At 39.9% G+C, this 72,089-nt stretch overlaps 2 protein-coding genes across 2 annotated transcripts; both read right to left on the minus strand.

Annotated features, from left to right (window-relative positions):
• Positions 1 to 3,215: 3,215 nt before the first annotated feature.
• On the minus strand, positions 3,216 to 12,957 carry bnip3lb (BCL2 interacting protein 3 like b). The gene is made up of 6 exons (XM_056253264.1): positions 12,724 to 12,957; positions 6,793 to 7,012; positions 6,064 to 6,136; positions 5,826 to 5,923; positions 4,362 to 4,511; positions 3,216 to 3,374 (listed from the first exon to the last, which is right to left on the minus strand). Exons 1-6 carry the CDS (start codon positions 12,776 to 12,778, stop codon positions 3,326 to 3,328), a joined length of 645 nt encoding a protein of 214 aa, XP_056109239.1. The 5' UTR covers positions 12,779 to 12,957; the 3' UTR covers positions 3,216 to 3,325.
• A 1,438-nt stretch (positions 12,958 to 14,395) lies between these two features.
• Positions 14,396 to 47,254, minus strand: ppp2r2ab (protein phosphatase 2, regulatory subunit B, alpha b). Its single transcript, XM_056253265.1, has 11 exons — positions 47,048 to 47,254; positions 45,296 to 45,412; positions 43,905 to 43,982; positions 34,955 to 35,052; positions 34,709 to 34,874; positions 33,445 to 33,557; positions 32,303 to 32,480; positions 32,016 to 32,180; positions 31,687 to 31,856; positions 29,655 to 29,746; positions 14,396 to 15,651 (listed from the first exon to the last, which is right to left on the minus strand). The coding sequence occupies exons 2-11, from the start codon at positions 45,300 to 45,302 to the stop codon at positions 15,372 to 15,374; spliced, it is 1,347 nt and encodes a 448-aa protein (XP_056109240.1). The 5' UTR covers positions 45,303 to 45,412; positions 47,048 to 47,254; the 3' UTR covers positions 14,396 to 15,371.
• Positions 47,255 to 72,089: the final 24,835 nt, after the last annotated feature.

Here is a 72,089-nt window from a genome sequence, read left to right on the forward strand (position 1 = left end):
GGGCAGACTCATGTTTAGGTGGAACTGGGTTTGGTTAACCGATCCTAGCATCTCAGCGAGAAAATTAGCCACACTGATGAGAGGAATGTAGTGAGATCATAATATCTGGGAGCTGCATGTAACATGACATATAGTTGATGAAAGGACCACACGTCACTCTATCTGTCTCTGGGTCTGGTCTGTCTCCAAAGTAATAATCATCTCACAGAAGTATCAACAACAGGCTCGGTGTTCGGTGTGAACTAGAGCCGATGGAGATCTGACCACAGGTCGAATTCCCAGACGTGTGCTTCAGAGTTAATACGGGCTATTTCTGTGTTCTGAGTGGTTGCTAGCATTGCTGGGTGGCTACATTCAAAAGAGATTCAAGAAAAACATGTTTTTTTGTTTTGTTTTGTTTTTATCTGATCCAATAGTTTATGATATAACAATATTTTGAGGGGACGGGTCGGATTTGACGCGAAATTTCCATAAACAGATATGAGAATGTTCGTTAAATGGAACTAAACTGGTAACTAAATTCTTATTATTATCGGTGGATAAGTTACATTTACCAATGTTCAGCAAATTTCCACCGGTGAAATACAATAATTTCAATTGTGAATGCTATAGTGAATTTCCCGTGAGGGCGAACGATTTTCCCACACGTTCCCCACATTTTTGATGAACTTCGAACCTGTGAATTCATTCACCAATAAGAACTGATGTAAAAAAACAACTCTGCAGGTAACATGCAATTCTATAAATAAATTATGAAAGCTTGTTTCTGCCACTGAATAAAAAATAAAAAAGGTAATTGCAACTTTTTCTCTCACAATTGCACGTTTATATATCTCGCAGTTCAGAGAAAAAAAGTCAGAATTGCAAGAAAAAGTCAGAATTGCTGACTTGAGATAGGTTATATCTCGCAATTCTGACATTTTATCTCAGATTTGCAAGTATATATCTCACAATTCTGACTTCATAACACGCAATTGCGCCTTTATATCACAATTCTGAGAAATAAAAGTTAAAATTGTGAGATAAAAAGTTGCAATTACCTTTTTTATTTTTTATTCAGTGGCGGAAATGTTAACCATAGATGAAGTTGTGTAAATAAATATTACTTTTGGAAAAACAAACAAACTTACATATGCACGCATGGATGACTTTGAAAATAAATGAAGTGAGGGAAATATTATGTATGTGTGATGCAATGTTATGTATGAAGTCAAGCAAAACTAAAAACAAATAACAAAAAAATTCAAAACAAAATAAAACACAAAAACAGTCACCGAAATTCAGATTGTTCTTTAAATTTTAATTTGAAAACATTGTCATTATCCAACAGGGAAGAAAAAAAGGGTCTGTTAAACCAATAAACTTCATTTTATCATCACATCGCAGTCTGAAGAAAGCATCTCCAAAAAGAAGAGGAGCCTAACTCACTTCTTTCCAACCACAATTTGAATGCAGATATAAAGAAAATAACTAAAAACCTTTTAACTATCCTGTACCTTCTCTTCTACTTTGCCTTGGTAGGTAAAGACTTAAAAAAAATCCAAACAAACAAAGCATATGAGAAACCTTCCAAAAGTCACGTTCACAAATAAGATGGTGCAAAACAACAAAACAGAAAAGCTTGTGGCACAGAACACGCACATGATAACAGGAAATGATGACAGGATTCTGTATCAAACATGATTAAGGAGACGAGGCACAAAGTTCATAAGAGTTGAGCTCTCAGTTGGTTTTGGCAGCTGTGTTCGAGGACAAGTGATTCCTTAGATAGATATTGAAGACAAAAAGAAAATGGTTCGCACATCCAAAATACACTTAAAAAGAGACAAAAACACAACTAGACTCGAGAATAATTTCACTTCAGGGTTGAAAACACAAACGATGAGGACTGGGGTTTTCATGTCCAGGTGTGGCGCTGGAGTGTTAGTGTTCACTAAATGTGTGCGACTATGACTCTGTAAGTGTGCGAGGTCAATAACTCACGTGAGAATTAAAATTATGTCATCATTATTCAACCTTATGTAAGTCCAAGTACATAGATATTTTAAAGAAATCAAAGCTGCTCTCTTCCAGTTTATCTCCATTCACTTTCATTGTATGGAAAAGAGCAGCACGAACATTGCTCAAAGCTGCTTCTTTTGTGCTCCACAGAAAAAAAAGACTGGAATGACATTAAGTTGAGTAAATAATGACAGAATATTGTTTTTTGGGTGAACCATCCCTATAATTGAAGAAAGGTTTCACTGTTGCCCTTAAGTTAAGTGTATGAAAGTGTATGAAAATTCAAGAAAGTCTGACACGGCTATGACAACATGGCAAAATACCAAAGCCGTTGTCCTTGCTAGCAAGATCCTCTTAGCTTTGAATGCAATCCAGCTCAATGCTAATGGTAAATTGTGAGGTATTGAAAAATAGGCTGTGTTGTAGAAGCCTAGTTATGAATCACTAGGTCATGATATGTACTTTATGTGAAAGAAACTATAGACAAACAAATGACAGAACAAACATAGAGAAACAATAAAATAACAATAGCGTTTGTTTTCCATACAGGGATCCGTTAGCCCCATCCGACCGGTTTTTATCTACGTTTATGAGATGAAATATTAAAAAAATATATGTATCAGACATTTCAATGTAACAGGTGCTGTCTCTATCAGGGTTGTGTAAAAGATTATGCAAAACTTGGTATAAAATTGTATGCCATACAGTCATAAACGTGTATGAGCTATTGATTTTCAGTCTTCACCAGATGAGCTTGGGGTCTACGGAGAGCCCTATCCTTCCCAAAACACTTCCAAGTCCATCATCCTGGCATTCTGCCCATGAATTAAATAAAAAGAACTAAATGGATAGCATTTCTAGTAAGAAATCAAATCTTAGCTATCACTCAGGCATGCTTCAATAAGTCACTATATTTTGGTTGATCCCATTTGAGGATCCTTTATGACTCGTGAGTGGCTCACTCTTGGGTCATGTGATCAGAACAGAAAGGGGTGCTAAACAGACACATCGCTGCCTCCTAGCCGAGCTAGTGCAGAGCTAGCGTGTGCGCGTTTGGATGCCCCAAATACTTCCAAAATGAACTTGCTTTTACTAAGGGGGTGATAAAAAGGGATACAGAATGTGATAAACAAGAAAGGGCCTGAAATGAAGAGAGGTTTATCACTAATACTTCTAGGCATGGCAAGGCTGAATAAAGGGAAAGAAAGGTGGCTGAGGAAGTTAAAGTGGAAGAAAGGGGCAGCAGGGGGGCTTCTTCGTACAAACTGCTACCTTCTCCCTAATCCACCTGGGCCATGCCTGAGGCACTCGATCGGATTTGTGTTCAAATGGAGCTTGCAGTGGGAGTTGTCAGTCTTTTCCCGATATAGACCCTGCATTAGAGATAGAGTGTGAGATACAAGACAAAAGAAAGAGAAATTTAAAAAGTCAGACACTTTACATGTAGAATCTTACACTGTTGTCAAGCTACATACTCATCAGGGGTGTGTGAATTGAACACTAGGTGTGGTCTCATTAACACATTTTTCTGCAAGGTCAAAATTGAGCAATTTCAATAGGAATCCACGTTAGTCACGTAAAATCGTCACGTTGACCAACAGAAAGCTGCGTGGTTTGAAAGTGACTTCATATACAGCTAGAATATTGACAATAGACTTTTTTTGTCTGCGAAATTTCACTAAAACTTCTCTAATGGACGCAACAGTGTTCAAACAGGTGGTTGCCAAACCGCTCAAGGACCGCATGATGCTTATCGCAAACGAAACTGCGAAAGTTTTCCAAAATCGGCAAGCTTCAATCTGATAGGCTGGTTATGTGCAACTTCCAGAAGTCAGGGTGCTAAGGTTTATTATTGGTCCACTGGGAAACAGAGTTGTATTTTCAAGCTACTGGGCTATTTGGAGAGAAAAAAAAATGTCATGGTATAATGCATTTCTGAGTTCCGAGAACATAAATGACTGAGCCAAGTCGTATTTACGAGTGGGAAAGTTGAAATTCTAGGTGATAAATTGGAAGGGGTGTGTTGATTTGAAACACTGATCTATATCATATAATATATCAGTTATATAGAGATGAGTGAGCGAAAAGCAAGTAGTGAATGAAGGATTTTGCAAAGCACGGTTTGCTTTATGGTTTGGTAAGATGTGCAATCTTTATCATTTTGTTTTTTTCAAATGTAGTTATTTGGGTTTGTTCTTGTTTGTTGGAATAATTGTTTTGGAGTTTTTTAGGCAACCTCCATGTTATGATTATGAATGCGTAACGTGTTGTAGTAACAAAAGCCGTACATGTTTCCTGGGTGCACTTGAAGGCAGCTTACACTAGGTGTGAAGTGTGATTGTGTTTTAAGGTTTATCTACCCGAGACCCAGGACTAGGATGTGGGACAGAAGCAGCGAGGGGATAAACACTTTGAGGAACTCAGCAGAGAAGATGCCTCCTTTCTTCATGGCTCCCGTCTTCCTCATGCTGAGAGTCACTGAACGCCGCGGGTGCCGGAAATGAAACTCCCTGTCAGAAAGATAAACCCAACACATCATCAACAAAACAGCATCATACTGCTTCACCTCAGGATCACTACAGCGCAAACTCAGGCTCCGAAACGACATAATTGGCAACGACCATAACTGATATTTTTTTGGCTTTTTTTCTATATTTGGGTCTTTGAGGGTTAAAGGGATAGTTCACTTTGGAATTAATTTTTTATATGTTTTAGCTTACCTCAAGGGCATCCAAGATGTAGGTGTCTTTGTTTCCGCAGTAGTTTCAATTTAGATATTTTTAGGTCAAACCGTTCTTGTCTGTTAGTCATATAATGCAGGTCTATGGTCACTTCCTCAAAGAGCATGTACAGAGAAGTCCAAATTAAACATGATTTAATGACTCGTAAATGTAAGTACACATTGATGGCCTAAGACACGAAACGAGCGGTTTGTGTGAGAAAACGAACAGTATTTATATCGTTTTTACCTCTTGTAAACACAGCCACGTCCAAGTGATCCCTCGCGCGTGTACGTCACTCATAAAATTGTTTTATTTTTGATTTTTTTTAATTGTTTTCTTTTACGATGGTTTAAACATCCCGGATAAGCGCAAATTAGTACAATTTTAATTAGCCATCTTACCTACAATCTCTGTTCTGTGTAAACAATGAGTGACGTACACGCACGAGAGATCACTTCCGGCGCTTGCCGGAAAAGACCGAAGCGCCGGCGCCCTCAGATCACTTGGACGTGGCTGTGTTTACAAGAGGTAAAAACGATATAAATACTGTTCGGTTTCTCACACAAACCGCTCGTTTCGTGTCTTAGGCCATCAATGTGTACTTACATTTACGAGTCATTAAATCATGTTTAATTTGGACTTCTCTGTGCATGCTCTTTGAGGAAGTGACCATAGACCTGCATTATATGACTAACAGACAAGAACGGTTTGACCTAAAAAGATCAAAATTGAAACAAAGTGAACTATCTCTTTAAGAAGTTTTGTTTGGACCAGAATGCCGTCTATTTTTTGACTGAAACCTTTGATCGTGACCTGTGGAAATATCTGTATGCCAGCAGGATTATTATAGTGAACTAAAACTAAAGCTAAAACCACTAAAAAAAAGTTTATTTTCATTACTTGAATAAAAATAATCATTAACAGAAATAAAATTGCCAAGCGAATTGCCGAGACAACATTTCTCAATTTAATTTAGTTTAATCTGCTGCACAACTAAAATTTGATGTGAAGCTAAAACTGAAATAAAAATGAATAAAACTATACTATTAAATATGAATAAAAACTAGTATATCAATGACACTAAAATAATACTAGTCTTACTTGGGCGGAACGTTCTCTGGTCTACTTGACCAGTCTGACACCCGATCTGAATCCTTCATTAAGATGTCATCATCTCTGATCTTCTCCATGACAAGCTCCTGAGGGACACCCACACACACACACACACACACACACACACACACACACACACACACACACAAAGACAGACAGGTAATGAAGATAAGCCAGAGTACGTTCCATAAATTAGATGATCCACAATGTTCTCGAGAGGAAGTACCTGACTGTCTCTCCTCATGTCCACGTCGAAGATGATCTGCCCTTCATCCTGAGGACTGGGGGGTCGAGGAGGGCTGTGGGAGCGAGCAGTTCGGAGTATGTTAAGACATGGCTTAAATTTCATTCTGTTCCTCATAGAAAGTTTTCGTATGACTTCAGAAGACGACTTTTATGATAATTTGTTGCAATTTTTTCCCTTTATGGCAATATGAATCACCTATCGGTTTCATAGTATGGGAAAGAGTAGCTTGGACATTTTGCTAAACATCTTTTGTGTCAAAGAAGGTCATACAGATTTGGGAATGACAATTAATGTTTTTGTTTTGTGTGTGTGTGTGTGTGTGTGTGTGTGTGTGTGTGTGTGAGAGAGAGAACCATTACTGTAGTGAGTGAGAGGAATTAAGCCTGTGTACATATGAGAAAGAAACACTGTATTCCTAGAGTAAACATCCTGAATCACATGATTCACTGACTTTGAATGAGATAAGGGTTATTATGACCGTATCCTATCAGTGTGAGGTCAGTGTGACCAAGTGTAATTTCGTATGGATGTTTATAGCACCACTCTCTATCTATGAGGTCATTAAACTCAAGCTGTGAACTATTGACATTTGCAGATGATATTTGTGCACGTGCACTGTGAAAACAACATCTTAAAGGGATAGTTCACCCAAAAATGGAAATTTGAATTAAAATGTTTTGCTATAAATGACATCAATATGTTGTCTACCTGCCGCACGAGGAGTTACTGCGGCTGGATTCGTGCTGGGCATCCAGCAGGATTTTTTCCATGTCTCCATTGTGGATGGAAGACGATGAGGGAACGTGTTCCAGCCCCCCGACCATCCCATCATCCTCCTCTACTACCTGGTCTAGAGGGGGCGGCACTGAGGCGCTGGAGGAAGAGAGAGATGCAGCGTTTCTGTTCATCTCCAGCTCTACCCATGACCCTAAAAAAGACATCACAAAAATATCACAACAATAAATATTTTTAATAAAATGTTTTCAGCTATGAGAATATATGTATGCACCAAATATCACAAAGCTTCATATTTTGGTTAATAATTAATTCCCCAAAATCATTCTTTGCTCAAAGAAAATTAAACCTGTTTTAGGACCATTATGTTTTTGTTTTTTTCATTGTAACATTGTGGATTTTTTTCATTGTTATCATGTGTAGTATTCATGCATTAGTAGTAAATTAGTAGTTTTTCAAAGTTGAAATGTCTTTAACATGATCTTAAAAATGTGGCGCTCATTGCAAAAGATACAGAACAAACAGAATGAAGTCGTGACGTAACAACCAAATGACGAAATATGTTAAACTATTTAAAAAAATTGTGCTGTTGAAATGCAAGGAAACGTCCTGAGAGATCGGGCTATAATTTTTTTAAACAGAAAAAGTGAGTTTTTCCTCAGCTATAGGAAAGATGTCACTGTGTTTATAGCACTGATTATTTGAATATGTGCTACTAAAATTATAATTAAACTCTGTAAAATCATGTAGTTGATCCCATGAAAAATGTGCAAACGCCCCTAAGGGTTTTATTACTTCTAGTAATTTTCTTTAGATGTAAATTTTAAAGGCATAAACATAGTAAGACTTTTATTCAGCAAGGACCCATTCAACTGATCAAAAGAGAGTACACATAGCCTATATAATGTTCGAAAATATTTAAATAATTTTTTTTGACCATCAAATCAGCATATTAGATTTCTAAAGGATCATGTGACACTGAAGACTGGAGTAACGATGCTGAAAATTCAGCTTTGGAACTAATTGAATTTTAAAATATATTTAAATAGAAAACAGACTGTTTTTTTTTTAAGTTTAATAACATTATACTGTATTTTTAGTCAAATAAATGCAGAATTGTTGAGCATTAGAGACTTCAAAAACATGAAAAATTCTTACCAACCCCAAAACATCATAGTACATAGTACATCTGCTTAAAGGCACAGTATGTAAGTTTCACCGCTAGAGGTCGCTTATTCAAAACAATAACAAAGACGCCATGAATGAGCGTGGAATCATGGGAGTTGTCATCTTCACCTTCACAGCTGGTGGAAATCAATCTGACGGCACTCAGGCACTAATCATTTTCATGCATGAGCTACTGTCTGTATTAAAGTTTTATTAACGTAACTGTGGTATGAAGCAGGGCGGAGACGACAGCTTGTGAGATTTTACGTTGTTGTTTTTATTATGCTTATGTCGCCGTCGGCCGCTGTCGCTTATGCGTTAGCTCAGTGGCTATTATGAGACGCTTAGCTAGATCAATATTAGAATATCATATTAATAACAACTGGATGACTTGTGTTGCAAAATGGCACGCAATTTATTTTAAAACATTGCATGGTGGAGAAAATGCCGTTTTACTGTTACAACAAATAAAGCTCTTTCTGATTTTGCTGTCAGCTACTTAACAAAATAGTGTTGTCTGATTGACTTTTTGTGTATAAACATGTTACTCGCGGTAAATCAAGAAAACAAAGGATTCAGACAATAAGACTAACTGTGTTGAGCTATATAACAATGACAGTTGCTCACCTGTCTAATAAAACATACCAGTAATATATTCAAGAGTCTTTGGAAATCGAGGGTAATGCGGATATGACATCCTTGACAGGCGAAGCAATGCCACGGGGTGTTACACTGGTTAAAATAGCTGATTTCTCTGGATTTAAAACATTGTTGGAAACATTTAGGACAAGTCACCAAAATATCTAACATTGTTCTAGTGAATTTTGGATATTTTAATCCAAAAATCTTACATATTGTGCCTTTAAAATCATTTTTGTTAGTATGTAGATGACCTAAAAGCTTGGACTACCAGATAAAAACTCAAATTTATTGACATACATTGATTTTTAAAAATGTAATACAGTACAAAAATGCTGTATTATAATAATGAGAATCAACACTGACTACTAGAAAAGCAAAACGTCTGGTAAAGACAATTTGATAGGCAAATGTACTTAGTTAAATAAAATAACATCGCAATGCAACAAAAACAAACAAAAAAATAGATTAAAATTTTTTGTTTACTTAATTTTGGGGAGAAGTGACCTAGAAATGACACTGTATCCACTGTATCCTGAGACAGTGGGTTCTCCCTGTAAGTCGATGGTGGTATGGCTTAACTTTATTTACTGTGTGGTGAAAGGGCAGTAAATGCCTCCCTCTCCGGCTCATTACGAGCCCACCGATATACATTTCACACCTGACCTCACTGCCACATACTGTACATGAGTCTGAGCAGGAACACACTTCTCAGAAGACGGCCTAATAAACACAAACACACAGACTCCTTTCATGCATGAGACAGGGATGAGGACGGGACGTTTTCCGCGTTCCCCTTTCCCCCACATCTGTTGTGCTGTCTCATCAGAAACCTCTGTGTTATCGCACAGTGAATCCTCTGTTTACCACTGACTTAACACGCCGCTCCTGTTCACTGCTGACCAACCAGGATGAGCTAAGTATAAACTGAATGCCTAGCAAGCCAAAGCCCCACTTCCAGGAAAACAAAAAGAGGAAGACAAAGAAGGTCCACATGACTTCCATGGGTTGAGCAAACATGGATCATGTGACATGGTTCCTGCATTGACTTTACTCGACTCCATCTTCCCATCGCTGGTGAAACTCGACTGACCTTTGTCTCAATCCACTGACACAAACAGTGTTGCTATGGCAGCAGGCGAGCTGAACATTCTGGCTAGTGGTGGAACATGTTGCTTTGGCTGGCATCGGGAAACAGACATAGATCAAAAGATCAGATCTATGATAGTATTACAGAGGCTTATGCTCGCTCATTTATGAAATGCTAAAGCATCAGGGCTGCAAAGTGATAGATGTGTGGCCATGTTACACAAAAATCCGTGGTAAGACGGCTAAATCTTTCAAAAAATACTAAATAAATTATAGCTATTTTGCAAAAAGAAAAGTAATTTTTGTATTATGTGATTTAGAATTAAGCACATTTTACCCCACATTCTCATTATTGTTAGAATTTTTATTTTTTTTGCATTATTGTAAAAATGTTGTTGTTAATTCTTGTAATTCTTAATGATGATTCATAATAGATATTACATTATTTATTGTATACTGGGTGAATATATACATTATATATATATATATATTTATTATATATACATACACACGACTTTTATGCGTACCGAAGCTGCATTTATTTAATAGAAAAACAGTGTCACGTGATCCTTCAGTTGCAGCTTTGCATAATATTCTGAGTTTGCATTCCACTATTTTTATTCATTTTTATGAATACTGAATCTGTTTTTGTGCCAGTGAGATGAGTAAATGCATGCTCACATTTAGTCTAGAACTACAGTATCCAACATGTTTACACACAACGCCTCTGCACTTACTTCCAATGTCTCTCAACATGCAGACTGGAGAGGAGTGTCAGTCAATAAATGGGAAAACAAAAGTAACTCAGACATTTTGTTGTACATTTAAAAGTAATGTGTTACTTTACTCATTACTTGAAAAAGTAATCGGATTACATAACTTGTGTTACTTCTGCATTACCCCCAACACTGATTGTCCCCAATAATATCAACACTTCGTTTAAATAGATGTATTTTCAACTTATGAGGAGAAAATACATTTTAGCCATTTAATATTTGACTAAACTGCAAATTACCAGACTACTTTTGTTTATTCAGAACAAACACAGAACATTATCAACAACTTTTAAACACAATTTATAAATAAAAATGAATATGTAATATTATTATACAGTCTCCATACTTTTGACTTTATGGAAGAAATATGACCCGTACATGTTCTTGACAGGTTTTGAGAGATTAATCTATTACTCTTTACACGTCCTCCAGCTGGCAGTCATCAAGTCTAGTACACAGCCAGACTGATCCAAATGATCAAACCAACACTGTTTGCAAAACGCTGAGCCATCTGTTGCACACCCAAAGAATCTGGCCAACACGAAGATATTATTTCACTTTCCCTGAAGAATCTCCCCGATTCACTAGTTTTCAGCACTAGTGCATTTGGAAGCTGCTCGTCACACAGAAGAAAGTCTGCCTCATTTGTGGGAAACCAAGCGTTTTATGATGATTATTTGTAGCCTATTATTTCTTTCTTTTTTTCTCCAATGTATTTTATTGGAGAAAAATATTCAAAATTTCAAATACAGATGAACTTAGCAGAACATTTATTTATTTTTCAAATATATGATATGATGTGATACATGCACTTTATTTGTCATGACTCAATCTCCTAAACTAACACGCCCAATTCTATTCCTTGACTTTCTTTCTGCCACTTTCCACACACAGACAACACAGTCTGGACCACATTCGCTTCTGCTAGGAATAGAATTACGAATACTACTATGGTGAAAGCTTAGCTCATGAATATTAACTAAGTTCTGCTCACACTTCTTTGAAGCTTCCCTACACAGTTCGGTCACGTAGCTTAATCAATATTCATTTCCAGTAGTTTATTGGCCAGTTTACTAACGTCCATATTCTAACGTCTGCCTCTCAGCCAATCAGTAAAGGCTTACTGGATCGGTGCGTGATTAATATTCATGACGCGAGCCTTCTCCATAGTAGAGTGAACTGTCGTCCTGAACTAGGGGTCACACACAGCTGTGAGGACTGGTCACAGCGCGCACGTAGCTCACTCAGCATTACATTTAGCATCAGTTGCTTACATTATAATGGCAGTTGAAATATACTTCCCAATATCCGTGGTCTGAATATTTAGACAGCGAGATTTAGCAGTCTGCTCTTTGCATTTCAGAAAGCATACCAGGAATTTCAACAAGATTTATTTTAGTATCTCTAGTCTTGTAGGAATTTCCACTAATGTTGCGACCAAAATTTTTATATAGTGTCTCTCCATACGAATGAACTGATATGGTCTTTAAATAGTAGCATGACAAATGTTTTTGGGACAAATCCATACATAAAGTGATAATGAATTTGCTTGTCTGGATCTAGACGTTAATGGGTATATTTTATCGGCTTCAAGTTAATTATAACCGCATTTTACATGGTTTTTCGTCTACTAAGTAAATTAAATACTAGTTAAGTTAAATCAAAGTGTTCAGAGGCCAATTACTAGACCAGTTTGTTTGCAACCTCGTATATTTCAAACAAAGACCTTATTCGCTTGCACATGTCAATTCATATTTGTCAAACAAATGTGAATAAAAAACTAGAGCACTCTCTCATTATCACGCCAGAGTAACACATATGTTACATATTTAATGAAACAAATAAAATGAGGTTTCGAGCATCCACAATCTCCATTTTCGAGTTGCTCTAGTTCGCCTTGTTGACATCGGCTATGGCCAGCCTACTGAAAACGTAAAGTCAAACTACTGGTTTAGACAAAAGTCAATCACGTTTTAAGGCCCGCCTCAACACATAAACTCAACGGCCATTGGACAGAACGCTTGTCAATTAACGTGACGGACTTGTTTTACAGCAAACCCCGCCCGCTAACTGTATGGCACAAAAATGTTGACTGGAACTAAAGAAAAACATGTTTTACATTAAGCAAAAGAAGTAAAAGTATCAAAAACACCAATACAGACACGTCAAAGGCTTCTTTAACAAAGTTTATAAATGTCAGAACAATACAGCGAGGTGCTCTGCCAGTACATACCGTTTAATCCAGGCTCCCCGTTGTTGTCTGCTGGAGCAGCAGCGTCGGACATCATCGTGCTGTGTGTTGTTGGGCGGCTTGCATAAGACTGACAGCAGCACAGCACGAACACACTCTGCGCGCTCACGCGTGACGGTGCCTGACAGCAGATCGGAAGATCTGCGGAGCGGACCCTTTTAGATTCGTTAATAACAGTTTTCTGTGGCTGACCCCAGAACAGTGCTGGGAGTGCAGATTTCCTGTAGCGCTAAAGTGACGCAAACGGGTGCATATCTAATAACAAAGACACTAACATTACGTAAAGAAGTCAGGGTACTGCTTATTTATAAAACGCACGTGAATTATGGACACAGCTTGTCAATAAACTAAAATGCCACATGGCAAGCCCATTTAACATTTTCTTAAAACCAGTGGGCCTATCTATTGTTGTTACAGTAGTTTTTAATTAGCAAGTCATCCAATAATGGCAACTATCTTATTCAATATTCACTACTAACTTTTTTTATTTAACTGTGATTTATTTTGGTCCATAGTGCATTTTCATTAGATACTCCCCACCCCTACCGATACAATAACAAATTGCAACTTTTAGCCACTGATATATTTATTAGATATCAACTAGTATAGGCCTATATTCCAATTGTTGCTAATAAATATTTACTAGCTAGCTACGTCAAATTGCTTTCTATTCCAGATTCACTAATAGGCTACCCATTTATAGACACTGGTATGTTCCAGGATTACCACTAGAACCATTTTAAAGTCCTGATTTAATCATGACAGATCATTTCTTTTGTGTTGAGACATATACCCCTAATGAAGCAGCTGCTTATTGAAAAGTTTCACCAGAAGTTTGAGTTATAACATTTTGAAGATAAAATTATACCTATAAAAACCTACCTAGATCAAGTAACCTGCATTTACAAAAATAGATAGGGTTTTTTTCATTTAATTTCTTACTATTACAATTTTTAATTGAACTTTAAAGTTGCCATTCTGACCATTCATCACTTATGACAATTAAAACAGTTTTAGTTTATCTAGAGATTTTAGAGAAATACTAGACTTAGACTATAGTACTAGTATTATTAGTATCTCTATATATATATGTAGTCGGTTCTACTCGACCCGCTCCGAGCAGGATTCGAACCCAGGTCTCCGGCGTATGCGCACTAACAAGGACCCTAAAGACGCTAGTGCGTCCCTTCAGGCCAGGGGAGTGAGGTTTACACGCACAGCTCTTACTAGCTTACGTCCGTTACACTCACCCCCTAAACCTCACGCCCATCCGGTTCATGGCACCAAATGTAAACAGTCCTACTCGACCCGCTTCAAACGGAATTCAAACCAGGTTCTCTGGCGTGGGATGCTGGCATGCTAACAAGGACTCTAATATTTCTGCCTTCACTATGTGGTTTCCTTTTTTTTTGGTTTAATCACGTATTTAAAAAGATGCGATCAATGTTGCTGATCCATAATCTTAATCGTCTGAGAGGATATTTGCCTCCAAAATGCTCAGAGCAATCATCATACATGCACATTTTAAAATATAGAACCTCCCTTATTGTTCTCAATAGCATTTAATATTCTATATTGGTTTGACGACACTCAAATACTTCTCAGTTTTGCACGAAACAAGCTTTGCATATTTCAAAGAAGGACACGACTCTAGTTTAATTGTTTGTTCCGTTTATAAATACCATTTCATTATCATAATCTCTATAATCTTTCTCAACGTGTAACTCTTGAGATAGAGAGAGTGTAGACAGAAACCGGGCATGAGTCACAAAGGAAAATAAACCCTGTAAGGCTGAATGAGTGAGCAGTCCAACTGGAGTGTATGTGCTTGAACAAGTGTAGATGTAAGACTACTACAGCAAACACGGCAATGCCGTCTGTGCCACAGAAAAAGAACAGGAAAAGCTCTTTGGGCCAATGTGATGAGGTGGGTATGAGTGCGTGGATTTCTTAAAAGAAACACGGCTGAAACCATTTGGAGCTGTATGGAGTGTAACGGGACATTCCGAAATGTAAAAAGTAGTAAACTAAACTAAAAAAAAAAGAAAAAGAAAAAATCTTTAAAAAAAAAGAAAAATCAGAAACATATTCTTGAAACAGAATTAAAACAAACTAAACAACTTGGCAGTTTCTCTGAGAAGATTAAAAAACGGTTACAATGGCACGAACAACATATCAAGGATTAAAGGACACAGGGACACATCCACATGAGTTCAAATTAGTTTTTATACAGACACCTTGAGTAAACCAAAGCCAAAAAACCTAAAAAAAAAACCTATGGTTGAAATCTGTCAGATTGCCGCCCATTTCGTCCCTGGGCTCGGACTTGTGGGTAAGGGGAAAAGGGATGGAGGGTACAGACACAGGTTGGCACAACATCACCAGAGCGAGGCGCGTGTCATGGTGCCACAGAGGCCAAAGCCAGGTTGCGCTCTTCTCCAGACCAGTCTGAACCAGTTAAAGTATTGGTAGCCGCAAGTTGGCTCGACTAGTTCATCCTGTCCTGGAGTAGGCCAAGGTTGGTAATGTGATGATGGTGGTTGTCACAGAAATGATTTTTGCTAGTTCATCTTTTTTGTTTCCACATAGAGAGAGAGGTTCGGAGGTTTTCTTTCCCCATGACGACAGTATTAGTTCACTTTTTCCTGGAAGATGTAGAGGTTGTTGGTGGTTGCCACGGCGATGATATTTTCCTGCGGGTGCCAGGCGGTGTGTAGGATCTTCTTGTTGAAGTCCAGGCTGTCCACGCTGATCTCGTCCTTCTTCCGCTTGCCGCCCGCGCAAACCCTGCGCGGCTTCAGTACCTGCCGAGGCTTGCAGCTCTCGCGCGAAGCCTCCAGGGTGACGTCCCGCCGCTGGGAGCGATCCAACATTCGGAAGAAGTTGTTGTAGGATCCAGTCATCACCACACTAAGACAAAAGACGACAACCAGAAGGACAATGCCGTTAATAAACCCGATTCGGCTAGTTACAGGGATAGTTCACCCAAACATGAGGGTGAGTAAATGACAGAATTTGTGTCGTTCCAAACCCATAAGAATTGTTACTTTTTTTTAAACACAAAATAATCTATTTTAATGAAACCTGAGAGTTTTCTGTCTCTCAATTGAAAGTCCAGATAACCAAAAATTAAAAGAAAGGCGTAGTAAAATTATGGAAGCTTGTTTCGGCCATTGACTTTTTTTTCTTCCTTTAAAAAAAAAAAAAAAATCTGGATTGTAAGATAAAAAGTCAACCACTTTGAAAACAAGCAACTAATCCATATGAATTGAACGGTTTAAACCAAACTTGCAAAGTTATTTGATCGCTTTATATGACAATATGATATATATACACAGTGAGGAAAATAAGTATTTGAACACCCTGCTATTTTCCAAGTTCTCCCACTTGGAAATCATGGAGGGGTCTGAAATTGTCATCATAGGTGCATGTCCACTGTGAGAGACATAATCTAAAAAAAATATCCAGAAATCACAATATGATTTTTTAACTATTTATTTGTATGATACAGCTGCAAATAAGTATTTGAACACCTGTCTATCAGCTAGAATTCTGACCCTCAAAGACCTGTTAGTCTACCTTTAAAATGTCCACCTCCACTCCATTTATTATCCTAAATTAGATGCGCCTGTTTGAGGTCGTTAGCTGCATAAAGACACCTGTCCACCCCATACAATCAGTAAGAATCCAACTACTAACATGGCCAAGACCAAAGAGCTGTCCAAAGACACTAGAGACAAAATTGTACACAAGGCTGGAAAGGGCTACGGGGAAATTGCCAAGCAGCTTGGTGAAAAAAGGTCCACTGTTGGAGCAATCATTAGAAAATGGAAGAAGCTAAACATGACTGTCAATCTCCCTCGGACTGGGGCACCATGCAAGATCTCACCTCGTGGGGTCTCAATGATCCTAAGAAAGGTGAGAAATCAGCCCAGAACTACACAGGAGGAGCTGGTCAATGACCTGAAAAGAGCTGGGACCACCGTTTCCAAGGTTACTGTTGGTAATACACTAAGACGTCATGGTTTGAAATCATGCATGGCACGGAAGGTTCCCCTGCTTAAACCAGCACATGTCAAGGCCCGTCTTAAGTTTGCCAATGACCATTTGGATGATCCAGAGGAGTCATGGGAGAAAGTCATGTGGTCAGATGAGACCAAAATAGAACTTTTTGGTCATAATTCCACTCGCCGTGTTTGGAGGAAGAAGAATGATGAGTACCATCAAAGTCCTTTTAGGCAAGTCAAGCCACTCGGCCGCCATCTTGGCAACGCCTCCGGGCAGCTATTTCGGACTAACAAGACCAGGCTCCTATCTAAATGAATGGGCAGAGAGTCCGAACTGCAGTTTCACTGGTCACAAGGACATAAAAACTGCATGTATAGAAACAGCAGTAAAATATGATAAAAATCGCTGAAAAAGTTTGATGACTTTGCCTCAAAATAAGGTTTAAAATGCCTTTTTCCCCACAGGTTATACTTTTACTATGCATGCGCAAGGGTTCTCTCCCTCAGTCGTGCGCGCGCTACACAGTTTGAAGCACAGTATGTGCGCGCTCTTGCTCGCTCTCTCTAGATTCCGGGAGATTTGAACTAATTTGCGGGCATCAGGGAGCCGCTATCAATCTGCGGGAGACTTCTGATGTCTGATATTTACACAACTCACACATACACTGCATATCAAATCTGCCGCCTTTTCAAACAGTAACGTATTTTGCGCTGTCGCAAACCTCAACTGTGCGCATGCGTCAGTGGAACCAGACGATAGGCTTAAATGTTTCCCGGCTTGACTGTTAAAAGCAGACGATTGGCTTTCCATCGGGAGGGGCGGGACATGTGCATACAGCCGCCATCTTTGGCGTTACGGGTTTTCCCTATATAGTTGTATTAAGGATTGATGAAGTGGCATGTCTCTATATAAATAGTCTCTGGTACCATCCCAAGAACACCATCCCTACTGTGAAGCATGGGGGTGGTAGCATCATGCTTTGGGGGTGTTTTTCTGCACATGGGACAGGGCGACTGCACTGTATTAAGGAGAGGATGACCGGGGCCATGTATTGCGAGATTTTGGGGAACAACCTCCATCCCTCAGTTAGAGCATTGAAGATGGGTCAATGACAATGACCCGAAGCACACAGCCAGGATAACCAAGGAGTGGCTCTGTAAGAAGCATATCAAGGTTCTGGCGTGGCCTAGCCAGTCTCCAGACCTAAACCCAATAGAGAATCTTTGGAGGGAGCTCAAACTCCATGTTACTCAGCGACAGCCCAGAAACCTGACTGATCTAGAGAAGATCTGTGTGGAGGAGTGGGCCAAAATCCCTCCTGCAGTGTGTGCAAACCTGGTGAAAAACTACAGGAAACGTTTGACCTCAGTAATTGCAAACAAAGGCTACTGTACCAAATATTAACATTGATTTTCTCAGGTGTTCAAATACTTATTTGCAGCTGTATCATACAAATAAATAGTTAAAAAATCATACATTGTGATTTCTGGATTTTTTTTTTTTTTAGATTATGTCTCTCACAGTGGACATGCACCTACTAGGTGTGGAACGGTACATGTATTCGTATCGAACCGAAACGGTACGGGCGTCACGGTTCGGTGCACGAATTTACACGGAGAATACACGGTATAAAAATAAATAAAACTGTAATACGGAACTACTGTTAGATACGCGGGTTCTTTAGGGACACATAATCTGTACCATCGGCTTAGCTCTGAACGCGCGTTCACTTCAAACGTTGGCTTTATACGCGCGTCCTATTCGCTTTGGACTAGCGTCGAACTAGACGCGAATTTGACGCTCTATTCGCGTTTGGTGTGACCGCATAATGGACAGGCAGCGATGTCAAGATTGCAATGCTGGAGTGTGTGTGTGTGTGTGTGTGTGAGAGAGCGAGATAGAGAGGCGCGCGGGCGCGATCAACCTGTGTGTGTGTGTGTGTGTGTGAGAGAGAGAGAGGCGCGCGATCGAACAGTGGAAACATAAAAAACATACTCCGTCATTTTGTTCAGATCATTAAACCTGCAAAGTGTTTACTTATATTTGTGTACACTCGCAACAAAACACAACATTGTGCTTTTGTCACACTGTAAACTCTTGTCAAACTGTAACCTACAACTGTCACCCAACCAAAATAACACACACACACACACACACACACACACACACACACTGTTTTAAAAGCAAAACATATTTTCTCCATTTAACTCCATTTCAAAACAGTCTGTGGGTCCCATCTTTTGGACATTCATATTGCATTGGTTTTCATTTCTTGTCCTCGGAGCACTAATCTTACACATTTTACATTGATTAAAAAAAGAAAATCGAATGTGTAATGGTAGTATTATTTTATACAGAAATCAATTATTTATAATTCAGATGAGAATAATGTTACATTGGTAATTAATAATGTTAATTAAAATTAAGGAAAACAAATATATTGATCTGAAATATTGCAAAATAATTTTAAATTAATTCAGGTACAATTACCAAACATATCGCAAGGTCTTTTTGTCTTTTCATTAATTTAATTAATAAACTAATTATATAAAACAATTGTCAGTGCACTACAAATAAACTGGTTCTATGCCTTTATTAATAAAACTTATTTAAAAAATACAATGCCTTCTGCATTTTTGTTTTGCTTTTCCCTCCATTGTACCGAAATCGTACCGAACCGTGATGTCTGAACCGAGGTATGAACCGAACCGTGACTTCTGTGTACCGTTCCACCCCTAGCACCTACGATGACAATTTCAGACCCCTCCATGATTTCTAAGTGGGAGAATTTGCAAAATAGCAGGGTGTTCAAATACTTATTTTCCTCACTGTATATGGGTTTCGCATTCCTGTCCAAAACCCAGCGTAGTCAGTGGCGAATTCTGTGACCCTTATAGGCGCTGTATTGACGGTAGCGTTAGGATTGGGATTAGGAGTAAGTCGGATTAGTGCAATACAGCACCTACAAGGGTCACATAATTCGGAACAACACCAGCTCTGGTTCAAGACCAGCAAGTATTTAGGGCTGAATTTGAACACATCTTTCCGGCCCGGAACTAACTTTTCTGCAGTGAAAATGCACGGATTGGTTCGAGAACGGACACAGGCCAGGAACCCGCACCGGAACAGTGTCAGTGGAAAAGGGGTATAATAGTAATTAACAGCAATCAGGTCTACTATTGGACTAATACAGCTGAGAAGTGTGTTTAATAGCACTGACGTGTCTTCATGACATGCTAACCCAATCTTCCACTGACCCTGACCACCGTTGTTCGGTCTGTCTAAGAGTGATTAGAGGTTCCCCTGAGATAAGAGCCAGTCTGGGCCCCAACGGAGAGTCATGCAAGATCAGTGGTTGGACTAAATGTTGACTGCTACCTTACTGACCTTCTTGGGTCCATGTTTGAAATCTCAAGAAAGTGTTTTAAATAGGAAATTAGGCTTATTACAGTCGGACATACATTAAGTCACAATTCATCTTGTAACTACATACTGCTGTTTAATGCTTGTTTCTACATTTTACCTTGCTGTATTCGCTCTGAACATGCTTAGATAGTACTTTCCTAATCTCCATGATATGCATAATTTACTAGCTAAAAATACAACTTCCTATATTTTAATGTAGTTACATTTTAATCAAGCTCTAATACTTTTTAGCTAGCTACACGATACATTTCGTAGAAAAAAATTGCTATTTACACTACTATTACATTTTTAAAAATGTTTTAGAAGTCTCATGCTCACCAAGGCTGCATTTATTTGATAGAAATACAGTAAAAACAGTAAGAGAAATATTATTACAACTTAAAATAAAACTAAATGTAATTTATTCCTGTGATGTCAAAGCTGTATTTTCAGCATCTTTACTCCAGTCTTCAGTCACATGATCCTTCAGAAATCATTCTAATATCCTGATTTAATATCATTGTAGGAAACAGTTGTCCTGCTCAACTCTTTCTCCACCAGCCCTTTTAAAAAAAGTTGTCACCACTAGTCACAAAAATTGTGTGGCCGCCAGAATATTTTCTTGTATGAATATCTCATACAAGAAACTCACATACTTGTAACTCACATACAACTTCTGCAGCAGTCTGCGTTAAACGTTGACGGATGCTGCGTTAATTGCGTTAAACGTTGACAACCCTAATAAATATATAAATATATATATATTAGGGCTGGGCAAGTTAACGCGTTATCGCGTTAACGCATTTATTAATTAATGCCGACAATTTTTTTATCGCATGTTAACGCAGTTTTTTTATTTTGAAAGTCCGTTGCACACTGGCTCTGAATAGGACATAGGCCTACAGTCAAACCATGATCACAGGAGGGGTGGGATGTTGGTCAGCCAGCAAATAACCCACCCAAACAAGCAGTGGAGAGCAGTGTTGTTTTTGGCAGCCCTTTTAGTTTTAGTCTTAGTCTTATGGACGAAAATGCTTTTTAGTTTTAGTCACATTTTAGTCACTTAAAAGCGTAATAGTTTTAGTCAAGTTTTAGTCGACGAAAACAAAAAAAGGTTTTAGTCAAGTTTTAGTCGCCGAAAACGCAAAAAGGTTTTAATCAAGTTAAGTAAAAAAAAAAGTCTTTAAAAAATAGAGAAAATAAAATGCGGCTGTGTCAAAATTGGTATCGAAGTTCAAAAATAGAAAAGAAATAAAAGTGCCACTTTGCAATCTGTTAAAAAAAAGAAAAGAATAGAAATCCATTTGGCAAGACAGGTCTATTTATCCCTGCAGTATAGTGGCTGCAATGAGCCTGTTTTGAATTGCACAATTTCTCAAAAGTCATGCTCAATGTTCAGCTGAGATCTGTACTTTGTTTTCAGTGAAACTGAAACAGCTGAAAAGCCCATCTCACAGAGATATGATGTGGCAAAGGGAAGAAGAATGCACACAGCTCTCTGCCTTTAGCCTACTTAAAAACGTGATATATATATACACACATATATATATATATATATATATATATATATATATATATATATATATATATATTTTTTTTTTTTTTTTAAATAGCCTAGATAAAATAGACATAACATACTGTGTTGATATGGGATTAAATGATGGGTAGTGTATGGGCAGTGTGTAAGAAATAAACTAATGATTAATTACTTTAATATTCCTTTGTTCCGATCAGAGCATGTGAGCGAAGAGCGCATTTCTGAATATCCCTCCGCTCGCTCATTCAGCTCAGGGTCGCGCGCTCAACACAGAATGGCCTGCTGGTTCGAGAATATGTGGAATAAGAGCTGCCTCCGACTAAAGTTTTTATTCTAGTCGATTAGTAGTTGCTCATTTAAGCCATAGTGGACAAATCGCCCCTTTATATTAATTTAATTACTTAAATAGGCTATACGGGATATTGAGCGTTATAGCCGCACGACCGCACGCATAAAGCTTGTCACAAAGAACCGGCAAAATTAATGATTATGAATGTGTAAAAAAATAGCAAGGAGACATTTAATTGTTTATTAATAAACTGGTGGTTTCGGGTTTCGTTGCAAAGATGAATTTGACGATGCGGACTCGGCATGAACGAATAAAGATAAAAAGGCATAAAATGGAAAATTTCCTCCTGTTTTGGAGGAGACCTGTGGGGCGCGCCCCACACCTTGAGAACCGCTGGATTATACTGAAACTGAAAGTATGTCCATAAATCATCTCGTCGTTTCCGACCACCAAGCCCGTTTATTGGCTTCGCCGCCATGGTCCTTCGAAGATGTGTGGTGAGTGACTAGCCGCAGCCGCAGGTGTGTTGTTGTGTGGAATCTGGTGCGCGCGCGGCATGGGTACCCAAAACAATTATAGGAAGCGGCAGCATTGCTGATACTTTTTTAGCTCAAAACAGACAGATTTCACGCAAAATAGCCAGAAATTACATGCATTGCGAACGTCAGACTTATAGTCATTTTTGTTCCGTCTCTTCTTGTCAACGAAAACTCGAAAACGTCTCGTCATGTTTTAGTCACCTTAGAGGCATTTTTAGCTAGTCATCGTCGCGTTATCGTCATAAAAAAAAAAGTGCGTCAACGAAATCATTTCGTTATCGTCATCGTTGACGAAAACAACATTGGTGGAGAGGCTTTGGCAGGTTCAACAGAAAGGGAGACAGCCGCTCCACGAGTGAATGACAGGCGCTCTATGGATAGTAACCATGGCAACGGCTTCTGTGCGCTACGCAGCTGTAGTCTTTTTAACTTAAATTAAAATTATACATAACTTTACCTGATGTGCCTGCGTGTAGTTTAGCGGAGATGCTCTGCCATGTGAATTCCCTTCTGTTGATGTCCTGATAACTATTTAAATATTGGAAACTCACAAACAGCGAGCCGAGGATCAGTCTCTCTTACAATGATTTGTACTGCGCGTCGTGTACAAAAAGTTAGACAATCAAAGTCCTTTTAGACAATTCAACTTCGGCAACGGGCGGGCGCGGGCGCGTGCGTGAGGCGAGCGCGTGAGGCGAGCATGACCGCAACAGTTTCACAGAACGCACCCGCTTGTCGCTGCACCTTGTGCTCAACCAATTCACCTATACACTACGCGTTGGTTGGTTTTACTTCTGCGTCGTTGTCCGCGTTGACGCGCAATTACACATGCAGAGGGAGCATGTGAAACCCTTGGAGCGGTTCTAGCAATCACAGCGCTTGCGGTACTCGTAGAATTGACGCGTTGTTACATTTTTGGAGAGGTGCACGTCAGGGTACGACGTAAGTTCGACGCAGAAGTATAAATTGGGCTTTACCTCTGTTTAATGCAATCTTAGTGTACATGGGAAACCATGGCATGACCAAACCTAAGCTACTATCAGAGAAGTAACGTTGGTCGACTTGTATCTTATGACCTCTGACTACATAGACTGTTTCTGCTGCTAAAAGACACCTGTTGATACCAGTTAAGAAAAAAACCAAGAAAACTGGACTCGTTTTAACAAGCTAGATAAAAGGTAATGCCCTGGCAGTGGCAAATAGCTTTGTTTTAATATTTGATTTGATTACATTAATGTTTAAGTTGAGATTTACAATAAATATTCTATTGCTGTGTAAAGGGAATACTGCTGGTATAAAGTATTTGTTTAAAGTTTTTGCAAACCACATGTTATTACACTTTTGTGTATATAGCAGTACATTTAAATCAAAAGTGAGTAATACACTACTTTAGAATTCACTATTAAAGTTTGCGCGTAACAATGCGATTAATCGCGATTAATCGCAAGAAAATCATCGAGAAATCGATTAATCGCGATTAAAAATTTTAATCGTTGCCCAGCACTAATATATATATATATATATATATATATATATACACACTCACCGGCCACTTTAGTAGGTACCCCATGCTAGTAACGGGTTGGACCCCCTTTTGCCTTCAGAACTGCCTCAATTCTTCGTGGCATAGATTCAACAAGGTGCTGGAAGCATTCCTCAGGGAGTTTGGTCCATATTGACATGATGGCATCACACAGTTGCCGCAGATTTGTCGGCTGCACATCCATGATGCGAATCTCCCGTTCCACCACATCCCAAAGATGCTCTATTGGGTTGAGATCTGGTGACTGTGGAGGCCATTTTAGTACAGTGAATTCATTGTCATGTTCAAGAAACCAATTTGAAATGATTAGAGCTTTGTGACATGGTGGAAGTAGCCATCAGAGGATGGGTACATGGTGGCCATAAAGGGATGGACATGGTCAGAAACAATGCTCAGGTAGGCCGTGGCATTTAAACGATGCCCAATTGGCACTAAGGGACCTAAAGTGTGCCAGGAAAACATCCCCCACACCATTACACCACCACCACCAGCCTGCACAGTGGTAACAAGGCATGATGGTTCCATGTTCTCATTCTGTTTACGCCAAATTCTGACTCTAACATCTGAATGTCTCAACAGAAATCGAGACTCATCAGACCAGGCAACATTTTTCCATTCTTCAACTGTTCAATTTTGGTGAGCTCTTGCAAATTGTAGCCTCTTTTTCCTATTTGTAGTGGAGATGAGTGGTACCCGGTGGAGTCTTCTGCTGTTGTAGCCCATCCGCCTCAAGGTTGTGCGTGTTGTGGCTTCACAAATGCTTTGCTGCATACCTCGGTTGTAACGAGTGGTTATTTCAGTCACTGTTGCCCTTCTATCAGCTCGAACCAGTCTGGCCATTCTCCTCTGACCTCTGGCATCAACAAGGCATTTCCGCCCACAGGACTGCCGCATACTGGATGTTTTTTCTTTTTCGGACCATTCTCTGTAAACCCTAGAGATGGTTGTGCGTGAAAATCCCAGTAGATTAGCAGTTTCTGAAATACTCAGACCAGCCCTTCTGGCACCAACAATCATGCCACGTTCAAAGTCACTCAAATCAACTTTCTTCCCCATACTGATGCTCGGTTTGAACTGCAGGAGATTGTCTTGACCATGTCTACATGCCTAAATGCACTGAGTTGCCGCCATGTGATTGGCTGCTTAGAAATTAAGTGTTAACGAGCAGTTGGACAGGTGTACCTAATAAAGTGGCCGGTGAGTGTATATATATATATATATATACATATATACATATATATGTAACTCATGAAGAGAGCGGGAGTTTTCGGCGGTTGGACTTATGGTCACCAGGTTGCGGTCGCTTCTGACCCCAGATTATGCCTATATTTCTCAAATCAGTAGACTGCTGCAGAAGTTGTGTGTGACTTACAAGTTATTTTTTATGAGGCTTTGTTAAGTAGCCTAATTTGTTAAATAGCCTATTTAATTGTTAGGTAGGCTAATCTCTCTCACCTGTCAGATCTTAGTATTATGTTTTTGGTTAAGTTATTGTTTAACATGATTCTTTTTTTATTATTTATTATTTTGGAACAAACGAGGGTCTCTGTTTTAGAACGCCGGCTTTAGAGCACCGCAGCGCATCCAGTTTACCTGCCACAAGTTGATGATCTTGTAATAAAGATCTCATCGAGGAAAAACACACTGTATTTTTGTATTTTCATTGCATTATTTAATTTATAAAAAGTTAAATAAATAATGAATTTTAATATAAAATTATTGATTAAAGGAGAACTCCGGTCAATTTTAACATTGAGCTCATTTTTTTGTACATTTGGAGTGCTGTCAGTACAGACAAAAAGGACAAAAATCGGTGTTGCCTACACCGTGTTATCCTCTTTTTAAAATTCGCACCCTGTTGACTTCAATGGGGCAAGTTCTAAACAATGTTGTTTTCGTCAACGATGACGATAACGAAATGATTTCGTTGACGCACTTTTTTTTTATGACGATAACGCGACGATGACTAGCTAAAAATGGCTCTAAGGTGACTAAAACATGAAAAGACGTTTTCGAGTTTTCGTTGACAAGAAGAGACGGAACGAAAATGACTATAAGTCTGACGTTCGCAATGCATGCCATTTCTGCCTATTTTGCGTGAAATCTGTCTGTTTTGAGCTAAAAAAAAGTATCAGCAATGCTGCCGCTTCCTATAATTGTTTTGGGTACCCATGCCGCGCGCGCACCAGATTCCACACAACAACACACCTGCGGCTGCGGCTAGTCACTCACCACACATCTTCAAAGGACCATGGCGGCGAAGCCAATAAACGGGCTTGGTGGTCGGAAACGACAAGATGATTTATGGACATACTTTCAGTTTCAGTATAATCCAGCGGTTCTCAAAGTGTGGGGCGCGCCCCACTGGCGTGACAGGTCTCCTCCAAAACGGGAGGAAATTTTCCGTTTTATGCCTTTTTATCTTTATTCGTTCATGGCGAGTCCGCATCGTCAAATTCATCTTTGCAGCGACACCGAAAACACCAGTTTATTAATAAACAATTAAATGTCTCCTTGCTATTTTTTTACACATTCATAATCATAATCGTTCTTTGTGGCAAGCTTTATGCGTGCGGTCGTGCGCTTGAGTGCGGCTATAACGCTCAATATCCCGTATAGCCTATTTAAGTAGGCTAATTAAATTAATATAAAGGGGCGATTTGTCCACTAATGGCTTAAATGAACAACTACTAGTCGACTAGAATAAAAACTTTAGTCAGAGGCAGTTCTTATTCCACATATTCTCGAACCAGCAGGCCATTCTGTGTTGAGCGCGCGACCCTGAGCTGAATGAGCGAGCGGGGCGGAATATTCAGAAATGCGCTCTTCGCTCACATGCTCTGATCGGAACAAAGGAATATTAAAGTAATTATCATTAGTTTATATCTTATACACTGCCCATACACTACCCATCATTTTAATCCCATATCAAACACAGTATGTTATGTCTATTTTATAAAATATATCACGTTTTTAAGTAGGCGAAAGGCAGAGAGCTGTGTGTATTCTTCTTCCCTTTGCCACATCATATCTCTGTGAGATGGGCTTTTCAGCTGTTTCAGTTTAACTGAAAACAAAGTACAGATCTCAGCTGAACATTGAGCTTGACTTTTGAGAAATTGTGCAATTCAAAACAGGCTCATTGCAGCCACTATACTGCAGGGATAAATAGACCTGTCTTGCCAAATGGATTTCTATTCTTTTCTATTTTTAACAGATTGCAAAGTGGCACTTTTATTTCTTTTCTATTTTTGAACTTGATACCAATTTTGACACAGCCGCATTTTATTTTCTCTATTTTGTAAAGACTTTTTTTTTTTTTTTACTAAAATTGACTAAAACTTGACTAAAACCTTTTTTTGTTTTCGTCGACTAAAACTTGACTAAAACTATTCAGCTTTTAAGTGACTAAAATGTGACTAAAACTAAAAGGGCTGCCAAAAACAACACTGGTTCTAAACCTGCTTTTAGCCTCTTAACAACCTTAATGTGTCATTACAAGTGCACAGCCATGTGAGTGGTGTTATTAAGAGTGACCACGGTCAATCTGACTGCAATAGATGTGCAAGATATTAATAAAAATGATGTTAATTCAGCCAGCTCACATACCTGTATTTACTTCCTGTTTTCGTTCGAAGTCCACAGTAGTGGATTGTTGAGGTCGCGCGCGTGATCATTGGTAACTAATATAACTAATGATCGCGCGCGCGAACTCGAACCGTATTAAATTTTGGATTTCATACATTCATTTCTTATTCAAACAAAATCCTGTCATCCAGCAATCTCCTACCTTCCTCATTCATTCTCATCTTTTTTTACCAAAAATTAGGGGTGTGACGAGATCTCGTGCCACGAGATCTCGCGAGACTAAATATGACGAGATTTCTCGTCGAGTGAAAAAGCTGTCTCGCGATATCCCCATTAATATTCCACCGCTACACTCACATTCGCCTAAACTATCGTTTTGTTGTTTTTATAAAAAAATAAAAACCATTATAAACTAATGCAAAAGTCTGCTCTGCTCATCCAGCGCGAGTTGCCGTTGCAATCAGTGCAGCACGAATCACAGTTCACTGATCGCGTGACGATGGCGGAGGATTCGTTGCGCAACAGACTAAACGTCTGGTAAATGTCTTATCTTGTAGAATGCGCGCTCAGCACCGCTGCTCCCTATACGCGCGGTCACGAATTTGTAAGTGAAAGTAAAACACAAGCTCCCTGATGTGCATTGCGCACAAATTAGGCTGCATACATAAAATAATCCGTCTCCTAATACCCATCTCTGGACTGTTTATTTGCGGCTCTGGTCTCTGTTGGCACTGCGAATATTGAGAGAGCACTGTAACGTACAAAGGACAACAGACAAGGGAGGCTCCGTTTCTGAACTTATAATCGGAACGCAAGAACAACTGTAGAGACAAACAGCCTCGTTTCTCTCGGCCTTTTCCCAACTCACCGCATTAACCCTATAACTGCCGGTGCAAAATAAAACCGCAATTTCACAACAATTATAAAGAGTCTGTGTGCTAACTTTGATTATGGTTGCACTCGCACTTATTGTTTGCACTTAATAAGACTAAGAGAAAACAGTTATTTATTTTTGTTATTTATACGGTTTTTATTTCTCTGTTAAATGTGTGTTAAAAGGAGTTCAGTTAGGAGGTCACACACAGCCTCAATCAGAAGTTCTGAAAGCTCTTAAATGTACAGTAAGGTCTGAAGAGACTAATGTGAAATTATACAGGAGAAAAGCCAGTCAATAAAAACCTTTTACAGTGCTTGAATATTGTTTTCTTTCAATGCATTTGATAATTCATACTCATAAAGTAGACCTGAAATGACATGCATTAGAAGATTATTAGTTAAAACATTGAAAAATGCACCTGCATACTATTTTTCCAGCCATGAATTTTGTCATTGAGGATTTCTGAAAAATTGTGCAAAAATCTCGTCTCGTCTCGTTCTCGTGAACCCAATCTCGTGTCTAGTCTCGTCTCGTGAGATAAGCGTCTCGTCACACCCCTACCAAAAATGTGTTTTAGGTGGACAGATCAATACAGTACAAAGAACATGTAGGATGTTGGAAAATAGCAATGTCTTTTCTGTTAACCAAATGGTTTTTAATCTACGCTATTGCTTCAATGCAAGTGAACAAGCGCACCATTATTTGTTGCGTAGTAATGTGCATGTTCAAGTAAGCCAGAAATGCGCAGATTCTGCGCAATACGCTGTATTTAATAGATCACGATGACTCACAAGTTGAGTATTTGTGCTAAATCCACACAGATTTGGCTTACACGAACTTTCTCAGCAAAGTGATTAAACACAGTAACACGCCAAAATGGCTAGTGATTTGACAGCGTTACCCGCCAAAGTTTTATACCCGCATTTGGCGGGTGTTCATTTCAAACCTTGACTGTGACCCAAAAAAAAAAAGAAGTTGTTCCAGTAGTTTGGAACTGGAAGAACAACAGAGGACTTTTTCACCCTCTGACAAATGTAGTTTAAACTAGCGGTACTTTTAAGTGTTTACATTTCAGGATACTCTACCATTATGAAAATGATATAATGCAGGCTTGTGAAGGGTCTAACCTGTCATTTCCGTTCCAGCAGCATTCGAATTTGTCAAAGATGCAGTCGTTCTCATAGAGAGAGCACAACTTACTCCTGAGATACTCGTGAACCTATGGCAGAAAAGAGTGAAAAGCAGGTCATGAACTCTGACATAGCAGTGAAAGTCATTACTGGAGATCAGAGGTAATAAATAAACCTGACGCTCAAGTACAGTAAATTTACTCAGTCATCTACAAAGACCTCATCTAAGCCATGAATGTTAATCATAAATATCTGGGTGTGTTAAGACACTCCCAAATGATTGGGGCAAAACTGCAGACTTTGTCAACCTTAAAGGAATAGTTTAGCTATTTTCTTTCTACTGCTGAACACAAGGGAAGATATTTTGAAGAATGTCAGTAACCAGACAGTTGATGTGCCCCATTGACTTTGTGAACTTTTTCCTTCTAAAGTGTAGGAAACTTGGGAGTCTCCTGGTCTTCGCTTCTGAGTGTCCTACACTTTAGAAGAAAAAAGTTCACAACAACTTCCATAGTAGGAAAACAAATACTATAGAAGTCAAAGCTGTTTGGTTACAGACCTTCAAAATATCTTCCCTTGTGTTCAGCAGAAGAAAGAAATTCATACAGGGTTGAAACAACTCGAGGGTGAATAAATGATGACAATTTTCATTTTTAAGTGAACTATTCCTTTAATCCTACAATTTTAAATAGTGAAGAAAGCGCCCCCTAATGTTGACAAAAATAGTATTTGCAAGTCTTTTCATGTACACACTGGAATTTTCTTTCTGATGGAATGTGACATTACAGTGAAATTGCCAACAATTCTTTCTTGCCATTACTTACCATACAGCATACATACCATACTTGCCATTGCTCAACATAGCCTAGATGACAAATTATTTTTTAAAATTGAACCAAGTAAGATTTAAGATTATTTAAATATATACACAACATTCTAGTAAGCTGATTTGGCGTTTAAGAAAACTTACTTATTATACAATACTAATATTATTGACAAAACTGATCTTTTTTCAGGTTTCTTTGATGAATAGATATTAACATTATCCATATTTTAAAAAAAAAATATTCAAAGAAACCTGAAAAAACAGTTTTCTACCGTTTTCAATATCAATATTTATAAACAAATACAATAAGATAAAAAAGTAGTGTTGCTTAATATTTTTGAGTAAACATTTTTTCAGGTTTCTTTGATGATTAATATATATTAGGGGTGTAATGGTTCTCAAAAAAAAAAAAAAAAAAAAAACTACCATTCTCCACCTGCGTTTTTTCACGCATTTGCACCACATTAATCTGATGACATCTATAAATGGTTTGGGGAAAACAACAGCGAATAAAACAGACGAGACTGAGTTCCACTAATGTTTCTGTCGATGGATCCGTATGCATTTCACGTGAATAGGGCTGTCACCATTTCAGATTTTTTACTACGCGGTTATCATGGCAAAAGGAATTCACGATAACATTAAATATATAACGATAAACAAATAATGCTATCAATCAAATAGAAATGACAAAGAAAATATATTTTATAGTATTATATACAGGTATAAAGGCACAGATAAACCATATGCTGTTGCAATGGTGTGTTAATTCTCTTCATGTTTAATCAGTCACAACTATCTGCATTTTATTCAGATCTCTGAAAGCATGTCCATATTAGGGATTTCCTGGAACTTATTCATGAGTCTCACTTGTGGACTTTCTGCAGGAGGGCGCCCTCTGGCGTAGAGTATGAATGAAACAAATTACATGCGAATTTAGCACTCCATAATATTTTAGGTTAAAATAGAAAGACATTTTTACTGCTCTCTAAAGATATTTGAAGTAAACATACGATAATTCATACGTTTTTAATAATAAAAATTTTAATAATAAAATAGCAAAATATTGGCAACTTACTCTTACAGTGGTCAAATCCGCAAGATAACAGAGCCGTGTTAATTTCGTAAACGAAATCTATGACGAAAAATGTAGGTTGACTAGCTTTTTTTTCCATGATTAAAGCACGATTTATGAACTCTCACCTGGTATGTCTCAACGGGTCGACTCTCCATGTTTAGGTCCCAGATTTTGACAGACAGGTAGTCTCGGGTCATCATGTAGCGGCCGTTGTGACTGAACTTCACGTCTGAGATGGAGGAGATGATTTCAGAGAAGAAAGAGCGGTTGCTGGGGTCTTCAGGCTCCTCAAACACTAGACAAAGTAGAGGAGAAAACGATTGTAGCACACTCACCTTTATACAACTAATGCATGACATCACACTATATACCATTTAGAAAACACAATCCAATGAAACGCTTTAGCTTTGATTTGATAAAGTGTCATATGATGTAGTAGGCTCTTATAACTCACATTTAGAGTGCTTGTCACAAAGTGCCGATGCACGCATGTCACAGAGGCGGATGGTGCCTTTGCTGCTGCTGTAGACAAACGTGTTACATTGGTGAGGGTGGAACTCTGCGGCTGTGATCACCTCCGTCAGCTCCTCCATATTGGCTGGTTTTATGTCCACAATGTCTGACGCAGAGTTAAAGCCACATAACAGCTGAACCAACACAAATGTCATTTTCAGACATTTCAACGTGACATTCACAACCCAAATCAATGCTTTTAACCAAAGAAATCACTTTCTAGGATACTAAAGCTGCGGTCTGTGATCTCTAAGTGCCACAGGTTGATGCGCAGGTCGTCTGCTGACAGATAGGTCTCATTGTCGCTGTTGACCGAGATGGAGTTGATGTGGTAGGTGTGGGCGTTGGCAAAGACCCTCCGTGGGCTGGCCTCCACCATGAGATCCATAGGCCTAAATACTGGAACCTGCACAGTTTAAATGTTTATTTGCCATTTAAGTAAAGTTTTAAACCACAAGTGTTTTATGTATTTATAACTGTCATGGAGTGACATAAGATATAAACAGTATGTGTATATATACACAAATTTACAGTACCATTCAAAAGTATGTTTGTAAAACAAACAAAAAGTAAAACTTTTATTCAGTAAGGATGCATTAAATTGATCAAAAGTCACAGTTAAGACATTTATAATGTCACAAAAGATTTCTATTTCAAATAACCTTCTGTCTATCAAAAAATCCTGAAAAAAAAAACGATCACGCTTTCCACAAAAACATTGAGCAGCACAACTGGTTTCACCATTGATAAGAAATGTTTCTTGAGCAGCAAATCAACATATTTCTAAAAGATCATGTGATGTAATTTATTTTTTATTTATCTGTTGTGCAGCATTTTTTTTGCAAACAAATAAAAACGAATTGTTTACTTTTCATTTGATTACACTTTAAAAGATAAAATACATTTATGTATTGAATGAGCATTTACTGAATGAGCCCTGTGCCACTGTTCGTCCGACTGTTTTTACTGTATTTTATTCTTTATTCTAAACTGTTTTAATTATTCTTATTTATTTTGATTACCGGTATTTTAATTTCTTCTATGTAAAGCACTTTGAATTACCATTGTGTATGAAATGTGCTATATAAATAAACGTGCCTTGCCTATTATGCCTTCATTTGATTACCACCTTTTTTGATAATAAATTTGTATAAAGTCATGAAAACTAAAACGGATTTCATAAGCCCCATTTACTGCAGTGTTGATCAAATAAAGTTAGCAAAAGACAAAAATATTACCAACCCCAAACTTCTGAATGGTAGTGTAAATGCATAAAACCTGCAAACCTAAGAATAATGGAAATGATCAGATTTGGGCAGTTTTTTTGTCGATCTAGTGTTCTTGAGTGTAGACAAGCATGCGTGACTGACCCGTAGAGCTGTGATGTTAGCAGCATCTCTGTAGCGCCCATCCTCCTCTTTAAGATTGTATCCCTCCGGTCTCTTGTCACGTTCACTGATCTTCCACAACTTTATAGTCTTATCTGCAGTCAAAGGCAGGCAAAACAACGTCACCTCCTGATGACCCTTACAACTTATGCTAAACTAATTATGTGAACTAAAAAAAAAAAAAAAAAAAGCCAATTTCTATATATAAAAAGAGGTAGTTTGACTGGCATAACAAATTAAGTTGACAGTTCACCAAATTTTGAAAACATCTGGTAATTTTTCCCATGTCTAATATGAACTCTATCCCATAAATATCTTTCTCCAGTATGTGGGTGAACAGAAGATCGGCATTAGATCCATTCAAGAGAGTTTTAAATACACACTGGTTGCATAACACAGCAGAGAGTTCATATTTTTAGACAGCATGGAGACGCTTCAGTGAGTCAGAGAAAAATCTGGAGAATTTGCAGAGCTTAAATCAACTCACAGAAGTGATCCAATGCATCTCCAGCTGAATATATGGAGGATTCTGTATTGGCTGTATTATAAGTATCATTAAATAATCATAAATCAGTCTGTATAAAGTGCTGAACTTTTAAACCCATATGACCAATTAAAGTACACCCAGAGATTAAGTAATCGTTTAGCATCTTAATTTAATTGATTAATAAAAAATAAAAATCCCAGAATGATCTGCCGTATGAATAAATGATGTGTTTAGTTACTTGATATTAAGGGTCATGTAAAACCATATATAAGAACTGAAAGATAATGTTAATAAAAAAAATGTAGTTGACTTGACAATTTTTTTTAATGAAGTATATATATATATATATATATATATATAAATTTAATATCTATACTCCATTAAAATAATTAATTAAATGAGCTAAATTAAACAAAAATATCTTAATCTAATGAATGCTTTTGTGAGCCACAATAATGTACCGTCTTAGAATTATCTTCATTTGGCGGCTATTTTCAGCAAATACTGAAATGCAATTACTTTTTAATAATTTAACATGCACTGACAACCCTAATAATGAAAAATAAACGTTTTTTTGGGGGGGGGTTTAAGAAAATTTTCTAGATTTTTTAAATGGTTTTCATTTTATTCACGGTATTATATAAATGTCAATCAGGCATTTTTAAATCACATAAATCCCAAGCATTTCTATCTTGAACTCCTAGGACTCAGGGTTAACGTTAACAACAAACCTACAAAATGCCCCAATGCTCTACTAACCATTTGTGGACAACAAAAATTGTGCAGCGTTCTTTTGTGGTAGCCAGCGGATCTTGTTAATCTTTTCCTCGATTTCCAAGCTCTTCAGGTAGTCAAATTCAGGCTCGTGGCTCTGAAATGTGCTGTAAACATTGTATTCACTACGGCACTGTGGCTGACTCTTGTTCTGGAAGAAGAAATATACATTTTTGTGAGAAAGACGTGGGAATGAAAGCAGATTTAATGTGGGATCGCTTGATCCTTTACCTCGGTCTCTTGCTGGAAGATGACAACTCGACCGCCTTTGTCCCCTGTGGCTAGCAGCTCCCCTGAGTGGTTGAACTCCACAGTAGAGATGATGTCGGCTATATAAGGGGATGTGCATACCACATTTGTTAGATTTCCTCCACCTCGTCCCCCCAAAAGATATAGATATTTGATCCATCTTAACAGTAGGGTACAAATTTCACGATTCGATTTCAATTCACAAGCTTGCTATTAGTGTTGTCAAAAAGTACAGACTTCGGTACCAAGACGGTACTGAAACTTTAAAAATGTGACACTTTAGGCAGAATGGAAAACACCTCTGACGCCTCAGAGATATTTGTCTGATATTGAGCGCTCATCAAATATGTCTGATTGGCTACAATGATTAGCTCTTCAAAAACATGATGTAAATATACATTAGTGCTGGGTGGTATACCGGTTCATACCGAATACTGGTGTTTATGTTTGTAATGATATGAATTTTTAATCTACCGCAATACCCAATGTGTCGCTTAAACAACGTTTGGAATGCAGCACGACACTTTTTGAGAGGCTCCCTTTTCACTGTTGCACTGTGGGTGAGGCACAGCTGTGTGTGTGTTACTAAGCCTGACGGTGAAGATGGATAGGTTAAACTTTAATTGATAACTGGTACATTGGTTCACAATATCAACACTGCCCGCCACAAATAGATTGTCCAAAAGGCTTTGACATCGTTGAATAAACATCAGCACTTCACGTTTCAAAGTCAAAGCGCGGCGTGGGTGTTTTTATATGAATGTAGGGCTGCAACAAACGATTATTTTGATAATCGATTAATCTAACGATTATTAGAACGATTAATCGACTAATCGTCGATTATTTCGCAGACTAATCAGTAAGTTTGGAACGATTATTCAGCTTTTCCAATTAGTTAAAACATTGAGTTATACATATCTAACATATTCTATACATATTATCTAACTATAATATAAAAAAAGAAAATCACTTCAGCTTTTGAAATAGTTGTTTTAATGAACTTTGAGCCAACTAAACAGGTCATTCTCTTTAAGTTTTCAGATTTCGGTCCAACTCAAATCACACTCAAATGCTCTCTAAGCATTGTTTAATAGGCCCACTGCTTTTCTTAGAACTGAAACAGAAAAAGGGACATTAACTTCAGGTCACAAAGAATGGTAAAATATTAATCTGCAAACAATTATTATAAGTATAAAATTACAATCTTTTTTTACATGACAATTGAGCTGACAGAGACGTTCTCATTCACCTTTTAATTTATAGTATGATAAAGTAACTGCCATGATATTCTTCCTATATCATAGGAAGGATATAACATCTCGTTTTGTTAGTCTTCATGATTATTGAACAAAATACTGGCAAGTGATAAGACTATAATAATACCTAATATACTAATAGTGTTACAATAATAAAAACAGCCCTGACTCCTAAGCTCGATCAAGCTTAATTCTATGCAAAATAAGTCATCACATTACTGTAATTATATTACTATTGATAATATTATTACTATTATTAGTAGTATTGCATTCTCTAATAAAGAGAGATTTGCCGCTGGTTAGTAAGCTCCAGCTGGAGAACACACACTTCTCACCGGCTCCTCTTTTGCCGGGATGTTTCCTCTTGCACTCCAACGCATGTTGTGCTTTTTCACGGGAGAAAAGCAAGTTGCGCCTTGCAATTATTGCACACGACAGCATTCTTGATTTGAAGTTTTGTGAAACTTTCCCAAACCTAAACCTTGCTAGTTCGGATTCGTTTGCACTGTCATAATTCGCGCTGTGTTTTCTTCTACCGCAATAGCATTTGTAAGGGCTGCACTACACTCTAGCGCTACAGCGCCGTAGCGGTCAAATCGCGATATTGCAGGCCCTTACATTAGGTCACGTGAGATCAAACGACTACTCGACAACAAAGATATTTGTCGACAAATTTTTATTGTCGACGTTGTCGACAACGTCGACTAATCGTTGCAGCCCTATATGAATGTATCTTTGAAGGGAACTGACTGTTTTTAGACAAGTTTCGATGTTAATCTTTCTTTATCTTCCCTGATAAAGCAGCGTTTATGAGCGCTGCTGCTTTGTGTACAGCCGTTACAAGGGAAACCACTGTTTCTGCCGCTTCTATAGCGCCTCCTGCTGGCACCTCTTTATAAACAGCATCGTTTTGTGGGGCCTTGCAAACTTGTATTTATACTAGTGTGAAATTTTTCTACAATATTCACTCATGACAGTAAAATAGGGCATTCTAAGTAAATCTACTACATTATTTCCTCTCTCAATCAGTAGGAAATGTGGTTAACACTCAAAAAAGATACATATACCGTGAAATCGGTATAATTTAGAAAAATACCGATACATTTTTGGTCATATCGCCCAGCACTATATCGCTACACATCAATGACGCTCTTCACCGAGTGCTTACACAGAAACACACGGGACTCGGGAGAATTTGAAAGCAGGCGTCTATCAGCGGAACGGTGTGAACACTTCCGTGTGCTCTCAAACGCTCAAGTGCGCTGATCATTGTAGCCAATCACAGACATATCCGATGAGCGCGTGAACACAATGGCCAATTAGAGGTGTTTAAGATTCCGCTCAACACCGCTCAAAGTGTCACATTTTTTAAATTTCAGTACTGACTTGGTACCGAAGCCGGTACTTTTGACAACACTACTTGCTATTTGAGTCGATTCCGAACTGTTTAATTTGATTCAAAATCGATTACTAAGAAAAAGAAAACTTAATGCTGGGAACCCTGTCAATTGGTACATTACTATTAGGGCAGTCCTCGACTAAAGATTTTTCTAGTCGACTTGTAGTCCATTAATAAGCCATCATAATAATGACTAAGCGTGTCACGATTTCGATTTTAAATCGAAATCAATCGAAATTAAGTCACAATCTCAAACATCGAATTAAAAAATGGAATCGTCGATGCTGTCACTGGTGTGGAAGTATTTTGGATTTCCAGTGAGTTATGTTGTCAACGTTCGCGTTCAACGTTCGCGCTTCAAAAAAGCCACAGTTTGCAAGCTCTGCTATGTGCGTGTACCATATTCTTCCACTGGCAGCATGATTAACATGGCAGGGCATCTCCACAAAAACATAGATTTATCTGTTAAATCAACAACTGTTTGTTTGTTTTGAGATCTTAAATGTCGTCATCTGCCTGTTTGCGACTCTGCTTTATGTAGGCCTATGTGTGCAAAGAAAACCATCTCTCAGAGAGCGCGCGAGTACTGAATAGTAACTTTAGTTACTCACGATGCAATGCTGGCCCGATTATGCAAGTGACAATTCCGTCGAAACGTGAGAGCAGCGCGCTTGACGATTGCCTTGTGCAACCCATTTTCAGAGACACATACCCCTTTTCCACCAAGGCAGAGCTGGTGCTGGTTCGGAGCCAGAGCCTAGTTTCAAATCGGTTCTTTGGTTTTCGATCACCAAAGCAACAGCTCCGAACCAGTAAAAGTGGTTTCTTAAGTAGCACCAAATCATTGCTGGTCTAGAAGTAAGAACCGCTTATGTCAGCGGCTGGGGGCGGGGCTATCGTGGCCAACAAGACTAACAGAAACTTGTGACCGCCATTTTTGAATTAGCAGCTAATCGAGCTAATAGCAGCTCGATTGTAATCTCCTTTTATGCAAGTTACGGCGAGCTGCACGAACGCGTTGTATTCGCCGTGTTTGGATGCCGATGTACATTAGGTTCGCAAAGCCATGAGCATCAATAGTAATGCAACGGCCGCCATTGTTGATAGAAGGCTTGTTGGAGATGCATCGGAGTGGCGCGGACCGATCGGAGCTGCGTAAGTGTGTGGAGAGCATTCGACTCCTTGTGCTTTTCGATCGCGTTTGCAGTGCTTTGATTTCATGCATCAATCGGTCTGCGAGAAGCCGAAGCATCTCGAACAAGCCTGGTGTGTTTGTTCTTGGCGCTGCCGCGCTAGCGTTGCTGGGCAACATGAGATGTATACAGTGACGTAAGACCTGGCTCTGTGCTGGCTCTTTAGCCTGTGGAAAAGCAAACCGGTTCTTTGGAGGCTCATCAGTCGAACCAACTCCGAACCGACACTAGCTCTAGCTCTGAACCAGCACCTGGTTCTTGTTGGTGGAAAAGGGGTAAGAGAGAGAGAAGACCAAAGACGTGGCAGCACCGCTGAACACTCACGCTGTTTGTGAAATTGCATTTCGCAGACAGTTTTAAATGACTGATTTGATTTTATAATCTGCGTATGGCCTGCGTTTCCAAATAACTAAAGATATAAGGTATTATATTATAAGCACTTTATGTTGTAAATAAATGTTTTAAATTTGACAATGTACTGTTGGTACATTGCGAAAAAAGGTCAGATATTATATTGCATAAAAGTATTCTAAAAATGGCATAGCAACCTGTGCTTTAAAAAAAAAAAAAAGTAAAAATCGAGAATCGAATCGTGACCTTAGAATCGAAAATTCAATCGAATCGAAGATTTGGAGAATCGTGACACCCCTAATAATGACCTTTTATTGCCTATGTATACATAGCCTACTCAGCGCTTAAACGCACCCATAAACCTTGTCACAGCGCAGCTGCAAAAGTAATCATAAGCGTGCCGTGAAAAAACAGAAGGAGATCGTTTAAACATTTTTAATAATTTATTGATAATGTTTTCGGCTGCAGAGATTAAGTCAATGATGCTGACTGATCATCTCCGCAGTAGTTGACGCGCCTAATACGCACGTTTTATGTGGATAACAATCTCAACAAAGCCCTACTTAACAGCCACTGGGCTTCTGACAAACAAAAACCTGCAGGAGTCATAACTTAATGTGCGGTTCAAACATAATTAGCTTTAGAAGAAAGAGTCACTGACTGACACAATGAGATGATTCTGATAAAACGACTCAGTGACACGCACATCTGTAACATAGATTCCTGCCACACACTCTTGAGACAGCTGCATCAGTCATGGACGGGCTGTAGACGGACTCATACCAATTCAACCCTTTTTAAATCAGTAGAGCAGAAGAACGCAGGAGAAAAGAATAAAGTAAGGGTCCTTTGTGCGAGTCTGACCCCCCTCCCCCTTTAGTGTGTGCACTGCAAAACTCAAAGAAAGTCACTGAATCAGGCCAGAAGACATTTTGATAAGAGGTCATCCTAGGGCTGGGCGATAAAACGATAACGATAATTATCGCGAAATTATTTTCTCGATAAAACGATATCAAGAGTTCGATAAATGTTCGATAATGTTTATGCGCCAAAAGCTCATTTTCAAACTCATTTGAACCGCGCTCCACACAGAGCTTTTATCCGCTCGGCTTAAAGTCCAAACGGCAGCGCAGCGCGAGCTCACTAGAGCAGACGCGTTTACTCTGATCGGCCTCGCTCACGAGATCCAGTGAGAAGCGCTTGAATTCAGCGAAGAACACAAACGTCTCAGTGATTTAAACCAGTTTAAAGGCAGATGAAACAGCGCCGACGAACAGGAGAAACACTGTGTGCAACGATACAGTCAGAATCTGAATTGATACTGAATCCATTTACCACGGATTTTCTGTAACGTTGGCCTAGTAATATTAACTGCACCATGAAATGTGGGATATACATATTGAATTGTATTATAATTTTAATGTAGACAATGTATTAAATGACTAATGGAATATAATTACAGTATTTAATAATGTATTTAGGCTACCGTTTTTTACAAATACCATAGAAACCATAAAGTAAAATATTGCCATGCTAGTGAGCTGCTATAGGCTATCAGAGCAAAGCATGATCAAATTATACAAAATAGTTATAAGGCTTCTTATGAGTATCGGAAGTGGGGCTGGGCGGTATGATGATATATATTGTGGTGACGGTATACAATTTTAGAGATGTAAATATATATTCGTTGCACAGCACTATTGACAGTTTAAGAGCAGTGGTTATTTTCACAGTGGATTTTGTGCATCTTTATGCATTGCATTCTATTTTTAGTTTTCAAATTTGTTTGACTGTTTGGTTCAAATTGTGGTTTTTGATTGAGCGGCAAAAAAATAAAAAAAACCTTTCAAATAACGCAATGCTAGACAAAACAAATCTCCAAAATCACTGTAAAACCATCACCCTTAATAGAATTCAAGATTCACAATCAGCTTTAGCATAAACATGGACCGTTGTAACTTAGTAAACAAGATCCAGACCTATGTAACCTTTCACTGTGAAGCTAATATAGGCACAACTGGAAAGTGCAAACTGTAGTTTCTTAAGCAGCTTACAAAAAAATGCTCTGCACTGCGGAGAACTTAACATGCATACAAGCTTAATGTCTGAAATTAGCCGACTGGCTGCTAGAGACACAATGGGCGGCAGGACTCTTGGAGAGAGGTCTGAAGAATTAAAGGTCAAACAATATACCACACACAGTCTCTCACTTGACATCCTGCTGTTAAGAGGAAGCTAGTCCGATATGCAAGCTGTTCCATTCACCATTGTCTAGCATGGTTAATAAGCATGACAACTGTCTCAATTTGTGTATATATGCACTGTTCATTTTGTAATGTTCACACTGAAAATTCCTACTAGAAGTAGTGCACATAAAATACCTGGATGATGCACTAAGTGAAAAAAAAGTGTGGTACGTTGGAAGCTTAATGTACTCAAAGCAGGAGTTTTCCTTGCATAGCGGAATGGTTAGGTTTCCAAATTCCAAAAAAATCCATTGTTTTAGCTGTGGCATCGAAATTGGAATAGAGGATAGTGAATTTTCACTGGTATCTAAAATATAGGCGTCATTACTGCTTTTACTGCCGTTTCATGGCCGGTGAAAAATATTTATGGCCAGTACATTTTCATTGGCAGGTGTGGCAACAAAAGTTAGTATTAGGCCCGATACTATATTTAGGAATTAGGTCAAATTTCTAAAAAAAATTGAGCTTAGATCGGGCCCAAAAAATCAAGCCTGACCCTACCTGAGCCCGTGCACGTTGTGTCCGAGCCCGGCCCGACACATTAACCGTAATTATGCCCTTCGTTTTTATTTTTTAGTTATTTAAACTTCGTTTTTATTTATTTAAATTTCGTTTTTATTTTTTTTAAATTTCGTTTTTATTTTTTTAAATTTCGTTTTTATTTATTTAAATCTACCCTACTTTGTCAGTGAGAAAAATATTATAAGACTATACCTTATTGAAAATATTGCTTAAGTTAAAAGACCTGTGTGTGTGTGTGTGTGTTTTATATCACTATGTGCAGTGTCTGTTCTCGGAGCATATAAGCCCTGCTCGTGTGAGGCGCGCCGCTCCTTTATTTAAATCTACCCTACTTTGTCAGTTATTTGTTAGTGAGAAAAATATTAGAATACCTTATCAAAAATATTGCTTAAGTTAACAGACCTGTGTGTGTGTGTGTGTTTTGCCATACACATTAGCATAAATGCTCCTGATAATTATTTGTTATTAAAGCATTAACACACAAACCACTGTTAATTTAACATAAAAGCAAGCAGCTACTGCGTGCATGGTTAGGCAAGACTGAATGCGCGCAAAGTGCGCTCCCAAAATAATTCCTAAAAAGCTGACAGTTCATTGCGATCTCACACATCTGTTATCATCAATGAAGCTGACTGCACAATGAATCTTTCATAATATCCACACTTTGTTTGTTATAATTAGAGGATTTGCCATCATACAGAATTCAGCTCTGAACAAAAAGTCCGGTTTGAGCGGTGAGGGGAGTAGCCTATATCTTAAATGCTTCTGATTGGGCATTGCGTTCAAGAAATCAACACATATGTCTGTGATTGGCTACATCGCTCAACGCTGCAAACATGTTATGAATAGAAACTCTGGCCTGTGAATCGTTTCTAGTTGATCTTGTTGCTTTTCTGCAACAGACAGATGAATAAAAATCTATTAGTTTTTATGTTTTATTCATAGATATTTCTAGTTTGCCGGAGTCCCGCGAATCTTTTTATTCTCCCGCAACGCGCACACACAGAGTGAGTGCATTACCGCCCGCGCTCGCACTCGTCCATCAAATCTAGTGCCGGGCCGGGTCAAGGATAGTGTCGGGTCGGGGCAAGTTCGGGCAGAGAATCTAAGCTCTACCGAGTGTGAGCATTAGTAAATTGCATTAGTAAATTGGGCCATACTACATAGTAATATATATTTACTATATAAGAGGCATGGAAGTTCGATTAATGGACTCCAATAATCAGTACTACAAACGTCTTGTTTTGAACTATTGTTTAACAAATAGAAATAATTCGAGCACATAAACTTTCATATGGAGAATTAAATAGATTAAATTTGTGCAGTAAGACTTCACAATTAATCACTGACACTGTACCACAACATTTTACATTTCTTAAGCGTCAAATAACAATGACTCTGAATTTCATCCATTAATCGAACTTCCATAGTGCAGTTCTGACTTGACATGTTCTCATTTGGTTACATTCTGTTACGGAATATATATTTTTTTATTGATTGTATATTTTGCACGTTTTATTCACATCCATTATGCAGGTACAACGCAAGTTTATATTTTGCTTCCTAAAATATATTTACACAATGTAAAATAGTGCCCTGTTGAAGTTTTGCTACATTTTCTTTGTTTTATTTATTCTTTAAGGAGATGCACTGAATTTTGGCGAATAAGAGGACCTATTTTATTTTGATGCACATAGTTGTACATTAGCAGGAATGTAGCACAATATGGATGTGAAAGCAGTTATAATTAGCCTATGTGGCAATACATTTTTTTGGGTTCAAATCAACAAATAATCGTGATGTCAATATTGATCAAAATAATCGTGATTATCATTTTGGCCCAAATCGTGCAGCCCTATTTGGGACACAACTATTGTCTTTCTGATTGTACTTTGATTATCGGCATAAAGTCTTGTCCATGAATCCCCGCTTAGACAGGAAGAAACTATTCAGACAGGTACTCACCTTCGGCTACGTCATCATCGATCGCCCCTTTCACTTGTGAAAAGCACCACTGCACATCGTTTCCCCCGCCTCCGGCTCCTGAAATCAGAAAAGAGTGTTAAAGCAATATCAGGAACATTTATATTGGATTTGATATTAAAAAAAAAATCCTTCCATAGCACAAAACAAGAAAAATAACAGAGTAATACTGCAATGACGGTGGCACTACTGATGCACAGTAGTCAGCGTGAAATGAGGCAGAGAGCTCTCGTCTGAATAACCAAATTTACCCTTTCTTCTTCACCCAGAAATGTTAGGAAACAATACTATAATAGGGTCTACACTCGCAATAATTCATATAAATTTTAAATGATAGCTCTTGCATCATTTTTTAATGAGGGAGAGAAATGGGCTGAGGCAAATCCTGAGTGGCTGCTTGAGGCAGAGCGAAACTGGTTGGTTTTGTTCACGGGGCAAGTGGCTACAGGAGACCGAATGACAGGAACAACAAACGCCCTATGTATTTGAGTAATAGTCGCCTAACGTTACTTCACTACCATACTCCAGTATTTTTGGGTAAATTCTGTTAAAACTGAATACTTGTGTGCGCTTGTGTGTGTGTATACATATAAATCCTTAAAATATGAAAACATAAATTCAATTATATAAAAAAAAATCTATTACAATTCTTAAACCATAAAACCTGAATCCTCCCACCCCTTAAAGACTGATCTTTAAGATTTCTGTCTTTGAATAAGACTGATGCACTAAAATGCTAGAGTAGACACAGGAAAACATTTAGGTTTGTCAGCCGTGCGGATCTCGGTGATTTTAACGGTTAAAGCGCGCGACATGACTCTGCAGATGCCGGTTAAACTTCGCTAGTTTAATGGAGGTGGTGATTTAAAGAGGCCGAGATGTCGAGCAGATTTATACATCAGGCCAGGTGATACATGCATATATACAGAAGAAGAATAAGCAGGACATGCTACCCAACGCAGATTCATGTTTATAACCGACATATTAAACAAATCACGTAAGTTAGCCTGACCGCGCATCCCCGCTAACAATTGATGAGTGGGTTAGCCAGACAGATTCCCACGCAAATGCAGCTCATAAGTAATACACCATGCACGATCACAGAGAAGCCTCGGTACTGCTGAACACAAGCCCAAAACGCTCGTTACATTTCAGTAATATCGACTGAAATATGTGTTGCCGATTTGCTGGCTAACTGAAGGGGAAACGAGACAGCTAACGTTGAATGGCTAGGCTACTGTCAGTGAATCAGATATTCCGATGATGGATTCAGTACAACCGCTGCGCTCACTCTAACAAACAGAAGAAATGGCTATAATCACATTGGTTTCATGCAATCTCTGCTTGAGCAGCTCATAAACTTGTCAAGTTACCTGCCATGGCGAGAGTGGCGATGTCGGACCCTAGTCTTGATAAGCAGTGTGAAGGCAGCGACCAGGGCAAGATTTCCAAGAGAGCCGCCGGAAATGCAGTTTTTCAAAATAAGAGTGCTTGGACTTCTGAGAAATTTAGCAATCTGAAAAAAGGGAACAAAAAGCAAATAAAATTGTAAAACTAGATTTAGTAATAAAAGTGAATGATTATATTATTAGTAACGAGATTTACTGCATTATCAAAGTTATTAATGCAAGTCAGGGGTTTTTAAACTGCGGTCCAGGACCCCCCCCGGGGGCCGCATAGGGGGTCTGTGTAATAGATTAGAGAAAAACTATGCATAAATGTAATAATAGATAATAGAAATAAAATTGAGATAAATAAAAATTAGATAAAATAAAATATATAAAGAGATTTAAATAAATATAATAAAATGTGTCAATAAAAAGAAAAAATGGATTAATATAAGTAAATAAATAAGATTAAAACCAAGAAATAATACATGTAACAGTGCAGTAATATAGGGAGTAAAAAAATGTACATAATGTAAAAAATAAAACAATGTAACAATAGCAATATTTTCCAAATAATATTAGACACATATTTATAATATTTGTTTTTCACTGTATAAATGGGATCTTTATACATGTAAATATATAGCTGCCTTTGAAATTTTAGGATGTGGTCCCTCACATGAGCATGATCATATTTAGGGGTCGGTGGCATCTGAAAGATAAAAAAACCCTGATTCAAGTAACACAGAATTATTTTGTGTTACAGTTTTCCTTTTTGCAAGGAAAACAAACTGACAGCAAAGTCCTCCTGTACTGTATGCAAGGAACCTATTCCATGAGTTATTCTGCAAATCTTGGAAAACCAAGAATCACCTGTTTTTCCATTACAGTTTTTCAAGAGGCACTTCTGGGTCTTGTCTGCCTACATGGATTCATAAATTACATATTTGCACAATGCAATGTTTCTGGAAATCTCTAATGTCTACTGTTACCCTGTATTCATGCATATTATTTATTGTTGCTGCTGGTTTTTTTTTTCATCCATTGGGGCTGATACATTGTTCCTTTAACCTATCTATCAATCTGTACATTATTTATCAATCAACTTATTAATGGTAAATGATACTGAAATATGTAATACTGAAGGGAAGGTGAGCTTTATATAGCAGGCATCTCTGGTGTTTGCCACCGTGCAGTGGAGCAATGCCCATTGTATTCTGTCTAAAGATGCTTAGGCTACATGATGTGCCAACATTGAATGTTCTTTTTGATTTTCATTAAAAAAACACATTAAACAGATACAAGAACTTCCATAATTTGATGCACAGTATAAAATATCATTAACATTTTTGAAAATAAAACCTTAAATAAATTAATTCATATATTAATCTGCCTTAAATTGATAAATTATTTACAAATCTATTAATACATCATACTGAGATCATGATGCAGAAGTGAATGTAAAATATACCAAATAACTTCTTTTCAGAGTGCAGTTTATTTAGATTATTAGTGATTATTTGATGTGCCATTTAAAATAAATAGCATTACACCATTTTGAAAATAAAATATTTACAATGTCATTATATATATGACAAAAAAAAAGCTTTATTTCACATTATTCCATTTTATTACATACTGTTTATTAAACTTTAATAAAAGTTCAGATTAATCTAGTTGTATTTTGAAGGAAAATCACACTTCAGGGCCCGCTATTTCGTCACTTCCGGCTCTTACCTTCGCTTGCTGCTGCTAAATTTTGGTCTGAGAACTATCCGGATAACTTTGCCGGGTTTATTTTATTGCAAGCAGTTCGTCTGAGAATGGATGAAGACGAAACTCGGAAAGAAGCTCTTCTCGGTAGTCCTTTAATTCACTCTTAAATCTTAAGCTTTCTCTGGCTTTCTTCCTGCAACCCACCCTCCTCCTCAGCTCTATCCTCCTCCTGCTCCTGCACTTCTCTCAACATTCAAAATGGCGCAACCCCGCCCTGTAGTGACGTCATCAGCACTGGCCATTCATTGCTGGATGCTGTGGGATGATGAGGTAACTACCACGGTGATCTTGCCTGGCTCACTGGCTGTGTGGGCAGCTGTGGATATGAAATTATACTCCAAACTAATAGGGAAGGAAGCGAACACAAACATTCAACCACAACCAGTATGGAAATCATAGACACGTAATTGGTCATAAAATGTTTTTAAAACATCTTATTTCTTTGCTCATATTTCTTTAAACAGTTATTTATATATTTTCTACTGTATGCTGCTCTGATATGTTTGATTATTTCTAAATGTAAGATCTTTGGTGTCTCTTCTGTGAGATCAAGTGGGTGCATTTTCCATAAGATTTGATTATGTGATGTACCTTTCTGTTTCCATCTCTGCAGACGAGATAATGCGAGATCTTTTTTTTAAAGGTCTTAAAGGTGTCAAAACAACACCTCATATCTATTTTCATCTATCTGACATTGGACCAGTCACGCCGACCTAGCCGGTGCACCAACTATGACACAATGGATAAGTCTGTTTGACCTTTTATTATTAGACCAAAACATAAGTTTAAGAGGATGTAGGCTTCCTGCATAGCTTATGTTCGTTGCTCTTATTTTGCTCTTCACTTATGCTTTTCTTCTGCTTCATGTCTTCTACCTCTCCTTTCATTCTGCAAATATCTTACTACCTTTGTCCTTGTCCTCCTTTTGTTCTCCTTATCTTGTCCTCTGATCTTCATCTGTTTGATACAATACTTAGGATTTTATTATAAACTATTATTTACCCGATTCATTTGTTTGTCTATGATTGTAATGCAGTAGGGGTTCAATCTTCAACTGGCTGGCAGGAGCCGCCACTGGCAGGTCACGTGACCTGTCAGTGGCTGGCTGGCAGCTGCCAGTCTGCCACTGACAGTTGCCAGTCTGACACTGGCAGCTGCCAGTCAGCCACTGACAGGTGCAGTGGCTGACAGTGGCTGGCTATAGTAGTCTATTTGGCAAGTTTCAGAAACCATCGATTTTGGACAGTTTTTGTGTTTTGTGTTCCTCCCTTTCTAGCTCATTTATTATGAATCTGTTGATATGAATAATGTTCTTTAGTATGATTGCTGTTTTGTGAACTGTTATCCCAATATAACCAGTCAAATGGCGAGTGGGGGTTCAATCTTCAGCTGGCTGGCAGGAGCCGCCACTGGCAGGTCACGTGACCTGTCAGTGGCTGGCTGGCAGCTGCCAGTCTGAGACTGGCATGTCACGTGACCTGCCAGTGGCTGGCTAGTTGTCTGGCAGTCTGCCTTTGGCAAGTTTCAGAAACCATTGATTTTTGAGGTTTTGTGTTCCTCTCTTTCTAGCTCATTTATTAGGAATCTGTTGATATGATTATGTTCTTTAGTATGATTGCTGTTTTGAGGACTGTTATCCCAATATAACCAGTCAAATGGCCGTGATCCGACTGGCAGCTTACAGACGCTTGCTCGACGCTCATCCAGTCAGTCGCGGCTGATAGTGCGAGTATAACGCGTTGCCTGACACTCTCGCTGCATGGAAATAAATTGTTTTCTTATTATGAATATAATGTCATGCCTTTATTCTTGTGTATGATTGATGTTTTGGGGACTGTTATCCCAATATAACCAGTCAAATGGGCGTGATCCGACTGGCAGCTTACAGACGCTTGCTCGACGCTCATCCAGTCAGTCGCGGCTCATAGTGCGAGTATAACGCGTTGCCTGACACTCTCGCTACAAGGAAATAAATTGTTTTCTTATTATGAATATAATGTCATGCCTTTATTCTTTTGTATGATTGATGTTTTGGGGACTGTTATCCCAATATAACCAGTCAAATGGCCGTGATCCGACTGGCAGCTTACTGACGCTTGCTCGACGCTCATCCAGTCAGTCGCGGCTGATAGTGCGAGTATAACGCGTTGCCTGACAATCTCGCTGCATGGAAATAAATTGTTTTCTTATTATGAATATAATCTCACGCATCTATTCTTCTTTGCAACTGCACACTGTTTGTGTGTTGAATAATAGTTTAAGTGCGACAAGCAATGGCCTATATAGATTCTTGTTTTTTATTTGTAAATATATTTTTTTCTTTGTTTTTATTTGTAAATAGTTTTTTTCTTGGGTTTTATTTTTAAATAGTCTTTGTAAATTTGAAAATAGTGATACAGTCTGTGCTAAGTGATTTTACCGTTAAAGTTGCCATTCTTTTATTGAATTATTAAAAAGCTTTCTTTTATCAAATTATTTAAAAGCATCTCTATTTTGTTCTGGTGTCAGAAAATGGTCAAGGCAATGACAATGTTATTGGGATTAATTCACGTTTTTATAGGCTACTTTTTCACAAGGATTAAAATCGTCCCGAACGTGAATTAATCCCAATAACATGAATCTTTGTCATTGCCTTGACCATTTTCTGACACCAGAACAAAATAGAGATGCTTTTAAATAATTTGATAAAAGAAAGCTTTTTAATAATTCAATAAAAGAATGCCAACTTTAACGGTAAAATCACTTAGCACAGACTGTATCACTATTTTCAAATTTACAAAGACTATTTACAAATAAAACCCAAGAAAAAAACTATTTACAAATAAAAACAAATAAAAAAATATATTTACAAATAAAAATCAAGAATCTATATGCCATTGCTTGTCGCACTTAAACTATTATTCAACACACACACAGTGTGCAGTTGCAAAGAAGAATAGATGCGTGACATTATATTCATAATAAGAAAACGAATCGGTTACCTAACGTAACCTCGGTTCTCTCTAGAAGAGGGAACGAGTATTGCGTAAGCTAGCTTACGCTGCGGGAAAGATTCATCTTTGCTGAGATATTGAAGCCAAAAAATTATTTCATAATTTTGTATCCATACACAACGCAGTTCCTCTGCGGCAGACCTAGAGCGGGCTAGCTAGCAGCTCATTGGTTCGCTCAGAGAGAACTGCTTAAGCCTATGGGAGAGCGGGGCTGAACCCGCTTCCAATGAGAGGCGCCCGCGCGCTCATTGCGTCATGACCCGCCAGAATGGGCGTGGCCATGGTGTATATAAGGCGCTCTCCCAGGCTTATATGTTGATTTATTTCAGCGTGAAGCGAAACGCTAGTAGCGCAAGCACGGCCGGGAACGCAATACTCGTTCCCTCTTCTAGAGAGAACCGAGGTTACGTTAGGTAACCGATTCGTTCTCTTACGAGAGGTTCTCTCGTATTGCGTAAGCTAGCTTACGCTGCGGGAACACCTGGCCAACGCCGTGCGCGCTACGAATCCACTCATGAAAAACCCAGGGATATACCGGGGGAATTTCTTAACGTGGAGTGAATGTACAAAGAGGCCGCAGAGCGGGCTCATGAAGTGTACACATAAGCATGTATGGGGCCAGCAGAGCGGGCACATGAAGTGTATAAGCATTACAGGAGAGCACAAGGGGCGAACCGGTTGTGAGGGACCTCCAGAAATGCAGCTTCTTAGAGAGCTGTTCGTCAGACAGCTAGTAATTTTGCCTGCAAGGCGGGAACTTCCAAGTTATAAAACCTGACAAAAGTGGACGGGGAGGCCCATCCCGCGGCCACACAAATGTCATGAATGGAAATTCCACAGGACCATGCCCACGATGAGGCCATGCCTCTAGTGGAGTGCGCCCTGATGCCCAGAGGGCAGGGCAGGCATTTAGATGCGTAAGCAGAGGCGATAGCGTCCACTATCCATCTAGACAGTGTCTGTTTTGAGGCGGCCAGACCCTTGGTGCGCCCCCCAAACGACACGAAAAGCTGCTCAGCGCGTCTGAACGCGGCAGCGCGCGTAGTGTACAATCTCAGAGCCCGCACCGGACAAAGGAGATTGGCATCGCGCTCACTATCGGATGAAGGCAGAGCCGATAGGGAGATAATCTGAGCCCTGAACGGGGTACCAATCGCCTTCGGGACATAGCCATGCCTAGGTTTGAGAATGACAATCGAATCATTCGGTCCAAACTCAAGACACGCGGCGCTGGATGAGAGCGCGTGAAGATCCCCAACGCGTTTAACTGAGGACAGAGCCGTCAGGAAAACGGTTTTGAGCGAGAGGTATTTCAGATCCACAGACTCGAGCGGTTCGAACGGGGGTGCTTTCATAGCTTCAAGGACTATAGAAAGATCCCAAACCGGAACCGACGGGGGCCGCGGAGGGTTCATCCTCTTAGCTCCCCTGAGGAAGCGGATGACTAACTCGTCTTTGCCCAATGACTGAGCGCGTCGGGGTTCCGCGAACGCCGCGACGGCTGCCACATAAACCTTGAGAGTGGAGGGGGACCTGCCCTTGTCCAGCATCTCTTGAAGGAAAACAAGCAAAGACGGCACCTCGCACGACCGTGGGTCCAGCTGTTTGTCGGTGCACCATTTTGAGAACACAGACCATTTAGACGCATAGAGCCTTCTCGTGGAAGGTGCTCTAGCCTGTATGACAGTGTTTCTTACTCCCTCTGGCAAATCAACGAATAGTCGTTGATCACCCATGCATGCAGCGCCCAGCGCTGTGGATGGGGATGCCAGATCGTGCCGCGAGCTTGAGAGAGGAGATCTGCTCTGACTGGGATGGGCCACGGGGCTGTCTGTGACAGCTGCGTGAGCTCCGGAACCCAATTCTGACTCTCCCAACGCGGGGCTATGAGGAGCACCGAGTGGCGTGTGTCCCTGATCCTCTGAATTACCTGTGGTAACAGAGCGATCGGAGGGAATGCATAGAGCGGGCGGCGAGGCCATTCCTGGGCTAGCGCGTCCTCGCTCTTCGAGAAATATATTGGGCAGTGAGCGTTCTCTTCTGACGCGAAGAGGTCTACTTCTGCTCTGCCGAATAGTCGCCACAGTAACTGGACCGTCTGTGAGTTCAGGGACCATTCTCCTGTGGAGATGAGGTTCCTGGACAGTATGTCTGGACCGTCGTTCAGATGGCCCGGCACGTGCGTCGCTCTGAGCGAGAGCAGGCGGCTCTGAGACCAAACTAGAATGCGGTGCGTCAGTCGACAGAGATTTCTGGATCTGACACCGCCCTGACGGTTGAGATAGGAGACCACGGCCATATTGTCCGAACGGATCAGGACGTGGTGTCCCTGGATGCGCGGGAGAAAGTGCGAGAGCGCGTTCTCGACCGCCAGCATTTCCAGACAGTTTATATGTAATGGGCTTTCCTGAATCGACCAGTGGCCGAAGGCCGGTGAGCCCTCGCAGACTGCACCCCAACCCGTGTTGGATGCATCTGTCGAGATGACTTTTCGGCAGGAAAAGGTCCCCATCGTGACGCCTAGACGAAACCATTCTGCTACTGTCCATGGCTGCAGCGCCGTGAGACACGTTTGCGTAACCCTGATCAGCTGGCGACCCGTGTTCCACGCGCGGTGGGGTACACGGCTGTTCAACCAGAACTGAAGCGGGCGCATGTGCAGAAGGCCCAGCTGAAGTACAGCGGGGGCTGAGGCCATGTAACCCAGCATCCTCTGAAAAGTTTTCAGAGGCCTGCGGGTGCCCATCTGGAACGAGGCGGCTAGACGCTGAACACTGCGCGCGCGCTGTGTAGACAGGCGAGCCGTCATCGTGACCGAGTCCAAATCTATTCCTAGGAAGGAAATCGATTGACTGGGATGAAGGGAGCTCTTTGTCCAGTTGACAGAGAGGCCCAGCGTTTCCAAATGGTCGAGGAGAACTGCGCGGTGCGACAGAAGCTCCGTCTGTGATTGGGCCAAAATCAGCCAGTCGTCCAGATAATTCAGAATGCGCAGCCCCTGGCTTCGCAGGGGGGCGAGCGCCGTATCCATGCACTTCGTGAATGTACGGGGCGCCAGAGATAAGCCGAACGGGAGAACGGCGTATTGATAAACAAGACCCTCGAAGGCGAAACGTAAGAATGGCCTGTGACGGGGATTTATCTGGATCTGAAAATAGGCGTCTTTCAGGTCTAGAGATATGAACCAGTCCCCTTGGCGCACCTGCGCGAGGAGTTTCCTGGTAGTGAGCATCTTGAACGGTCTCTTCATGAGCGCTTTGTTCAAAGACCTGAGATCTAAGATCGGTCTGAGGCCGCCGTCTTTCTTGGGAACCAGAAAATAACGGCCGTAAAACCCCGACTCGGTCATAGATGGCGGGACTCTCTCTATCGCGCCCTTTTGCAACAGCGTCGCAATTTCTGAGCGGAGCGTGCCGGCGGCCAGCGGGCTGACAGAAGATTCGAGCTGCGCGCGCGCACGAGGCGGGCGGCGGCGAAACTGTAGCAGGTAGCCGTTCTTTATAATGCTTAACACCCACGGGGAAATGCCTGGAATGGCTTCCCACGCTTTGGAGCATGCGGCTAGTGGCCGAATGGCTGTATTGCCCTGATTGCTGCACATAGCGGGCTGGACACAGTGTGTGGGCGCGCTTTGAATGTGTGTGGCAACGGGATTTGCACTCAGAGAGGAGTCTATGGGCCGTGACACAGAGCGAGCAGAGAGGGGACACGTGCACGAGCTCGTGGGCGTGTTTATGTTCTCTGATATTAGAGCGGGCTGTGCCCGTTTCATGTGATGGGGCTCTGATAGAGACACGGGATATGTTATGCTTGTGTGTATGGGTGAACACATGATTGTGGGCACATTTTCTACACAACTGGCAAAATTTCTCTTTTTGAGATTTCTCTGGGTAGCCGTAAAAACGGCTTTTTGTCGCTCGCAAGCGGGCTGGGACACCGGCTTGTTTGTGGCGGTCAACACTACAGCAGTCGGCGAAATAACGGGGACTGGCAGAGGGCGAAGCTTTGACGGCGGTCCGGCCGCGGCGGGAGAGCACCGTCGTTTTCTTGACATTGTTAGGCAGACTTCTGATGATCAGGCTTCAGCGTGATCTTGGGTCGCGGGCCACGGGGGGGCGGCGGTCTGCGGCGGCTGTCAGAGCGAGAGCGAGGGCGAGGGCGGCCGCTCTGACTGCGCTGAGTTGTTTGAGTCTGCGGAGGGGGGCGCTGTGATGGGGCTCTGGCGGAGGGCTCGTGAGAGCGGCCCGCTGAAGAGCTAGCGCGGCGGGGTAGAAACAAGTTCATCGCCTGAGAAGCTTTCTGTACTTCAGAAAAGCGATCGACAATTCCCGTGACGGCAGATCCAAACAGGCCCGTCGGGGAGAGGGGCGCGTTGAGAAACGCGGCGCGCTCAGAATCTCCCATGTCGGCGAGCGTGAGCCATAAGTGTCTCTCAGCAACACAAAGGCTGGCCATGCATTTCCCCAGAGCTTGTGCGGCGGCTTTAGTGGCGCGAAGGGCGAGATCCGTAGCACTTCTCAAATCCGTGACGGCGGGGGGGGGTTTTCTACCGCCTTCGGCCCATTCACGGAGAATATCGCTCTGTAACACTTGGAGGACAGACATAGAGTGAAGCGCAGCGGCGGCCTGACCGGCGGCGGCGTAAGCGCGAGCATGAAAGCTCGAGGTCGCTCTGCAAGCCTTCGAAGGAAGCGTGGGTGAAGAACGCCATCTAGCGGAGGGCGGGCAGAGGTGTGTGGCGACCAAGTCCTCGACGGGCGGCATGGCTGCATAGCCTTTCTCGGCGGCTCCGTCCACCGAGCGCAGCGAGGCGGATACATCGGAGCGATTTCTAGCCGAGAGCGGTGCATTCCAGGATTTTGTCAGCTCTGCGTGAAGTTCAGGCAGGAATGGAGCGGCCCGGGTGCACGCGGGGGTCGAGCGCCGATGAAAAAAGCTACCGTCCATTCGGTTCGGGGCCTGCTCGGGTGGAGGAGACCACTCGAGACCGAGGCGTTCGACGGCCTGTGAGAGGAGGCGCATCAGCTCCTCTTCTATCCCGGCGCGGGTCCCCGTCGACTCTCTCGCGGATCCGAGAGATGACCAGTCTTCACTGTCAGAAGCGAGCAGTGAACAGGAGTCCTTCTCCTCCGCGGCGTCATCGGAAACAACAGAGCGGCCACTCGGCGGCAACTGAATGTCCGGCAGGGGCGGGGAGGGAGAGCGGGAAGCGGGAGGCGGCGGCGGCGGCCCGCATGTTTCCGCTGGGGGCTCCGGCGGCCTTTGAGAGCGGCGTTTCTTTTTACGCGGCGAGAGAATAGGCGGCGCGGGAGCGGTTTTCACTGCCAGAAGTCGTGCCCGCAGGGACGATAACGGCAGGCTTTCACAGAGGTCGCATCCTCCATCAGCGAGGGCGAGTTCTGCATGCTCGAGTCCCAAGCAGAGAGCGCAGATGACATGGCGGTCTCCGTCCTCGAGACGAGCGCGGCAAGAGCCGCAGGAAAAACGAGACATCTTTAAAAAGACGCTCGGCTCTTTTAGAAATAGAGAAAGGATACAATCGTCGGATGGCCTAGCTTGCTGGGCGGCTGAAGGTGGCGAAGACGGCCGGCTTCTTCAGGGTCCTTGAGCTCGCTAGAGGATGCCTTCTTCGACGGCGATGGCTTTTCTCAGGAACAGCAGAAGCGTGCAGCTTGCTGAAGATGAAATGAATCAACATATAAGCCTGGGAGAGCGCCTTATATACACCATGGCCACGCCCATTCTGGCGGGTCATGACGCAATGAGCGCGCGGGCGCCTCTCATTGGAAGCGGGTTCAGCCCCGCTCTCCCATAGGCTTAAGCAGTTCTCTCTGAGCGAACCAATGAGCTGCTAGCTAGCCCGCTCTAGGTCTGCCGCAGAGGAACTGCGTTATGTATGGATACAAAATTATGAAATAATTTTTTGGCTTCAATATCTCAGCAAAGATGAATCTTTCCCGCAGCGTAAGCTAGCTTACGCAATACGAGAGAACCTCTCGTAAGAGAACAATTTATTTCCTTGCAGCGAGAGTGTCAGGCAACGCGTTATACTCGCACTATCAGCCGCGACTGACTGGATGAGCGTCGAGCAAGATCTGTAAGCTGCCAGTCGGATCACGGCCATTTGACTGGTTATATTTGGGATAACAGTCCCCAAAACATCAATCATACACAAGAATAAAGGCATGACATTATATTCATAATAAGAAAACAATTAATTTCCATGCAGCGAGAGTGTCAGGCAACGCTTTATACTCGCACTATGAGCGTCGAGCAAGCGTCTGTAAGCTGCCAGTCGGATCACGGCCATTTGACTGGTTATATTGGGATAACAGTCCCCAAAACATCAATCATACACAAGAATAAAGGCATGACATTATATTCATAATAAGAAAATAATTTATTTCCTTGCAGCGAGAGTGTCAGGCAACGCGTTATACTCGCACTATCAGCCGCGACTGACTGGATGAGCGTCGAGCAAGCGTCTATAAGCTGCCAGTCGGATCACGGCCATTTGACTGGTTATATTGGGATAACAGTCCCCAAAACATCAATCATACACAAGAATAAAGGCATGACATTATATTCATAATAAGAAAACAATTTATTTCAATGCAGCGAGAGTGTCAGGCAACGCGTTATACTCGCACTATCAGCTGCGACTGACTGGATGAGCGTCGAGCAAGCGTCTGTAAGCTGCCAGTCGGATCACGGCCATTTGACTGGTTATATTGGGATAATAGTCCCCAAAACATCAATCATACACAAGAATAAAGGCATGACATTATATTCATAATAAGAAAACAATTTATTTCAATGCAGCGAGATTGTCAGGCAACGCGTTATACTCGCACTATCAGCCGCGACTGACTGGATGAGCGTCGAGCAAGCGTCTGTAAGCTGCCAGTCGGATCACGGCCATTTGACTGGTTATATTGGGATAACAGTCCCTAAAACATCATTCCTCCACAAGAATAAAGGCATGGCATTATATTTATAAAAAGAAAACAATGTATTTCCTTGTAGCGAGAGTGTCAGGCGACGCGTTAGACTCGCAGTCTCAGCCGCGGCTGACTGGATAAGCGTCCAGCGAGCGTCTGTAGCTGCCAGTCTGATCACGGCCATTTGACTGGTTATATTGGGATAACAGTTCACAAAACAGCAATCATACTAAAGAACATTATTCATATCAACAGATTCATAATAAATGAGCTAGAAAGGGAGGAACACAAAACACAAAAACTGTCCAAAATCGATGGTTTCTGAAACTTGCCAAATAGACTACTATAGCCAGCCACTGTCAGCCACTGCACCTGTCAGTGGCTGACTGGCAGCTGCCAGTGTCAGACTGGCAACTGTCAGTGGCAGACTGGCAGCTGCCAGCCAGCCACTGACAGGTCACGTGACCTGCCAGTGGCGGCTCCTGCCAGCCAGTTGAAGATTGAACCCCCACTCTTGTAATGGCCATTATATATCAGGGTTTCCCATACATGCATTAATTTGTGGCGGCCCGCCACAATATCAACGCTGACCGCCACGGATTGATTTTCAGATTTTTTTAACTATTTAATATGGGTAAAATTGTATTTTATTGTAGAGCTGCGCGCAGCTTGCTCCCTCCCTCCCCCTCTCACAAACTGACAACGGAGACGCGAATAGCCCTGCCCCTCCTCTTCGAGCACGATCTGAATCAAAACATGAGATTGTTGCCGGTGCTTATTCCTCCAGAATCAATCCGGAGTTGAATGGTTAGTATAATGACCACTATAACTGAGAAGTTAATCTATGTTAAATGCTGTCGCGTTTCCATTACAGATTCGCGCTTGCGAAATGACGGCGTTTCCATTAAACGATGTTATGCAACTAAAACGTCATTTTTTCCTATCGTGATCAGTCATTCCAAAAATCATGGCAACGGATGTTGGTTGGTTTATATTTAAATCACAGCCACCGCACTAGACATTATTATTATTATTAATGTAAAGAGACGTAGTCAGCGTGATATCCAAGCATTAATGGCAAGGAAAGACCCTTATACTGTGAGCGGCACATGTGAGGTGTTTTCTCACTTATATCTGCTCCGAGGTCTTGATTGTGGCATTTCTTTGAGGTTTAGAAGCCAGTATTCCTGTATTTGGTCTTTTATGAATGTAATAAAGAACTCTGTCTCGTATTCTGTCCAAACACACATTTTGGGTATCTATACTTTACTGGAGTAATTATTTTTCAGCCGACTTTTTACTTCTACTCCTTACATTTTCACGCAAAACGTAGGCTACTTTCTACTCCTTACATTTTAAAAATAGCCTTGTTACTGCTTTTTCATTTCGGCTTGTTTTCATTTCTGCTTGTCAAAGTAAAAAAAAAAAAAAACCTATCCAGGTAAATCGCGCCATCTGGATAGAGTGCATTTGATTGTGGTTGGATGAGAAGTATAAACATATTCCGGTTTGTATACGGTGCATCGCACCTGCAACATTGTTGCCATTAGCTATATCAGAGCTCTCAAGTGTCACGCATTGAGCATCACAGTCACTCATTTCGGTCTTTTGTATTTCTCTCGCGGAAAAACTGTTTATAATATATTTAATATGCGCAGCGCCCAAAATGTCTCTGGCCGCGCCGCTCTCACTATGGAAGCAGCAGGAATCAAGCGCGTATCCCCTGGAGTTCTGCAGTCGAGCCTGCCACTTATCAGCCAATCAAAAAAAAGAAAGGGCTACACAATAGCCAATCAGAAAATAGCACTATTGTATCTGGGTAAGATTTAACGCAACAACCAGAAAAAAAGCATATCCTGGAATTGTGATTCTGTCACTCCTGCTGCCTGTCTTCAAAACTTGAGAGCCCTGCTATATAATTGAGCATAGTACATACCAGGAAGGTATCAATCAGGAAGGCATCAATCAGGATTATGAGTTATTTTTATTTTTTGATTAATCACTTGGATTAATCATTTATTTTGACAGCAATAATGTTTAGTGTATAGACAAGACAACCATACAAGGGTATTTGTTACTAAGCCTGCCCTGGGTACACCAATTTTCTTGTCCGTTGCCCTCACAGATTCCTGCAGTTAAGCTTATGTACATTTATATTCCAATAAAGGTTATTGATAACATGCCTCTATGTTGAGAGAGACTTTTTGCACCATTACAATACATATAGGCCCCTGTGGCGCGGCCTAAGCTTTTGTCCTTTATGCACCCATCACCCCCCCCAACCCCCCCCCCCCCCCCCCCCCCCCCACCCGGTCCCCGGTCCCCGGTCCCCGGTCCCCAAACACCACACCACCGCAAATAGAATCTAATTCTGTGGGAAACACTGTATATACAGTATATAGGCTATAATTAAGCGAGCACAATTACACCTAGTAACAAAATATTTATTACACACCCAGAACAAGTACAGGCAACTGAAAACAGACTCAGATATACTAAAAGAACAGTTCTATTTTAGTATGCATGACACTGTAGGCTAAAGTGTATCACTGAGGAGTGTTAAGCGCAATAATAACGCTTTTCTTTGCTGTGGTTCTGAGAAGGATAGTCAAGGCCCAAAAGATAAAAAACCTAAAGGCCTGATTTTAGAGACAGGGCTTGGATTAGTTCAAGTAGCTTAAGTTTTAGTAGCTTTTATAAATATTAAATGTGCCTTAAAAAAATAAAATTACTGGTCTGGATCTTGAGACAATGGCAGTGACATATTTTAATATATATATAAGTGCAAGTTGCTTTCAGTTAAAACCTCTCAAACTAGTATTTTAGTCTGGGACTAGGCTAGAAAATTGTGTCATCATTGACTCACCCTCAAGTTGTTGCAAACCTGTATGAGTTTCTTTCTTTTAATTTGAAAGAATGTTGGTAACCAGGCAGTTGACGATAGCCAGTGGATGCCATGGTTACAATCGTCAAAATATATTATTTTATGTTCAACAGTAAAAAGAAATCTACAGGTTTGGAACAACTTGAGGGTAAGTAAATGACAACATTTTCATTTTTGGGTGAACTATCCCTAAAGTGTCACCGGCCCACCGATGGGCCCACACAGCCATTACATATTTAAAACAGTAATATCCTGTACTAAACCTTAACTAATTTTCGCAAACTATATATCATTTGAAAGCTTACAATCTCTGGTGACTGATTTTCAATAATCAATTTTTGATTTTCAAATAAATTACAGAGGAGCCGTAATTTATCAATTTGCAACAAGAATATTTTCACACTCCTAATGCGTGTTCAGACCTTTATTTTGAAATAGCAATGAATATGAAAAATCATGAAAGAATGGTAGAAACCTCAGTTTGTTTTCATGCCAAAAACCTAAAGGCCATGCCAGAGTTCAAAAGATAACATCCATTAATTTTTTTTATTGTTGAAAAAAAGGTCTGAAAATATTTTAAATGTAAAGAAATAATAATAATAGATTCACCATTTGTGATGTGGCAACGAGCTAAAACGCACATACGTGTTCTTTTTATCTGTTTACTAACTAGAGGTTGAATTCATATCAAAATCTGCCAAACTTCCCATACTACTTCTGAACAGGATGTCTACTTCATAAATTGTAAGAAAATTGTGTAAATATATGGCTCAGATCACTCAAAACACATATGGAAATGGAGGCGCCCTTATATGAGCAGTAATGGAGTCTGGTTGTCACCTAGTGAAAAAGTTTGGTACTGCGCCCAAACAAAATCTTACTGAAAGCTCATTTTTTGAGATATCAACCTATAATTTGAAACACAAATTGTTCAGATGTGCAGTTTTAGAGTCCAACATGTTTTGAAAATCTATATTTTATATAAAATATGAATAATTCAATTTTTACATTGTACATTTTCATAAACCATAAGTCTGTGAAATCGGGGGATAATGTATAAACCTTTCAAGACAGACCTGTCTTGTATATTTTTTCCTTTCTTTCTGATTTTCATACGTTTTGGTTTCAGATCAAATTTTGATATTTTCAAGTAAAATATTAAAAAAAAACCTTTGACCTTTGCATATAGCTGTGCATGAGAGCTTTACCACAGTTTTAAGAGGGTTGGGCTACAAGTTCTGTAAAACAAGTGACACATGGTGCGAAAAGCAAATAATAATAATATATACAGTATATATTACACACAAATTAATTCATAAGCAGTAGTTTACAGGCGTGTACGGCATATTTTTCCATGATTAATTGAGCTTTTTCCATTCAGAAGAACATTTTTAAAGGGGTCCATTATGCCCTTTTACAAAGTCTTGAATTTGTTTTTTAGGTGTATTAGAATATATTTTAGTTCAAAAAACAATCCCCCCCCCCCACATATTTAACATTTTTACAGAACCTCTCTCCCCAGTCTGGCTCGAACACGCCGATTTCAACGAAGCCCCTCCTTGCGAAATACGAAATGTTTTGTGATTGGCAGCCCTTAGCGTGTGTTCGGGAAATGTCCCGCCCCTCCATAACTGCGAGTTCTCTAGTGTAAATATTAAGTATGGCGTCAATTTCAATTTCAGACCCTGACAATGTTAACGAACAAGAGGATCATGCAGAACGGATTTCACAGGATGTTTCAGAGTGGTATGTTTTTTGTAATTTTCTTATACATTATAGATGCGATGTTATCCACCATTTAATTGTGATATTTGTCCGAAAACTAAGGTAATACAAACAGTAGTCGATCACAAAACCATGGTTAATTTTCCTAAGGAGCGGTGAACTGTTTTACAAAAGTAAGAGCTTACAAAAGCTACAGAAAACAAGCTGTTCTGCACAAAATGTGCAGCGCACAGATAAACGTTGGGGTAATAATGTTCAGGAACAGTGCTTAAAATACATTTTAACCACTCTAAGTTCATCAGCCTTAGGAAGGTCAAACAAATGAGTTTCAGAAGCGTTGTGGAAAAAAACAGCGTCTCTTTGACAGCGACAACATTGTATTCTCTAAGGCCTCGCACCCTTTTTTGTGCATATTCCGTATATATGCATATATGGGCGGGGATTATTTAAATGAGGAACATTGTGACTTCATAAGATCCGGAAAAAATCGCATTGTAGTCCAGACGAGCCGTTCGTTGTAGTTCTTGAAAAGGGGATTCTGTTAAATAAAATATCTCCCTTTGGAGTGGACTTTGAGCTTTGAAACCTTGCAGATCTTTTTTATGCTCAAACTGCAACATTACACTAAAGTTGAAAAAGAGTGTAAAAGCATAATAGGACCCCTTTAAATCATATATCAAATAACATATGGACGCACGATTAAAAAGCATAGAAGATTACAAAGTCTCACAGTGTGCCAAAACAGTGATTAGAGGAAGGCACATTCTGAAGTACGCTCTGGTAAACATAATAAGGAATATGGTAACAGATGGTTGCTTTGCCCATCCAACAGACTTATTGGCAGTGTTGCTCAAAAAACTCTGAACAAATGTGAACAGCACGGATGTAATGACGAAATTACCAGCAGGTGGCAGTCTTGCACCATTCAAATATTTCAGTATCGATCCATCCTTGCTAAACAGTGAGCAGATTTCTTTGTCAGACGATAAACTATTGCATTATTTCTTCAAAACTGATTTTGGATCAGTCTAAACGGATAACCGCTGCCAATACTGGCCTTATGAAAGCAGAAATGCATTAGATGCAACCAGGATGAAGGGCATCATCATTTTGCCTTTCATGTGATGGCAGCTAAAATCTAATACACTTCACTATTGATATTTGCAATAGGATTAGCACTGAAGTTTAAAGGTATAAGAAGAGAAATAGCCTGGGCGCTATAATCAGACTATATAGAGGACAGTGCATTTGGCATTCAGTTCTCTCTTGGAACGGTCCCTCGTGTTGACAGACTTTTGAGGGACGGCAGTTTAATTACAGTGTGAAGAGGCCCGATCACACACGAGTGCCAGACCTCCAGGACACTCGGGCTGCCAGGACTCCAAACTTGACCACTGCAGTCATTCATCCCAGAGAGAACCTCGCTCCACAGAGGAACGTCTGCTCTGATTGCCCTTGTTGCAGTGTGCCAAAGCCAGACTTTTTGTAAATAGCCCTGAAACATTTCATGTGGCGGTTTTAAGAGAATAGAGATGAGCACCCGCAAGCTTTTTATATGAGCACCTTTTTTTACTGATAGCCTTTAAACTCGCAGTACAGTGCCAATCATGTTTTTGCATTTTTAACAGAAACCCAAACCAAGGTTGTCTTGATTGACAGCTGATTGTCATGACAGCATAACACATGACTGTAACTCAGTTGTATGTTTGGTTGTGTTACATGACACACTGCATGTAATCTGGATTACGTAATTAAATTCCAAAAATGAAGTACTTGTAATTAGATTACATATTTGTAATCTTGATTACTTGATTACATATTTTTTTACACAATGGCAGTAAATCATTCATAATTTATTGAATCTCCCTAATTCTTCTTTTTCATGTTTTAAATGTTCTTTTCTAAAAATAAAAAAAGCATATTGCTTATTACATTCAGAAAGTCTTCTAGTTTTGTAAAATTGCACACACACTGTAAACATTATATGATTAATACGTTATGACAGCATGTTTTTGCATTGCTTTAACTCATCAAAATAAGTTAAGACATTTTTAACTTTTTTATAAGTTATACAAGATTCAAACTCATTTTTGTTAGTCAGTTGAATGTAATTTAAGTTCAAATTACTTAAACATCCAAGTTGACTGTACTTAAAAAAATGAAGGCAGCATTTTCTTTTTCTTTTTTTACAGAGAGACTCCACTATAAGTGGCTATAACTACATGGAAAATTGAGAGGAAATAAAGAATTTGACCACTGGATTTACAGAAATCATATTACTTTTAAGAAGTGTTTTCTCTCAACATTGCACATCGATTCAACTCCTGACAAACATTGATTATTATTTCAATTATCACTCAACAAGTCATTTAACCATGTATTGCTGCGTTGTGTCTTTGGAAGGCTTTTGTCTTTCAAAACATTTTATTATATTTTTCATTTAAAAATTGTATGATTTATTTAATTATTCGCTTTTCATTAAGAAAGTTTCCTTCAGAAACCCCAGTCTGGGAAACCTTGACGTAATGTAATATTTAATGAAGTTATGAAGTTGTTGATAACAAAGCTCTTTGTATTTTTATATCAATATGGCACAATATTATCCTATTCAATTCAATGTGAGACGAGATATCAAAAGTAATCTAAAAGTTTTAAAAAGTATATTACCTTAAATGGTTAATGTAACGGATTACATTACTAACTAACAATACTAACTAACTAAAAAAAAAGTGTCATGGTTTCCTAAAAATAATAAGCCACACACTGCTTTCAACATTGATAATAATAAGAAATGTTTCTTGGGCAGCAAATCAGCATATTGATGATTTCTGAAGGATCATGTGACACTGAAGACTGGAGTAATGATGCTGAAAAAATATCTTTGCCATCGCAGGAAAAAATTACAATTAAAAATATATTCAAATAGAAAACTGTCATTTTAATTTGTAATACTATTTAAAAATATATTCCCCCTTTTACTGTGTTTTTAATCAAATAAGTGCAGGTGTGCATAAGAGACTTCTTTAAAAAAATACATTTTCTTTCTTGAAAACCTTTTTAATTAGCAAAAAATCTGATTGGCACTCAGGAGGCATTTCATTTAAAGAACCAAAAAGAGGCATCAGAGTCTGACTTATTAAATACACAAAGCAGGAAGAAGCTGTTTAAAGGTCCACTCAGTAATGCATTCCTCATTAAAACGTTTTCCCCTAAAGAAATTAGTAGCAGCAGTTTTGAAAAACATGTTCAAATAAAATCATTTACACTCACATGAGATGAAGACTAATGAAAGCAGATTTGTCTTGTGTAGAGTGGGTCCTCTCATGGGGGCAGACATGTTGAGATGAGATCACATGACAAGCTTTATCTAATACATTGATAAATTAATCAAATATATTAATCATGTTAGAACAAAAGGTATTTTTACAATGGAATCTGTAACTGAATTGCTTTTAGTTTAATTTAATTTAATTTTTTTTTGTTTACATTCTTTAATTATTTAATTTCAGTTTATGATCATATTTTAAAACCAATCATATAATATATATATATATATATATATAATAACCCCATGGTGCCAATGTGAGATGCTCATCATTTACAAGTGGCACGCATATAGAGCACAGAAAGATGTTCCACATCAGAATGCGTTGTTGTCGGCTGTGTGTTTGTGGAACTCATTTACTGATAAGAACATCAAATGCTATTTAGATCACAATTAAAGTTAACATTGGTCCTCCTAATTACCTAAAACGATCTATAATTGAGTAATGGTTTAACTGGTCTATCTCTCCAAGAAAAGTTTGAGCATGACTTTCTAATGGCACCAGACAGGTCAAGTATAAGAATGAACTGTCAGGATGTCATCTTGTGATACATGAGCATAAAGATCACTTAAAGGGGCTCATCCAAAAAATGAACATGCTGTCATCATTTACTAGCCCTCGTGTCGTTCCAAACCTGTGTTCATTTCATTTTTAGGTGAACTGTCCCTTTAAATGTCAGATTTCAAATTTTCAGGACAGTACAGATTTCAAATTATGATTAATAAACAGTGAAAAATGTGACAAAGACGATGTGAAACATGTATCCGATAGTCCTTATGAGATTCCTGTGAGGATTTGGAGATGTGGGGTCTTATGGCCCTTCATTATTTCTCATTAAGGCATGTCTATGAGGACCATTAAGCAGACAAAAAGATAATCACCTCCCTGGAGGACTGACCTCTTTATGCTTCTGTTTAGGGTTAAACAGAACAGCACACCTCGGTTGTAGCGTGGTCCACTTCCACAAAAACCGTCTACAATAGGAAGTCTGGACTCTTGACACATCATTAATTTTGTTTACGAGAAAAACTGCACTTCCTCCCGAGCTCTTAGCCTGTGTGAAAACAGATAAATTGGCCTTTACATGAAACAATGAAGATCACAAAGGTGAGTTTCCCAATTAAACGATCAGAACGGATCTGGAAGTATTATATATGGTTTGTTTCCAGCAGGTGTTTAATTAGAGCGCTACAACTTGGCATCTGGTATAGCTATTGCGACATGTTAACATATAGTCATTATAATGGCGCTATATTGGTACATAACAAGCGCCACCATGTGTTTTTTTGTCATTCTAATTAGCTAGCACCTGCGAATACTGCGTATTTTATTCAGTACGATTCATTTTATGACATGTGGAAGTGTTTCCACATAATATGTTGTAGATTTATAAGGATGTTTTGGGGGAAATAGATGTACACTTGTTGAAGTATCCTATCCAAATAACCCTAAGTATTCATGTTAGAACACTGAACAAAGAGATGTCAGGTATACCACGCTGTTGGCATGTACTACTCTGATGTGCGTCACTTCATATTTTAAGATGTGATTCATCGCCTCCACCTCATCACCTCATCACCTCCCTTTTCATTTCGGCTCCTCTGTGTCGGTTTAGCCCCAGGGCTCGGCGGGAGAGCAGCCCTTGATCGTTTTACCTTCACAGGATTTTCCTTCTTTAACATCAGTTTCCTGCTGCTCATTACAAGGACTGTATTTTGCCGTCTCGAGGGGCTGAGTGGAGCTTCCAGAAGGCCTATTAGCGCAAGCCTTCCTCCTCAGTTTTTAAGCTCATTCACTGTTATATTTCACCCGCTAGTGAGCAAGTGTTTCGGCTGAACTACTTCATTTCGAAGCGCCGCTCATTTCCGTACTCTGGAGTGCAACGCATCCCGATGCTGAGATTTTTTTTTTTTTTTTTTTTGTGGGACAGCAACACTCTGGAGATCTGTAATCGGATGGAATAGTCTTCCTTAAATGTGATGTTCTGTATTCTGGCGTGGCGTGGATAATAATCTCACTGTTGGAAACCACACTCTATTCATAGTTACCTTGGATTACCTTGGATTTGACACACATAAAAAAAAAAACTCGTATCAACCTGAACAGATACTTGAATAATAATATTCATCAGATGACACAATGATGCATAGCTGTTATTTGCAGGTAGACATAATAGGATTAAGTGTTATATAGGTGGAATAGTTCTGGGAAAACCAGTATTTTTCAAATACTTTGGCACTAAACAGATTTGAACAGCTCAGAGATGATCTAAAGAGGCATATGAAGCTAGAAAAGGTGCATTTTTGCCAGGCTTGTGCACCAGTCAGAATTTAATTGAGAATGCCTTTAAAATTCTGATTCAGTTCCTGAACGGCAATTCACATGTGAATGTGAAAATATAGGAAAACAGACAGACAGATAGATGGATGGATGGATGACAGATAGATGGATGGATAGATAGACATATAGATAGATAGACATATAGATAGATAGATAGATAGATAGATAGATAGATAGATAGATAGATAGATAGATAGATAGATAGATAGATAGACAGACGGATAGATAGATAGATAGATAGATAGATAGATAGATAGATAGATAGATAGATAGATAGATAGATAGATAGATAGATAGAATAAACCGAATGTGAGAAACATTGTATCACATGCCTGAAAGTTGATTGATGATTCTCTTGCAATTCAATTCAATTCAAATTTATTTGTATAGCGCTTTTCACAATACATATTGTTTCAAAGCAGCTTTACAGAAAGTGCATTTCAGAAATGTACATAGAAGAATATAGTTAGTTAATCATCATGTATTAATTTAGGGCATAACATTTCGCCGGCGTTGAGTCGTCTCATCGCAGGTGTTGGGGCATCTGAAGTCTCCGTGAGAGGCTGGATACAAACTGGAGCTGACGAACGCTATTTACCTCGGGACTAGCGTCCCGAGATAACAGCAGAAAAGCAGATGGGAAATAATTAGCGTAGCTGCTGTTCATAATATTAATGCATTCGATCTGATTCAACAGTGGTATAAAAGGTAAGCATTATGTGAATGCTTGGCTGAAGAGATGCGTCTTTAATCTAGTTTTGAATTGGGAGAGCGAGTCTGAGCAACGAACAATATCAGAAAGACTATTCCAGAGTCTTGGAGCTAAATGTGAGAACGCCCTCCCTCCTTTAGTGGACTTAGATATCCTAGGAATGACCAGAAGCCTCGAATTTAGTGATCTTAAAGAACGCGATGGATTGTAGGGCGATAGAAGGTCCATTAAATACACAGGAGCTAAACCATTTAGGGCTTTATAGGTCAGTAGTAGTACTTTGTAATTGATACGGAACTTGATAGGTAACCAGTGCAGAGATGATAAAATCGGTGTTATATGATCATATTTTCTTGACCTAGTAAGAACTCTAGCGGCTGCATTTTGCGCTAACTGTAGCTTGTTTATTGAGGATGCAGGACAACCAGCTAATAAAGCATTACAGTAATCTAGTCTCGAGGTCATGAATGCATGAACTAACTTTTCTGCATCGGAAACAGATAGCATGTTACGTAATTTAGCAATGTTTCTAAGGTGGAAAAAGGCAGTTCTTGTAACAAGCACACACTAACTTACAGAGTCAACTTGGATGCACTTACTTTAATGCCTTTGGCAGACGTTTTTATCCAAAGGATAAAGGTATGGATTTAATCCATTCATACATTCCTTCATGGGCTTCAAACCCATGTTTTTGGAGCTGTTAGCCGCAGGCTGTTTGAGCTACAGGAATGCTAGCATCTGATTCTGCATTTCTGAACAGAACCCAAGCCATAAAAGAGCAAAAGAAGGTCATATAGTCAGCATATTTCAGTATGGCTTTTATGCGACAATGCAACTTCACACAGAATTTGGAGGCACAAAAAGCCTTTAAAGGTCTGGAAAGGTTTTTTCTTTCTTTCTTTTTTTATGGAACAGCATGCAGAAAATGTCCCTAGCCCCTGACACATATCACACCCGTCTCTCTGACATGCAGCCATAGGCTTTTTGTTGTAAAAAAAAAAAGAAGAAAAAGATTCTGACTGCTGCATGCTATTGTTTTGCCAGTCAGAGGAATTTGAGCTGCTCTGTTCCTGACATTTTTAATTTAATATTAGTACACCCTAAAATGTGAATTATGTCATCATTTACTCACCCTCGTGTCATTCCAAACTCCCTGTTCTGAGGGACAAAGAAAATAAGTCATCTGTTTAGTTTTGGTAAAAAACGACTAATTTATGAAGTTTTTACACGCAATCTGAAATTTTTACACAAAATGGCTGCCATTGCTCTCCTGTGCGCCTTCCTGCACTTCACACTCCAGCCCAGTAGGTGTGCAGAAATGTACCTTTTCCATCGTTTCGTCAACTTCTATGAAAAAGCCAGAAGAAGCAGGTGAACATTTTGAGAAGGCTTTGCATAGATCACCCAGAAATTGGTTTCACAAATACATTTGATCCTGTTTAATATGTAGATCCAGCGATCAGATCCGGTCACATCCAAAAGAAATTGTTATGAATGGCAGTCCGAAGTGAAAGACCCGAGTCTGTTGTAATCTCCTCAGAGCTAATAGAAAAACTCAAAGGCTCAGATATGAAAAGGTCAGGTCCTGTGGGACAGAGAGAATGTATTTCCAGAGCCCATTGAAGTGTGGAGAGTGATAGCAGACTTATCTCAGTGAGGGCTTGGATGGCCTTTGTTTCTGAGGGTCATGGGTAGCACAGGCCTGATCACTGGCTCTGGAAATCATGAATATCATCAGAGGAGATGATAGACGCACACCTTTGAACCTTTGTTTCTGTGTTTTTTATTTTTTTATTATCAGTATCAAGGATAATTATCATTGATCATATGTCTTTAGTTGATTTAAAGGGATATTTCACCCAAACAATTGTGTCTTCATTATGTTCATGCTGCTCTTTTCCATAGACCTGTCATGCTCCAAAAAGGACAAAAACACCATAAAAATATAATAAATGTACTCCGTATGATTCCAGATTCATAGTGAGGTTCATTCTCGTGTTACGCAGCACGTTTGAGCTTCCACAAGAACCAATGAGATTCAGTCTCGTGTTACGCAGCACGTTTGAGCTTCAGCAAGAACCAATGAGATTCACTCTCGTGTTACGCAGCACGTTTAAGCTTCAGCAAGAACCAATGAGATTCACTCTCGTGTTACGCAGCACGTTTGAGCTTCAGCAAGAACCAATGAGATTCACTCTCGTATTACGCAGCACGTTTAAGCTTCAGCAAGAACCAATGAGATTCATTCTCGTGTTACGCAGCACGTTTGAGCTTCAGCAAGAACCAATGAGGTTCATTCTCGTGTTACGCAGCACGTTTGAGCTTCAGCAAGAACCAATGAGATTCACTCTCGTGTTACGCAGCACGTTTGAGCTTCCGCAAGAACCAATTAGATTCACTCTCGTGTTACGCAGCACGTTTGAGCTTCAGCAAGAACCAATGAGATTCACTCTCGTGTTACGCAGCACGTTTGAGCTTCCGCAAGAACCAATTAGATTCACTCTCGTGTTACGCAGCACGTTTGAGCTTCCGCAAGAACCAATGAGATTCACTCTCGTGTTACGCAGCACGTTTAAGCTTCAGCAAGAACCAATGAGATTCACTCTCCTGTTACGCAGCACGTTTGAGCTTCAGCAAGAACCAATGAGATTCACTCTCGTGTTACGCAGCACGTTTGAGCTTCAGCAAGAACCAATGAGATTCACTCTCGTATTACGCAGCACGTTTAAGCTTCAGCAAGAACCAATGAGGTTCATTCTCGTGTTACGCAGCACGTTTGAGCTTCAGCAAGAACCAATGAGGTTCACTCTCGTGTTACGCAGCACGTTTGAGCTTCCGCAAGAACCAATGAGATTCACTCTCGTATTACGCAGCACGTTTAAGCTTCAGCAAGAACCAATGAGGTTCATTCTCGTGTTACGCAGCACGTTTGAGCTTCAGCAAGAACCAATTAGATTCACTCTCGTGTTACGCAGCACGTTTGAGCTTCAGCAAGAACCAATGAGATTCACTCTCGTGTTACGCAGCACGTTTGAGCTTCAGCAAGAACCAATTAGATTCACTCTCGTGTTACGCAGCACGTTTGAGCTTCCGCAAGAACCAATGAGATTCACTCTCGTGTTACGCAGCACGTTTAAGCTTCAGCAAGAACCAATGAGATTCACTCTCCTGTTACGCAGCACGTTTGAGCTTCAGCAAGAACCAATGAGATTCACTCTCGTGTTACGCAGCACGTTTGAGCTTCCGCAAGAACCAATGAGATTCACTCTCGTGTTACGCAGCACGTTTGAGCTTCAGCAAGAACCAATGAGATTCACTCTCGTGTTACGCAGCACGTTTGAGCTTCAGCAAGAACCAATGAGATTCACTCTCGTATTACGCAGCACGTTTGAGCTTCAGCAAGAACCAATGAGATTCACTCTCGTATTACGCAGCACGTTTAAGCTTCCGCAAGAACCAATGAGATTCACTCTCGTGTTACGCAGCACGTTTGAGCTTCCGCAAGAACCAATGAGATTCACTCTCGTGTTACGCAGCACGTTTGAGCTTCAGCAAGAACCAATGAGATTCACTCTCGTGTTACGCAGCACGTTTGAGCTTCAGCAAGAACCAATGAGATTCACTCTCGTGTTATGCAGCACGTTTGAGCTTCAGCAAGAACCAATGAGATTCACTCTCATGTTACGCAGCACGTTTGAGCTTCAGCAAGAACCAATGAGATTCACTCTCATGTTACGCAGCACGTTTGAGCTTCAGCAAGAACCAATGAGATTCACTCTCGTGTTACGCAGCACGTTTGAGCTTCTGGAATAACCAATGAGATTCACTCTCATGTTACGCAGCACGTTTGAGCTTCAGCAAGAACCAATGAGATTCACTCTCGTGTTACGCAGCACGTTTGAGCTTCTGGAATAACCAATGAGATTCACTCTCGTGTTACGCAGCACGTTTGAGCTTCCGCAAGAACCAATGAGATTCACTCTTGTGTTACGCAGCACGTTTGAGCTTCAGCAAGAACCAATGAGATTCACTCTCGTGTTACGCAGCACGTTTGAGCTTCTGCAAGAACCAATGAGGTTCAC

This window comes from Rhinichthys klamathensis, unplaced genomic scaffold (genome assembly GCF_029890125.1).
Source record: "Rhinichthys klamathensis goyatoka isolate OS25496 unplaced genomic scaffold, OSU_Roscu_1.1 h1tg000104l_1, whole genome shotgun sequence".
In the NCBI taxonomy this organism is placed as follows: domain Eukaryota; kingdom Metazoa; phylum Chordata; class Actinopteri; order Cypriniformes; family Leuciscidae; genus Rhinichthys; species Rhinichthys klamathensis.

What these genes read in the sequence shown, in the direction of transcription:
- bnip3lb (XM_056253264.1), bottom strand. Translation starts at nt 12,778, where the DNA reads ATGATGTCCGACGCTGCTGCTCCAGCAGACAACAACGGGGAGCCTGGA. An exon ending in CGGGGAGCCTGGATTAAACG is followed by an intron (nt 7,013 to 12,723) that starts GTATGTACTGGC and finishes TGTCTTTTTTAG; the next exon opens with GGTCATGGGTAGAGCTGGAG. An exon ending in CCAGAGAACGTTCCGCCCAA is followed by an intron (nt 4,512 to 5,825) that starts GTAAGACTAGTA and finishes TCTTTCTGACAG; the next exon opens with GGAGTTTCATTTCCGGCACC.
- ppp2r2ab (XM_056253265.1), bottom strand. An exon ending in ATTTTTGTTGTCCACAAATG is followed by an intron (nt 33,558 to 34,708) that starts GTTAGTAGAGCA and finishes CTTTGACTGCAG; the next exon opens with ATAAGACTATAAAGTTGTGG. An exon ending in TTGTGACAAGCACTCTAAAT is followed by an intron (nt 31,857 to 32,015) that starts GTGAGTTATAAG and finishes TACTTTGTCTAG; the next exon opens with TGTTTGAGGAGCCTGAAGAC.